General features: G+C 41.4%; 1 protein-coding gene and 2 long non-coding RNA genes across 3 annotated transcripts; 1 reads left to right on the top strand and 2 right to left on the bottom strand.

Moving 5' to 3' along the window:
• Positions 1-13,978: 13,978 nt before the first annotated feature.
• On the bottom strand, positions 13,979-49,258 carry LOC102222719 (TGF-beta receptor type-1-like). Its single transcript, XM_023326272.1, has 9 exons — positions 49,172-49,258; positions 33,960-34,208; positions 32,154-32,414; positions 21,249-21,479; positions 20,805-20,972; positions 20,396-20,552; positions 18,041-18,165; positions 17,792-17,922; positions 13,979-15,352 (listed from the first exon to the last, which is right to left on the bottom strand). Exons 1-9 carry the CDS (start codon positions 49,233-49,235, stop codon positions 15,227-15,229), a joined length of 1,512 nt encoding a protein of 503 aa, XP_023182040.1. The 5' UTR covers positions 49,236-49,258; the 3' UTR covers positions 13,979-15,226.
• Positions 49,259-52,940: 3,682 nt separating this feature from the next.
• Positions 52,941-54,026, top strand: LOC111606214. The gene is made up of 3 exons (XR_002751963.1): positions 52,941-53,132; positions 53,622-53,715; positions 53,801-54,026. It is a non-coding gene; the product is annotated as an uncharacterized LOC111606214 (long non-coding RNA).
• A 12,204-nt stretch (positions 54,027-66,230) lies between these two features.
• Positions 66,231-67,590, bottom strand: LOC111606213. Its single transcript, XR_002751962.1, has 3 exons — positions 67,378-67,590; positions 67,158-67,219; positions 66,231-67,076 (listed from the first exon to the last, which is right to left on the bottom strand). It is a non-coding gene; the product is annotated as an uncharacterized LOC111606213 (long non-coding RNA).
• Between the last annotated feature and the right edge of the window lie 4,499 nt (positions 67,591-72,089).

The raw sequence follows: 72,089 nt of genomic DNA, 5'->3' as shown, positions 1-72,089 counted from the left end.
AGCCTCTTTGGGTACAATGTTTTAAATAAATTATGGTGGTCTATTATCAACTGCTTCAAAACCACTCCCAGTCTTTTTGTAACTACAGGTGTAAGTATTATGCTGCATATTTCCCTAAGAAGAGTTTCCAATGTAAGCTATGTGGACTAACATGGTCCCCCAGAATTTGACAAGATTTTAATTTGTCCTTAGATTTTGTCCTTAGCCATAAATAAAGCTCAATATTTTGTTGTTGAGCTGTTCTAATGTAAGTACTTTAGTTTTACTTCCAATAGGGAAACACTTTCTAGCACATCATCCATGATGTCTACACGTGTCTACCCTCTATAACATGAAAATATAGAAGTCAATTTAACCCACCTGCAGTCTTAAGAGATGGGATTAGTACACAGGTGTATATATATATATATATATATATATATATATATATATATATATATATATATATATATATATATATATATATATGTAATCATTTCTGTCATAATATCAAAAACGCACAATTTCACTATGAATTGATTTGTTTTTACAATAATATATATTTGATAATGTATGTAGACATTATTTTATGGATAAAAAGAAAAAAAAATTGCTCTTGGCGACCCCTGGTGGCCTCGGTAGGTACCGCACATTTCTCCGGTAACATGAGCTGCCGTGCAATGTGCAGTGGGCATCCAAACGTCCAAAGCTCCCGTCAGAAGTTAAGTAAGCAAACCAATGTCTCAGAAAAGGACTTATCATTCAGGGAGGGAGAAAACAAAGAGGAAGAACAGAAAAAAGCCAAGATAAAGTTTTGTTTTAATGTGTCATAGAATAGAATAGAATAGAATAGAATAGAATAGAATAGAATAGAATAGAATAGAATAGAATAGAATAGAATTACTTTATTCATCCCTGCAGGGAAATTATTTTGCAGTTACAACAGCATAGAGACAAGACACACAACATCCACCACTGAGTAGCAATTGTAGACAAAATAAAAATAAAATATAACATGCTGTTAATATAAAAAGCAGCTTAGAGCAGTCCTTGCAAAGATTCAAAAAATGCAGATACAGTATGTATATGTAAATATATGTACAGCAAGTGTGCCACCGTGCAGTTGTGCGAAATTGGACTGATTAGTGCAGAACAATGATTTAGCTTTTATTGTACAGTGAGATGGCATGTGGCAGGAAGGATTTCCTGTATCTGTCTCTATGACAGTGGAGCTGGAGCAGCCTATGTGAGAAGGTGCTCCGCTGTCTGTCCACTATGTGGTGGAGAGGGTGCTGTTTATTGTCCATAATAGACAGAACCTTCTTCAGTGTCCTCCTCTCCACCACAGTTTCCAGGGACTCCAGCCTTAGTCCCAGTACAGAGCCAGCTTTCCTGATGATTTTGTCCAGTCTATTAGAGTCGCTGGCTCTGATGCTGCTTCCCCAACACACAGCAGCAAAGAAGATGGCACCGGCAACAACACTGTGATAAAAGGTCTCCAACATCTTGCTGCACACATTGAAGGATCTCAGCTTCCTTAAAAAATAGAGTCTGCTCATCCCCTTCCTGCACACAGCGTCAGTGTTAGATGCCCAGTCCAGTCTTTTGCCGATTACAACTCCCAGGTATTTGTAATCCTCCACCTCCTCCACCACTTCCCCTTTGATCTTTAGTGGCCGTGAAGGTATCTTCTTCCTTCTGAAGTCAATCACCATCTCTCTGGTCTTACTAATGTTGAGCCTCAGGTGATTCTGGTCAGACCACTCCACAAAGCTGTCCACCAGTGTCCTGTACTCCCCCTCTCCTCCATCCCCTATACACCCGACAACCGCTGAGTCATCAGAAACCTTCTGTAGATGACATGACTCAAAGTTGTACTGGAAATCAGTGGTGTACAAGGTGAAGAGAAAGGGAGAAAGCACAGTTCCCTGTGGAGCTCCTACATCACTGACCACCACATCAGACAGGACACTGCCCAGACGGACAAACTGTAGCCTGCCTGTCAAGTAGTCAGGAGATCACTGAGTCGTTGACACCCATCCTCCACAGCTTCTCACCCAGCAGCAGAGGCTGGATGGTGTTAAAGGCACTGGAGAAATCAAAGAATGTGATTCTCACAGTGTCTCCTCCACCATCCAGGTGCGACAGTGCTCGTTGCAGCAGGAAGATGACGGCATCGTCAACTCCTAAGTGGGGCTGGTAGGCAAATTGCAGGGGGTCTAGAAACGTCCTCACCTGAGGCCTCAGCTGGGCCAGGACCAGTCTCTCCATGACCTTCGTCACATGAGATATGAGAGCAACTGGTCTGTAGTCCTCTGGGTCGGCTGGCCTTGGCTTCTTGGGAACAGGAACCACATGTGATGTCTTCCACCGCAGCGGGACTCTCTCCAGCCTCAAGCTCAGGTTGTACATGTGTGCCAGTACAGGGGCCAGCTGGATGGAGCAGGTCTTCAAGATCCGTGGTGTAATGCCATCAGGTCCTGCAGTCTACCCCTGGTGTAATCGCTCTAACTGTCTCTCAACCTGGCCTGTATTCACCGTTAGCTGGGGGTAGGTGTTGTTGTCTGCAGTGGAGATGGGGGAGGAGAGGGGGGGCTGAAGAAGAGGTGGTGTGCTGGAGAATGCCGGTAGTTGGATTGAACAACTTGGGGCAGTGTGGATGTGTGGGGGGCTGGTGGTGGTATGGGAGTAGCAGGAGGTGAGCTGAACCTGTTGGAAAAACTGGTTGAACTGGTTTGCTCTATCCCGGCCCCCAGATATTTGTGTGTCCTTCCCCCTCATTCCAGCGATGTTCTTCATTCCTTTCCACACATCTCTCACACTGTTCTGCTCGAGTTTGGACTCAAGCTTCCTCCTGTAGTTGTCCTTGCATGTCTTGGTAATGTAATGTAATGTAAAAGATTTGTAAAGCTGCTAATAGAAAATTAGCTTGATAGCGACCTGGAACGGTCCAGTTCAACAGCCAAACATTTATGCTAGCGTCTTTGTGCTTTGTGCAACTTCTAAGTTATGTGGAACTTCTGTTAAAATCATCTGAAGGCTCAGAATCAGCCCAGTACCAATCCACATTCTCAGGGGAGAAAAGCTCACATGGTATAAATAAAAAAATTAGCTATTGGAGTAACGCTTAAGAGAAATTTATTTAATCAAAGACAGTCATTATTTATTTATCCTTCTTCATTTCTATCTTTATTTGTCTCAATCCCTCTTTCAATTTTTATCAACTGTATCTTTCTCTGTAATTATCAGGTTTATTTCCTTACCAAGTTCAGTCAGATTATTTCCCCTCTGAGAGCCAAACTTGGTCAAAACTTTTATTCGGTGATGACTGGATTTATTGCAGGGCTAATTTGTACAGCCGGTCCTTCTCCATAGGAATAGGACAGTTCCTCCCGCTGCTGCTAGCTGGAAGCTAAAGTTGGTTCCGCTTTTTTAACTTCACATTCAGCGCGAGCGAGCAGAGCAGTCGCATTACTCGAGTAATGCTATGGTGACCAGACGTCCTCTTTTTCCCGGACATGTCCTACTTTTCAGACCTAAAAAGATGTCCGGGGGGAATTTAAAAATCGTCCGGGATTTTGGACGGGATTTAACATTGTTAGGGTGACCAAACTTCCGTATTTCCCGGGACATGTCTGTATTTCACGTCCTGTCCCGGGCGTCCCAGGTTCTTTTTAGAAAGTGAGGAAATGTCCTGTTTTTTTTAATTTCCTTCATTGAACCATTAAATTTACAAGCACTAGGGCACTGCGCACGGCGCTGCGTGTCACGTAATCCCTGAGCCGCGTCAGTGCGGGCAGCCCTGTTCTTAATCAGAAGATAGTCAGTACGCCAACAACATGCCAAAGCGCAAATGTATGGAGTTTCCCCGCCTTTAGAGCCCCCCCCCCCCCGCCCAAGATGTTCTGGTTCCACGTCTTGAGAAGCGGAGAGGGACGATGGTTCTGTTCCATGTCCGATATGAGTTTTAAAAAACCCTGTTAGCTTGGATATTTTGTTCATCACCTCTCGGTCGCGCTCTTCTTTTTCTTTCGTTCCTGCGCTCCGCTGTCATTCATTCTGTTGTCCGCCATCGTGAGAAATTACTCCCTGATGCTCCGCCCCAAAGCGTAAAAGCGTCCAATTTGGACCAATAATAATCAAGCATTCATGATGGACGTTTGCCAGCACAGATCAGACATTTTTTCAACAACACCGCCCAAATCCTTTTAGCCAGTGATAAAATTAAGACATTCGGACTAGTGATGGGATTTTCGGCTCCTTTTCGAGATGCGGCTCTACTGTTCTTACTGTGGAGAGCCGGCTCTTTCGGCTCCCAACGGCTCCCCATATATATATTTTTGACATTATTAATTAATTAATAGCTTAAACCCAATTTTATAATATTTTATTTCATTATTGACATTGTTAAGCACTTATGATGAGTAAAAATGCCGCATAACAATGCTATAGCAATACCGATGCGTGTGATGTCCGCATGTGCCTGTGCAGGTTGTTTGTCGAGCCTACACGATAGGAAATGCTGACTTTGCACAGTCTGCACTCTGCCCTGGAGCTTGATGTAGCATTAAAATGAGTCCAAATCTTGCTCCGTTTTATGCCACTCATTTATTTTCACCTATTCAGTTCTCACACTGACTTCTTTCTGTGCTTCTTGACCGCTGAGTGAGTGTCTGTACATAAACACCTGCCGACGAACGCTATACAGCTTGGCCAACTGCCTGCCGTTTCCACAAAAAAAGTGGAGATAAACTTTTTTTTCAGTGTTTTCCCGCCACATTATTAATTGAAACTATGTGTGATTGGTCAGATGTGTGGAGCACACGCTTGACATGAGGGCAGTGGACCGACCAAGGGAAAAAAAACTCTCCGCTCTAGCACTGAGCAAAACGCGCAAGGAGAGGGAGAAGAGGAGGGGTGGGGGTGGGGGGTGAGAGACAGCGAGGCACCGCAGGACAAAAAAAAACGATGTGGGGAAAAACTATCGGCTCTGGCACTTGCAGAGCACAAGCACAACGACAGGGAGGCGGAGAGACAGCGATATACTGTAGAAAAAAACCCGGCTCCCAAATAGGATCCTAAAACGGCTCCCATTGTGGAGCCGGTTCCAATCGTTCACCTCAAAGAGTGAACGATTGGAGCCGGATTGGAGCCTCTTAGAGCCGGATCGTTCGCGACCGACAAATCACTAATTCAGACCTTATTCATTCACAAAATTACAAAGCATCTTTCGGGGCCCCCGAAGCGCAGGGGCCTCGGGCTGCAGCCCCGGTAAGCCCATGCTAAAATCCGGGCTTGCATATTCACATAACAAAAAAAAAAAAAAAACAGTGTTTGACTTTATTAATATCTGCTTCTTTATGTATTTGACATTGGGTTGTGTAAACTTTCTTTGCAGTGTATGAGACAAGTTATGTGCTTTGGGCACATTGTAATTATTTTTGTCTATTTTTCTAGATTGTTATAGACTTTAGTTAAATGACTTTCTGTTTTCTCTTAATTTTTCTAGTTTGATTATTTTCTTATTTTTGGTAATTAATTTGATTACGTTAAGTTGTGGCTGTCGCTTATAAATAGGCTGGGTTTCGACTTATGTGAGAGACCCGCCCTTCCGCTCGCTCCACCACTACCACCGGGGATGTGTCCTGACGCGGTGCGCGCTCGTCTCCAGTAGCTGTATGCTGCAGCTGACGTCTCCAGCCTGTCATGTGGTAGTTCTGTTAGCCTTTCTTTGTTTGCTTTTTCGTTGTGATTTTGGCCTGATGGGACCGGTTGTCCTGTTTTCGATCTTCTTTTGCAGTAGATTCTTTTTTGCTTTAGGCCGGTACTAGGGACTTCGACGACCCTGTATAGGGCAGTGTTGTATAAAGTACTGAAGTCTCAGAGTCAAGTAAAAGTATAAGTACCTCTCCAAAATATGACTTTGGTAAAAGTCGAAGTCACTGACTGAAATGTTACTTGAGTTAAAGTCTTAAAGTATCTGAAACTTCTTGTACTTAAGTATGGAAATTACTGTAAAAATGGATGTACTCAAGTAATGTAATGAAAAGTACAAGTAAAAAGTAAAACAAAGCAAATGCAGTTTGAATGACATTTTTTATATTTTGGTAAACTTGTCAAATACACTTAAAATAATGTACCCAACCAAGTGCAGGCAAAATTAAACCTGCTAATAGATATACCTGCAGGCATCATTTAGTTAAGAAAATTAGGTGCTTTACCTATAGCACAAGGTTAACTTAACCTGCTTTACAACTGAACCAGCTTCTTAGTGTACCCTCCAGGACAGAAAATACAAAGTTTTTGTAAGCCTTAAGTTTTCCCTTCAAGTAAGGTCAGTGCTGAAAATGAGAAAAATAAATAGTACAGAAAATGCAGCCAACATGAAGAAAAAGATCTGTTACGGTTACTCTACTTCACAAATCAGTGAATCAGTCAATGCTACAGTCAGTAGGTGGTGCACACAACTGGTCATTATGCAAAAGAAAAAAAGAATTGGGAGGGAAATGCAGCTTATTGGCATCTGTAAACCTGGTTTTGAACTTGCATGCCTTCCTATATTCGTTAAATTTAGTCTAAATTGCTATCGCTATGGCTTCTGTCCCCCTTGAACAGAGGAGTCTAGGTAGCCTGCTACAGTCAACATTAGGCCTAAGCTAAATACACCACGTATGGAACTGAAACAATGCCAAACAAAGTTCATTTATACAGGTAACGTTATGCTCAAGATTTCACAATAGTGCCTAGTGACCAAGCTATAGTTACTGAAACAGGAGGATTATAACCATTTCATAAGACGTTACCTCGATGTGTTTCTTCAAGTTGGACGGGGAGTTTTTGTAAGATAGAATTTCCACATCTTCGGGCAGGAATAACATAAACTGCATGCGGTACGACGAATCTTTAACACCCACGAAAGAGTGTATTGTGTTTAAATAAGGCCATGGGCTCTCATCACCAGCTGGTGGTTCCCCTGGAGCCGTGTCCGACGTAGTTGCAGTCGTTGTGGTCTCCGTCTCCTCCTCCATGTGGCTGCTGCTGATTGCGAGACTTGCTTTGTGTTTAATGGGAGAAGCGAAACAGGTGTATCCTATTGGAGGTGAACAAGCCCAGGCAAGTAGGCTACCGACTTGCTACTTGCTAATCAGTAGGTGGGATCAAAACACTTGCGTTTCTCTCTCTCACTTTTTTGTAACGAGTAACTAAACCACACATTGAAAATGTATCGGAGTAAAAGTACGCGATTAAGTTCGGAAATATAGTGAAGTAAAAGTGAAAGTCATCAAAAATTTTCATACTCGAGGAAAGTATGAAGTACTCCAAAATATACTTAAGTAAAGTAGTGAAGTATTTTTACTTCGTTACTATACAACACTGGTATAGGGTAGGCCCCCTGCTGTACCGTGGGGGCCATGGACGACTGAGGGTATTTAACTCTCTCTTTTTTTCTACACAGAAAATCAAAGCAGTGAACCAAAAGAAAAGTTCAAGAGAGTTTTAAAATAAAGTAATTTTTGAACCCTCATTCTTGCCTCCGTGTCCTCAAATATGTTGTGCCCCTTTTGGACATAACACAAGTGTATAAAAATTACTCACAATTTTCTGTTGATTTTCATAAGGTCTCATGAAAAGTGTTTCATTTGTAATATTTACCAATATTTCCTAGCCAAGCATTTCAAAAATAAATAAAATAAACAATTTTATTCTCTTTCCAACCTTTGATAAGAAGTTGTTCCTACACCAAGGACAGGACTGGCGTTGTAAAGGCTGAGGAAGCTGCTGGACAGCAGAATTATAAAACTACAGACCTGAATGACCAGACTGACCAGACCTGGCAAATAAAGCAACCAAAAACAAACGGTCTAATGAAACTTTCTTTATTCACATCATTTTCTACTCCAGCTATGTTAGAAATAAACATAATTATCAATCCTCTAGTTCCTATGTTGATCTCTCGTTCATCTGTACACGCTATTATTAAAAAAAAGACTAGATAATACGCTTAAAAATCCAACAGTTTGAAGGTGAGGAGGCTTTGACAGTTTGAGAGGTTTCTGATTCATCAGTCCATCCCATCACCTCTAGCCTCTTCCACTCTAACTCTCTCCTGCCTTTTTTTTTTCTTTTTCTTGGTTTAAAAAACAACAACAGAGGAAATCTGGCTACTGTGCCCAGAGCTCTGACAGGGGTTTAGACATTTGAAAAGCACTTTGACTGTACAGCTCACGCAGCACACAACAGGTCATATACAGAGCGGTGGGAAAAGAGGAAGAGTATACTGCTGGGGCACAATACACACACAATACAATGCCATCTGACAGAAAGTACCATTAAAAAGAAAATTTTTAAGCACTTCATAGAAACAAAAAGAGAGTAGTTACAAACTTGGAGTAAACAAATCAAGCATATATACAGTGAGGTAAAACACATTGGTCTTCAATCAGAGGTATATTCTTTTTGATTAATTGACTTTTTCAATATGTTAATTGCTGTATGCTTTTCACAATATTTGTCAGCTTTTTGATGCCATTTATAAAGCTGTCAATGCAATCATACACAATTACATGCAATCCTGTCTTTCCAGGTGAAAAGTAAAACACTGATCAAACTTAGGCACCAAATAAAACATGATAAAGCTTTGAGCAATGCCTGGCACCACGCCGGCCTAACTGCAGCCCCACCTAATAACCCGTGGCTCTCTGACAGCAACCACAAGGACAGAATGAAATGATCGCCGGCCCTGACTCGGCCTGAGTCACAGTGTGTCGACGGTGTTAGCATAGGTAGGCTGTTCGATCTGTGTGATCCGGAGGAACCCGACTCGCCCAGAGGTTGCATAAAAAAAAGACCCGTGCGGCAGACTGTTGTGAATGCCACTGTCTTTGGGCTGAGATTTGCAAGTTGTGCTTGTTGACTTGAGAGTGGCTGATATGTTCTTGACTGAGAGAAGTTGTCAGTGCGTGGTTTGAAGTTAGTTCATGTTCAGAGCCTCCATCGGTAGGGAAGGGAGAAGGCTTTCTGTGGCCCGAATGTTTGATTTGTTACCAGACTGATCTGACTGCATCTGCTTTATGGGGTTTAAATAACTAAACGACTCGGATAATGATTTTCCCGATATTTGTGCTGACGGATGCTTTACTCTCTTATATTGCATCTGATTTAGCCAACTGCTTCCAGTCATCCCAATATTTCCTGCTGCTGCCTATTCTACACAAATCAAGGACTGTACTGGATGACTTTCATCTAGTGATCAATTTTCTTTTCCACACTAAATACCTAAATGTTCAAATATTGTGTGGCACTATTTTCAACAACCTGAATCTAATTAAGCATCTGCTTGACAGAAAAAAAACCAAAAGCATTTTCAAATAGTAAATTATCTGCTGCATTATAATGCAGAGAGAAACAGAGTACTGGTCATACAGGTAAACTGGATGCTTATTAACTATTTATTTTGAGCTACAAAGAAAAGCTGACTGGGTTTCTAGAAAATAAGGCTACGGCATTAGCTAATTAAAAGGAGGAAACATCCCAGTAATGTTGTGGGTCTTACAGAGGACTTCAGCCTGTCCAGTCACTGGGTCTCCAGTGAGCACACTCTGGGACCAAAGGCTTAAAGTTGGCATCAAAACAGAGGTAGCATCGGTAACATCAGTCAGTAACTGCGGACGTGCCAACTATGTTTCCAACAATCTGATGCAATGGCCAATTGTATTTTTTTCAAACTTGGTTTGAAAAAACAGCTCCTCTGGAAAGAATCCTATCTGTAAACCCTGACAAGCACACCAATTCAATTTTGAGCTAATCTAAACCTTAAAAGGGCAGTTAAGAAGAGTGGTGAGGAAAGGTTAGGAGTAGTTACCCTCCTTTAGGAATAGTTACCCTCCGTTAGGAATAGTTACTCCGACCTGCAGTAGATAGGATTCACCTCAGGTAGAATGAAGAGAAAGAAGTCTGGACAGTCTGGGAGATCATAACTCATCAGAATATCTTCTAAACCAAAGTGAACTTTTACCCTCTTTAAACGATTCCAATCACATCATGCTAGAGGATTTAGAGTGCTTCTTTACAACTTGTGAGCTTTAGCAGTCTCAGCTACTAAAAATATCCATCTGGTGTTGGGATGAAATATTTAGAGTCCATCCAACTGATCAAATATAATATTGACATGCAGAGGTTAAATGTCATGACACTTGAAGTATATGTACTACTAAATATTGTGTCATTTCAATCCTTTGAAATATTGCATGCATGATGTAGTAATTATGATTGGTACAGAAGTGTGTTTTGGGTGGAGTCCAAACTTCTTTTTCTTTTTCCAGATTCTGGTTGTTAAGAGTTATCTATAACAAGTTAGACACACAGGTTACAAACACTTCCCATTATATTATTTTAGAAAAGAAAAGTGTGAAGGCAGGGCTGCAGTGAGGCGGGGCCTTTGGTAGCTGGCAAATGTTAAAAGTCAATTGAAGAACATGGAATGACAAGATAGAAAGGCAATAAGGAACACAGGACAGAGAGATTCCTGTAAAAAGCAAAACATTTCTCTTTTTCCTCTCTCTTTACATTTAAGTTATCTTGGGTTTTGGGGAAAAATGTTACAAGGCTGCTGGTGACTTTAAGACAAAATGAATGTTGTTGTAGTAGAGGCATACCAGAGGTGCAGTTGAGTTGAGCTTGTTGTTGTTGCTAATCTCTCAGAGAATGACTTTACAAATGGAATAAATATGAAGTAAAGCCTCAGTCGCCACAGATTAAGAGCAGGGGACGCCATGGCTTCTTAAAGGGATACTCTGACATAGTCTTTAATTCCAATTTTTGACCTCTGAACCCACATAAACTAAAGATAAATGCTTGGACTTCATCAAGTATTTGGGAAAAGTACTTCAACCACTTCTGTAGATGTGACACTCTATCAGTACACTTTGACTCTGGGTGTATGACCTCCATTTGACCTTTTCTAATACTGCAACATTTTATTCTTTGTTTAGTCCACAAGATATGGCATATTCAAAACTAAATATGCCATATCTGCTCCTGACCATTTTCCATGTGATTAAGAGTCATATGCTGATAGAGATGACTCAAATGAGTGTGTTTTTGTGTGTGTGTGGGGGGCGGGGGATTGTTCTGATACACCACAGAGGTTGTATCAAAACAGAACAGGGCAGGATGAGAGGAAGTGCTGCCAGTACCAGTTTGGTGGGAAAAAACAATCTTTGTCTTGTCTTCCATAATTAATATAGATGATGGAACCACAGCTGATAAGTAATAAAAAGAGCATCAGAAATCAGGCTTACTACAGTGTTCCTCTACTTGAACAATTATATCTTACATCCTCTAGAGGTGCTGCTCTATCTATTTCTACAAACATCTGCAATGATCTCTTAAGATCACTTGCTACAAGGGCTTAGAAAGCAGGTTGCTCTGCAGGTTGTGCCGCCAACCTAAGAATTCATCATGGTGTGTGTGTGTGTGTAGAGTTAATGCTGAGACGATAATGACCAGCTGACCAAGTAGGTCGAGCAACATGTCACAAAAATGATCCGATCAGGCAAAACAAGGACATTTACATGGAACCAGAGCACAAAGTCCACTCAGAGAGGCAGATAGCAGCACATTAATACATTATGAATCAAAGAACAATAATGCAAAGAGAAACAGACTGATGGAGACCCACACTGCCATACAGGTGGACTGCACCTGGGGTGGGCCTGAAGTGCACTTATTGATAAACAATCAAGAGAGTGATCTGGTTATGAAACTTACAATCTGGCACATAGAAGTAGTTGAATATCGATGACTTTCTGTTTCAGACTGGAGACTTGCTTTGGAGCCGTGTTAAAGCCAGGATCTGTTCATCTGGATGGCAGCGTGGGAACAGGCAGACGGACTCTTAAATCAGGTGCTGCATATACATCTTCTGTCTTTTACATACATCACTACCTTTATTATAGTAATCAGTTATATATAGATAGATATATGTATATATTTATTTATTTATTTTCTGAAAAACAACAACAAAAAAAGATTCTAAGAGCAGAAAGTGACTCTTTTGCGTTGGTCCCTTAAGGCTTGCTCAGCTGAAGTAACAAGGTTGTTTTCTATGAATCATAAATGTACATTCTGGTAGAAAAACACCATGCAACAAAACAAGATGAAAATAATAAACACCTGGAAAACCTATGGCTTAGTAAATATCAAGTTGCTTTGACTGAATCTACCTCACTGCTTTCTTGTTGCAAATTTCCAGGTTGAAGAAACAAAACTCTGAACAGAATCCATTTATAGGGAAACATCGGTAAAGTCTCTGAGCACCACTGACATGTGTGGCTGTTATTTTTTCTAAGTGCAGCCAGCTGGAGGTGCTGCAGAGCAGAGGAGGAGCTGGGTGGTGAGCGGTTGCTGAGGTGATAGGGTGGGGAGCTGTCTCTAATAAAATGGCACCAGAACGTCGGCGGGCCAAGTGTGGACGCTGTCAGGGATGGTGTGCTGTATGTGTTTCCTTTTGCTACTCGTCCCTACATCTGGGTGTGCATAGTAGAAGCTCACTATATCCAACAAGCACACACACACGCACACAGAGAACAAGCATGCCACAGCAGCCGACATGAGAGGAGTTAGGTTTTAAAGCACTGGCACTTTCCGGTTCCGGCTGGTTTGGAAGGCATGGTGGCAGCTGATTGTTGTTGGTCTTGCTGTTTATGCTTTAGCAGAGCAGAGTATAGAAAATAGACACATTTATCTACTGTATATTGCATATGTTGCAGCATGTTCACCAAAGATGAATGAGGTCACCATGTCCGGTTCAGTTTAGCACAAAAAGTCCCCTACCACCAGAAAGAAAATCCAAAAACAGACACAATAAATTAAATTCACCTGTATGACTGAGTGATGACATGATGAAGAGCTTTAGCATCACAACCTGACCATGGGGCCCCTGATGGGACCCCTAGGTCTCCATCCAAGGTAGGAAACCTGTACAGTAGGGCTGCAAACATCATCCCTATTCAAATCTGTTAGAATAAATAGAGAAAGCATTCATCAGCCTGTCAGAGAGTCAGAGAGCTCACAGCTACTAGCTCAGAGTGGACCACAGGGGTGAGGGCTGGCTAGCTAACCCAGTAACACCTGCTTGGTGAAGAGCTGAGTAGCAAAACAATCATATTCTGGCCATCTGAAATCCAACAGTTAAGATCAGCACATGTTTATATTCTAGTAGGATGAATTACTAACAAATATTCGTTTTGTAACCATAAAATATTTGAGATCATTTAGGCAACAGTACCAATAATTGTTGCTTTTCTGATTGAAGTAAAATCAGTTCCTGTACATGTTTTTGCTTTGAAGTGTAGGATGGTAGTTTATGAATTAAACTGCAGTGAGAATGTCCTGCAGGTCAGAGGTCTCTGCTCATTCACAGGTTCTCTGATGTTTGTATCTAACACTAAAAGAGATTATAGTATCAAACACACCCCTAACATCCATCCTTTGTTTACTCTTCATTCAAATGAAAGGAAGTGTATCAAAGCTCAGGATGTTGGCTTCTAAGTGTACAGTGATCCCTTGTTTTTCGCGGGGGTTACGTTCCAAAAAGAACCCGTGATAAGCGAAATCCGCGTAGTAGGAACCTTTATTTTTTTAACAATTATTATACAATGAAATACTCCATAATACATTTAAAACAAAGAACAAAACCTTTTTTACAGGGCCAAGCATTTTTTAACAAATAAAAGTACTGTATAAACGTTTTTCTTTTTTTTTTAATAAATAACTACTATACTGAAAAATAATCATTTTAATCATCAATACGAAGTGAAGGCTTCAAATTGCGGAGATCAGCACCGCCCCACCACGACCCGAGTCATTGGATTAGAACGGCAAAAAAATTATTATGAAAAAAAAATACAAAGTACAGTAGGACAAATAGCGACTCACATGTATTTCACTGCTCTTCTGACTGAGCCGCTGCATCCTGACTCCGCTCTGTAGCGTTTTTTTTCTTTTTTCTTCTAAAACCCGCGGTGCAGGTGTGTTTTTTTCGAGAGAAGGATATAGTTATCGGTAGTTGTTGTCACTCTTTTTTCTTCGGGGGAAAATAATTCTTATAAACCGACATGCCACCATCGATTATGTTAAATCTGGCAAGCTGTATTACGTACGTGTACATATTAAATCACAACCTTTTTGACACACAGGTTGAGAAGAAGCGGAGAGACTGTTTAGCCAATCAGAATGCAGAACACAAAGCACGATGCAAATCCACGAAGCAGCGAGAACGTGAAAGGTGAACCGCGAAATAGCGAGGGTTCACTGTAGCCAACAACCTGCACTTAGGATGTTGCAGGATGTTGTTTGCAGTAAATAAGTTTGTTTACTGCAATAAACTACTATTTATTGCAGTAGTTTATCTGCAATAAATAAAACAATCTAATCTATTGATCAGAGTTGATTGGGTATTTTCAATGTCTGGCTCTTTGACTGGAACATGTGTAATCAAGCTGACCCAAACAGCTGCTGTTCATTCCATTCTTCCCATGATGCATATCATGCATCAAAGCATCATGGCATGATGCATCATGGCATGGTATGCATCATGGGTCATCATCTGTTTCTCCAGATGATGACCCAGTCATGACCCAGGCACCTTGAGGAACTCCGCCAGTTTGGACACAGGTGCTGTCTGGCTCATTGAGTAAAATAATGCGACATTTCCTGTCCTGTAATGCATCTCAGTGGCCACACAGAGTAGTCCGTGGAGCAGCTGTCACATCCCTTACAAGCTGATGACACTCTAGGCTTCTTGGGAGTTGCTATAGCAACGATATGACACAAGGTCAGTGTCCCAATAAAAAGCACATTCAATGCTACTTAGAAAATCACAAGTTCTTTCCCTAACATCTTCAGAGCTGCAGCCTTACTGAGGGGAAAGGTTTGGATTGTTTAAAGAAAGGTTTATGGTGATGATTGAAGAGGATGCTCTAATGAAACGTCAGTGATAGAAGGCTTCCTTACACATCTCTACCATCCCCCCAGGCACAGACCTCCTCCATCAGATGTCTCCACTAGACATCAACGCACCTGCCCAGCAGGAGACCAGCCTCCTCAGGCGGTTAGTGAGACACAAAATGTCCTCAGCTTCCCTTCAGGACAGGCTGAGGGCTCGTCAGGACACAGATGTGTAATGCTAATGGTATAGATCCCAGTCAGAGATGTGTGTGTGAGTGTGTGTGTTTGGGAGCTGGGTCTACATCTTGATTCCCTCCTGCTGGCTGAGCTGAGACAGTGTCTTCTTGATCCGTAGCGCGGTGAGCCGGGCGGCACCGTTGGCGTACCAACACTCCCTCATGATCTTAGCCATGACCCGCAGAGCCTGCACACAGGTAGAGACACACATCAGCAGCTTGTCCCTCTCCTCACACACACTGAACCTGCTCGGGTTGCTTCCAGGGACCAGAGGGAGGCTAAGGGTGCAGCGACACCCTGAAGGCTTCCACATACACACACTCCAACAGCACACCATCAGCTGCTCTACCAGAGGTGGAAATTGGCACCTGCCAGCGGCCAAATACAGGTAAATGTAATATTGTTGTAGTGCACACATTTTCCCTTCTGTGCAGCATCCAGGTCTGTTTACCAGTTCTGAGACTCAACCAAAACCCCTGAGTGTCATCACCTTGAGAAATGAGATTTGGTTAAGTATAAACCAGGTTTTAATGCTGAAAATGATCAAATGTTAAAGTCATATGAATAGAACAGATACAGAGGTACATTCAGCATCCAGCACTGGGCTCCATTCAGCTCACCTTAGGGTGACACGGAGTGAAGTAAAGATTGTAGCGACTTCTGCTTTTATCTTCTCCTCATTCTGCTACCTCTCTAAGGAGTGTTGGTCTGCTTAACCAGCTTTTGTTTATGTGTGACTATCGCCAGTCTTACATGTTATGGTTATGTAATCGTGCAGCAGTGTGCATATAAGCAGATAAATGAGACAGAGGAAGGACACAGAGTCATTTATCCATAACAGTCTGAGATTGTGGAAGCGGTCGGGGTACAGTGAGGTCATCATCTGCTGGGAGCAGCTAGCACCACATGGATTCAGCATCTCTACTCAGCTGCACTGTGCTTTCAAATAACATTCAAACATCTGCCCACAATCATCAGCAGCCTGGATCAATCATAGAGGCTGGGTGGAGAAGGTTGTCATGTCTACTAGACATTTTGTGGAGTACAGTTTTCCTGAGCCTATTGTTAGCTTCCTGTTAGCTGACCTGAGTGGAACGTGGTGTGGTCAGCCTCAAGTTTAGTGTGCTTTGTGCCCAGAGATTATGTTCTTAAAATCTTGGTTGTAAGGAGTGAATATTTGAGTTCCTGTTGCCTTTTAATCTTGGCCACATGAACGAAGCCTGAAGTCCACCCAGCTGCTGACAAGACATTCTCTCTGGTAACTCCTGGTTATGATGTTTCTGCACTGGATCATTTCTGATGGACTCAGACAAACCTGTCTGGTATCAATAGTCACCATGTCACTCTGATGCTTGCTTTGAGTAATCTTTTTTTTTTTTTTTTTCCTTTTTTTCTCCGAAGAGTTTTTGCGGCGCTAGTGGCTCGTATTTTTTCTACAGTAGGCAGACAGGAAGGAGGGTGAGGAGAGGGGGGAAGACATGCGGTAAAGGTTGTCGGGACTGGGAGTCGAACCCGTGACGTCCGCGTCGAGGACTAAGGCCTCCAAACGTGGGGCATGCTAACACCCTGCGCCACCACAGCACGCCCCTGCTTTGAGTAATCTTAATTAGTCACTACAATCTTACATTTCTCACCTTTCAAGTTGAGAAATGCGAAAACACACAAATTATTATAATGAGCCAGTGTTTTCCATTTTGCTGTTTATTTGTTACTTTGGTTTAGAATACAGCTGTGATTGGAGGCTTTGATGTTTGTCATATTTGTACTGTAAGGTCAGGTTTGAATGATTGCCAATCAATATCATCAATGCTTATTTTGCTACCATGTTTTGGTGCAACAAATACATCAGTGACCTTTCACTGACCTGTTCTGTTTACCAGAAACAACAAGCTCCTGTTAGAATTTTAAGCAGTAATTTAAAAAGGGTTTAATAAACGGTTGATCTTTCCTCTAACAAACAGATCATTTGTTAAAAATAAGCTCTGTAAGCCCAGACATCCCAACGATCTGCTGAAAACTGGTCCAGCAATCAGACCAGAGCTGGGGATATAAACAGCAGCTGCTTTCCCTGAGTCAGAGTGTGTGTGTGTGTGTGTGTGTGTCAGACTGTCTACTGAGACCATAGTACTACATCCGAGGGCTTCCTTCAGTCCTCATTAACAGTCTCCATCCATCAGCCACGTTAGAGTCAACAAGCATAACAACACCCACACAACATCTTCACACTTCTACTGCCGGACAACGCAGAGATAGATGGAACTGTGGAGCTCTTCTCCTCACAGTTACATATTTTCAGCCATTAATTGAATATAGCTGTTGGATATAAGGGAGCAAAGAAGAAAGGAGAGAAATGTAACTGCTCTGCAAATGGAATGACTAAATTCTGTTGCAGTTTAGGATTTAAAATAGTAATGCGTCAGATTACTCATTACTGAAAAAAGTGATCTGATTGACATCACTGATCACAACATATTTCAAATGAACACAACAGAAACCTGAAAGTCATGTGACAGTTAATCATGGTAGTGTGGTGGTGCGAGGCTGTGTTCCAGCAGAAGTCCAGCACATCACTGGTTCTGGTTCTGTTCAGAAAGCAGTGATTCAGACTCAGCCCCCTCCAGCCTACCTCACAGCTCTGCCAGCGGTTGGGAATATTTGGTCGAAGTTTCTGCTCGCAGACCACCTTTTTCATTTCCTCCACTGATGGATCTGACTGGACCAGGTCATAGTAGGGTAGCTGGTAGTCCTCATGAATGCCTGACAAAAAAAAAGCATGGAGTCAAAATAATTAGCAATATTCATTCCTGTATCCAAATTTTTCTAAACTTTGAGCGTTTGGGTCCGCTGTAACCAGAATTTTTGGTGCAGTCCTCACCTCCCACAGAGCAGCGGCTGGCAATCTCCCAGAACACCAGGCCCATGGCGTAGATATCGGCCCGTTTGAACGACTCAAAGTGCTTCATGTTGATGGAGTCATCCAGCACCTCTGGAGCCATGTACCTGACAGGGAGCAACATGGACCGTTACCCAACACATTCCTCAGCATGGAATCAGGATACATTTCATACACAATCACCAGATAGTGACTGGTGTCAGTACTTCATTTATCCATAATGCTGCAACCCATAAAGCCAAATATCTGACATATTTCAGCCTGTGTACATTCTGACTGGATGCTTCTCACTTTTAACATTCTAGTAGTGAATGTATTTTAACCAGATTGGACTAGAACTGAATAAATGTCATCTCTGCAACAGAAACCATGTCCATGAAACACCCGCTGAAGCTCCTGGTTGCTTTAATGTACAGTAACGTTTGGTTACAAACACACTCCGTACTTGGAGTAAACATCTTTCATTCTCAGCCTAAGAAAGGAAACCATTTCAAGACAGCAAATGCCTGCGTTTGGAAAGGATTTGCTGTGAAGTAAACACTCCGGCACAGAGCACACTAGTCATCAGAACTGCTCTTGTTCTTACAGGGCCACATCATCAAGCAAAGCCAGCAGGAAAGAAGCTAGAGAGCATTCTACCGCTAATAATGTGAACACTGCAACTCTGCAGCTAGAAGCCGTGATTCAGCTCTTTCTGTCATTAAATCATTAAAACAGTATTAGAGTGCTGCTGTTAACTAACAGCTTCCTCCACGTCTGGCTGGATACACGCGCTACTGGCTCAATACCAGAAACATCAACATGACTGAAACTAGTTCACTAAATGTTTGTTAGATGAAACTAAAGACTATATATATATATATATATATATATATATATACACACACACACACACACACACTTTTAATTTTTGTGTGGTTTCTCCCTTTGAGGAGATATTTCATAAAACAGACGACTGTAACGCAGCTAATTTGGGACTAGCACTCTGGTTTTGGGAGAAGAGGTTATAATCAGGTCAGAGTTATCTAAGTTATCTAGTCGCGGACCGGCCCTTTTCTATTATTTTTAATAATTCTTTTGAATAAAAAAGATCAAGTCCAGAGATAGTGGTGGTGCTTTTTAATCTCTTCTCAGTATGATCAGGCAAACTTTATCAGATAAAATTTTTTGACCTTTTATTCCATTCCAATTTATTAAATGTGTGATGAGTAACTGCAGCATAGTTTTTCCTGTCAGTCTGAGTCAAATTAAGGAGGGAAGTAAGTAATTAAGTAAACTTTATTTATATAGCACCTTTCCCAGTCAAAGTGCTGCACAGTAAGAAGTAGTAAAAAAAACAGTAAAAGCAATTAAACAGGCAGATTTTAATTTTTATTTCATCAAACGCATACACTGCCTACATGAAGAAAAGAAAGTTAACACCAAAAGCAAACAGATTACAAACGCTAATGTTCTGTTGGACTGTCTTTAGCTTCAATTAAGACACTCATTTGCTGTGGAAATGGTTCAATAAGCTTCTACAAAGTTACAAGATTTATTTCCATCTAGTGCTGCAGCCATTTTTCAGAGGGTGAGACGGCAAGGGCACAGTGCAGCCTGAGAACGGCCCACCATGAAAAGATGAATGTCCCGTTGGGAGGTGAAAACAGAAAGACCCTCACCTGCTCTGCTATCAAGCATAAATTAGAATGTTAGCTAACTTCATCTGAGAGCAGCACACCCTGCACAACACATGTTCAGTTACATTCTTCTGTCACTTACTGACATTTATCATCTGCATTATAACTTGGCAACAGATGATACAGTAGGTATTCTTAACAAATGTAGTAATGATTACAAAACAACAGAATGAAATCAACAGACAGATAAAGTCAAAATAAAATAATACAAAACATACCATTAAATCCCCCCTGAGTTAAGGTGGTCCACACATTCTTAAGCACCATGGTATTTTAGACCGACCCAAGAGAACACACAAGCGCAAAAGGGCAATCCTGTAATTGTGTCATTGAAATAATAACGGTATGACAGAGCTGCACCTTATATTAACAACTGTTATTTGAAGCCTTAAGGAATATGTGATTTCTTCCATCAAATGAATGTCCCAAACTTTTTGTATCCATGTGTTATATGTAGGAGGTCCTGGCTTCAGCCATCTCATAGTTATATGAGATGGCTATAAGTATATAATACTTTGTTGTAAAGCAGTGTTCTAAACTGGCGATCATTTAAGGCTCGGGCAACAATAAAGTTGATCACACGAATAACATCACTCTCGGCTTTTGAGAAAATTGAAGGTTTTTAAGTGCCTTATAGTGCAGAAAATACGGTACTTGCCTTTTGGTTCCCACTCTGTGGTTTGGAGCGATGTCGATGGTGTCGGTGGCGGAGTCGTGTCGAACAGCCAGACCCAGGTCAGCGATGCAGCAGGTCCCGTTCTTCTTCACCAGGATGTTCTTGGACTTTAGATCTCTGTGAGCGATAGCTGGCTTTCCTGCACACACAGTTAGAACGTCAACAGTTGCTAACAAGTTGTGGTCACCACAAGAATCAATCTAGGTTTTAAATACGATACAGAGTTAGTCAAAGATTATTTTAACAGAGCATTCTGAAACTGGAGGATTTAAATCAGTGAGATAAACTTGAATTTCCACAGCAATTTTAGAGGTTAGATCAATTAAAAAGAAAATATGTTCGTATTAATTGATGTTTGAACGCTATTGTGAAGCTGTGTGTAGCGGCTCACCTTGTGTCCCTACAATCTCCATGTGAAGGTGGGCCAGGCCGCTTGCGGTGGACAGGGACAGCTTGATCATGCCCTCCACAGTGACCGTGTAGCGGTTCAGGTAGTCAAACAGGGAGCCGTGTTCATGGTAGTCTGACACCAGCCACAGCTGAGTCCAGGTTCCGTTATCTGTCCACACACACACAACCATCATCCACAGGATGGACTAGACTAGAACACCCTCCCAGCCCCCTTCGCTGTGAGAGGTGCTGTTCTGATTGGAGAAATCAAGGTGAGCTGATAATCCCACACTAATGTGTAGAGAAGATGGGTCTTACACATTGATTATTATGTAAGTTCTTAAACTTTAATCATTTTCATCTTCACTCAATGTCTTGCTAAACATTCCTTTGACTGAGTTGCTGGTATAGTTTTCTCACAGAGGCTGCTGAGACCTCAGCTCACCTTTGTTATCGGCAGCGATAAAGCCCAGGATGTTCTCGTGGCGCAACATGACTGTCTGGTAGATCTCAGCCTCACGGAACCAGGAGCGCTCTTCTCTGGAGGAGAATATCTTCACCGCCACCTCCTCACCACGCCACTTACCCCTCCACACCTCGCCAAAACGTCCCTTCCCAATGCTCTCCTGCAGGATGATGGTTCTGGCGATGGTCCTCTGGACCAGCAGAGGCAGGCCTGCAAGGAAAACCCACAAAACACAGGAGAGGCTCACAGAGCTGAAAGGCTCTGTTCCTGTTGGACTCAGCATCTTTTCTGAGCTGCCAGATACAGAAAAGAAAGGAAAGGAAAAACATCCAAGTGTTTGTCTTCTTACATTGAGACTGATCCTCTTTGTTGTTGCTATGTGCACGCTGTGGATGCACAACAGCAATGCTAAATGTGCAGAAATCTATAAATGAATGAAAACTACCAAGTACTTCACAGCTTCACCTCTTGAAGTTAAACATGACATTCTTCTTCCACATGAACATAAACGACTGAAAGTAAAACCTTGTTTTTTTATTGTGATAAAAAAACCAGGTAAACCAGGTAATAAACCAGGTTATTTAACCAGGTAAAACCCCAGTGAGATCCAGATCTCATTTTCAAGAGGGGCCTGGGCAGAAACCTGCAACACACAACGACCTGGATACACAAAAGTAAAACTAATTAAAACATACGCACAAGTTTAAAACAAATTAAAAACAGTTTAAAAGCAATGACACTGAATCATGTTGCATGTTTTTAAAACTGCTAGAAAAAGAAATAAGATCCAAAATTTTTAGTTTATTCCGTGCTGTAGGAGTTATTACACTAAATCAGGGGTGGGCACTCCTGGTCCTCGAGGGCCGGTGTCCTGCAACTCTTAGATGTCTCCCTGGTTCAACACACCTGAATCCAACAGCTGAATCTCCTCCTAAGTGCAGTCAAGTTCTCCAGAGTCCTGTTAACGACCTCATTATTTGACTCAGGTGTGTTGAAGTAGAGATGCATCTAAAAGTTGCAGGACACCGGCCCTCGAGGACCAGGAGTGCCCACCCCTGCACTAAATGCTTGCTTCCCTTTTTCTGTGCAAACACATGGAACATGCAAAAGAAAAATGTTATTGGAGCGTAAAGAGTGCAAAATAACAGATCATTGTAGGAGAGAATTTAAGTAGGTTGGAGACAGTAGTAGAGTTTTATAAATTGGTATCATCAAGTGATTGTGTCTCCGTATGCTCAAAGGAGGCCATTCACGTTTTGCATGCAACTCAGTGATTCGTCAGTAATGAGAGATGGTTCAGATGCTCTCAGACCAGCTCTTAAGCATCTCAGTTCTTTAATCTGCCATCTGTAAGGACTAGGCAGCCTAAAAATGAGCAAAAGTTGGACTTAGTCCCAACCGTCTCTGAAAGTGAAACGCTGCTGAATTCAAATGTGGTATTTTCTTATGATTTATATAGGGAAATGTATTACCAATGATTAGACAGACATCTTCTCCCGCTCCGAGACAAACTCTGAGCATGTCTTGGAGTGCCGCATGCGAGTTAAAGCGGGAGGTGATGGGTGGCAGTGGTAACAAAAACACGTAATTAGTAAGTATTGCTTGGATTTGAATCCTTATGTTTTGAATCAACTGAAAACAAGGATGTTGACAAATAAACCAGACAATATGCTGACACTTAGGTGATACACTTGTGGTCTTGAAATAAAGAGTCCTCAATGTCCTAGACAAGACTGAGACCAAATGCGGCCGAGTCCAAGTCGAGACCATCAAAAAGTGAGCTCAAGACTGGTCTCGATTACTACAACACTACAGCATGGAGGACATCTAGCCTGAACGACTGCATGAAAAATGGCAAAATACCAGTGAAACATGCAAACGATTTATAGCTGGTCAGCAGCTATAAATGAGCCAACGAATAGCTTGATATCAGTGAAATCTTTTCTATAATGGGTGGGTGATCACACTATCTCTGATTGGGTTAGAGTGCTATATGGGCCTAATGCAGGGGTCTCAAACTCGCGGCCCGCGGGCCAACTGCGGCCCTCGGGACGATAGTTTGTGGCCCCCGCCTTAATATGAAAGTTTAATGTTAGTGCGGCCAGCGAGTTTGATATAATTGGCACTTTTCAGTGCTGTGTGCAGAGCTGAACGAACTTACCAGTCACGGTGGAGTATATTGCTCTCGGGGGCGGGACATCGGCCGGGCCTATTTGCATTTTCTATTTGTCATTATTTGCATGCGGTACATGCGCAATTTCCGCGGCCGCTCCCGCTTCACGTGCTTCAGCATCCAGTCTAGACCCGGAAGTTGCTGATCAGTGTAACATAATTAAGGTTAAGCGCTGTAACGCTTGGGTTGTGTTTAAGGGAGGAGAGGAGGCGGCAGATTCGTCAGGACGGTCAAAAACTCACAACCACACTGGTACTGGGAATTCCACAGTGTTGTCTTTTAATAAACACACTCTTCACCAACCTTACAAAGCCCGGTTGAACGACTGCTATATTATCAGACATGAAAATTGAGCAGCGTCCAAACAACCCGTAACATTACTAAAAAGCAGTGGCGGGCCGTGCATTTCACACCTAGGCCTTCAGTAGTGCTCTGTCTGAATCAATCCAACCCTCAATAACTATTTTATGGCTATAAAACCTCTACTGCAGGTACAGCTGCGACACACATAAAAAAGCATCAAAAATAACCTAATAAAATTGCAATATTATTTAGGAATATAGCAACATTTTACTCACCAAAAATCCTGATTATTTGTACACAAAATCCATCCTCCTTTCTTTTCTCAAGAAGATTTCAATTACTCTGTTGTGCAGATTATCCGTGCGTTTCACTTCCATGAAGAAGTCCTTTTCTATCGCCATCGAACCTAATGCTGAAAGTCGAGCCTGCCCTGTCGTATTTCTGGCATAAGTTTTAGTTAGTAGACTGAAAGTGGCGGACAAATCCTTTTCCCGGTTGTGACAGGCTCGCTAGCTTCGGAGTTGCCCGACCTTGCTTAACAATGTCCAGCTTTTCTTGAAAAGTCCGTCTTGAAAATGGCTTTGACAGTAAATCTCCAACCAAATCCATTTCTTCTCCTGCTTCACCCATTGTGGGTTGACAAAACTGCTATTAAATCATCACAACAATATCTTTGCTTGTGCAGCTAGCTACAGATGCAGTTTGCTAGCTCTGGCTAGTACACTCTTTGACTATCCAATCAGAGCGTGTGAATACGCTGACGTTTCCGTACGCCTGCTAGAGGACCTTGGTGTCGCCAACTCAAAATCTCACTGGTTGAAGCAACAGTTTGATCCACATTTATTTTATGCTACAGGGCCCGCAGAACTGATTGTGAAGGCCTACAGGCAGACTTCTTTGACCCTGGCAACAAATAGTGGCTGAAATGTGATTGGTTAAATGCTTAAATATGAAAATACACGTCTGGAAGCAGTGCAACCAGAAGACTAGCAATGAAAGGAAGCGGACAGACCATTTGGATTTATTTAATACGTATTCATGGACAAAATATAATTAACATCAGTCTGTGATTCAGATATTTTTAGGCCAGCAGAGAAGACCTTGCAGGCCCTGACGGCCCACCATTGCTAAAAAGTTAGGGAGTTAACATGTCCGTCTAGCACGTTTCTCCCACGCTCTCTACAGAGAAGCCGTGGCGCATACTTCTGACATCATTAGCAATAGAGTATCTTAAAGAGACACTACACAATTATGGCTGTTACAGCGCCTGACTATGGCCAAATATGGTAATAGGCAATCAGAAAGGTTCGGCTGAGGAGACAGTGTGTGTGAATGCGGCCCAGCCTTACCCAGACTCTACCTCCAGTGGCCCCCGGGTAGATTGAGTTTGAGACCCCTGGCCTAATGTATTCTTGTTGAACCTCAGGGAGGCTTTCTGTGTTCAGAGGGTTTTTTATTTCAGAAGAACTTGTTGCATAACTGCAACGTCAGGCTTGTTTCAGCCATATAATTAAGAAACTAGGTCAAGTTTGTGACTAACTTGATGGCACTCTGGAGCTCTGTTCCAGACAGATTTCTCATTAAGTCAGCAGATAATAATCACACACAATGAACAGCTGGTCATCAACAAGGCCCAGTTTAGCTGCAACATAAAACCTGACGTTATGGTGACATCCTGAAGCCTTCCCACTCTGAGGCTTCAGGAGAGGCAGGAAGAGGACAGAATTCCAAACAGTGAGGACATCAGCAGTTATCCTAAACTGGACGCCTTGCAGACGGGTATTTGTTGTGAACTGGTGCCATATTAATAAATCAAAATAAATGAAAAGCAAAAAGCTTTCTGCTCCTCAAATTGAAAAAAAATTGTGATCAACATTCCAACATGGCAATAGAAACATATGTACCTAGTTTTACATCTGCATTCAAAGCCAGAGGGGGAGAGCTATTTGGCCACACCCATTTTTGAAAATTGCACCTCTTTTTCAAGGAAGTGCAATCTTTTGAAGAATATTTTTTATTGAATTTTATAACATAAAAGAAAGAACAAGTGACAGTGATACACTTAACACAGATTCTCATTAAATAACTTGGTCCCCAAAGCAAACAAACACAAATAAACAATAATGAACAATGAGAAAAAAGAAAAAAAGAGAAAAAAAAAACCCCAGCAATCTCTGCACAGTTCTCTTAATGTCCTTTGTAACGTTTCAGAAACTCGGTCAACGGTGACCATGTCTTTTCAAATTTCGCTCCTTTTCCTCTGACAATATAAGTGAGTCGCTCCAGAGCCATACAGGATGACATCTCCTTCACCCACATGTGATTTGATGGTATATCCATTTTTTTCCAGTATAGAGATATTAATCTCCTAGCCTGCAGGAGTCCAAAGTCAATCAATTTTAACTGTCTGGAATTAAAAACACAGTTCTCTGAATAAATACCCAAAACACACATTTTGGCCTCAGCAGGTACATTCACTCCAACGATCTCTGACAAAGTTTGTGTAACCAAGTTCCAATATTGTTGTAACTTTGGACACTCCCATACACAGTGAAAGAGAGTACCTCTTCCAACCAAACATTTACAGCAGATATCTGGGATGTTAGGTGCCCAGCGGTTCAATTTGACTGGAGTTATGCAAGTTCTCATCAACCACTTGTACTGAAGGAGTTTCATGCTTGTATTGATTGATTGCTTTTGGGCCTTTATGCATGCAGTATTCCAGTCCGCTACTTGTATCTCCTCTCGGATGTCAGCTCTCCATGCATCCAATTTGTCTGCAGTGGATTCCTCATCGTGCCTTAGTAAAGCTATATAAAATAAAGAAATATGACCTCTCCTCTCTAAATTTCCTAGCACAATATTCTCTAGGTATGATAGTGGTGGTTTGGATTCAATCATTTTATGTTTCAACATAATAAAATGTTTAATTTGTAAATACTTATAAAAGTGTTTCTTTGGAATGCTATATATTTGGCATAACTGCTCAAATGTAAGAAGCCTGTCATCCTTATAAAGATCTGCCAGTTTCTGTACACCTTTATTTGCCCAGATTTTGAAACCTCCATCAGCTGTCCCTGACTTAAAATATCTGTTCCCCGAGATGGGTGAGAAAGAGGAAATGGAAGGGGTATCTCCAATATATTGATGGGTCCTATACCAAACATCAATTGTGTTTTTCAGAAAGGGATTTTTTGTCATTTTTATCAGTTGCTTTGGTTTTGCGGAATAGAAATACAGATTTAATCTAAAGTTTGTTATTAATTGTTCAATTTTTATCCATGCTGGGGGTGATTCGGTTGAGAAATAAAACATAGCTGAACGCAGCTGGGCGGACCAATAATGCAATTTAAGATTAGGAAGTTGCAACCCCCCTCTCTCATATGGCAGGTACAACAGGCGAAGTCTTAATCTAGGTTTTTTATTATTCCAAATAAATCTACTGAAAATACCATTTAAACCATCAAAAAATTGTTTTGGAAGAGGCCGAGAATTGTCTGAAAAAGATACAAAAATTTTGGCAATATATTCATTTTAATCACATTTATTCGGCCAATCATTGATATGGGCATTATCATCCAATTATTCAGTGACTCGTTTACTTCACTGACCAGAGGATCATAGTTTGCTGATACAATTGTTTTAATGTCTGAGGTGATCTTAACACCAAGGTACACAAATCCCTCTCTTGCATTGATAAAGGGGGTTTGTATAACCGGGTTCAGTCTTTCGTCCCTGTTCAAAAATAGAATAGAGGACTTTGAATCATTTATTTTGTAGCCAGAAAACTGACCAAACAACTCTATTTGTTGCATTAAATTTGGGATGCTAATGGACAAGCTTGTCAAAAAAACTATCAGATCATCAGCATACAATGCCAATCTATGCTCTTGGTTTCCGAACTGAATGCCAAATAGATCAGTTCGCATTCTTATCATCATTGCCAAGGGTTCTATAGCTAAGACAAATAACATCGGAGATAACGGACAACCCTGGCGAGTGGAACGTTCTAATATGAAAGGTTTGGAGGCTAAATTATTTGTCCAAACACTGGTTTCAGGAATTGTATACAAAAGTTTAACCCATTTGAGGAAATTGCAACCAAATCCATACCTCGGAAGAACGTTAAATAGATATGACCATTCAATTCTATCAAAGGCCTGACGGGCATCAAGTGATAATAAAGCAGTATCTTTAGCGTCAAATTTCTCATGAATTATATTTAGGACTCTTCTTATATTGTGAAACCCTTGACGTTTTGGTATAAAGCCATTTTGATCGTTATGAACTAAATACGAAATAAAGGGGTCCAGTCTGTTTGCTAAAACTTTGCAAAGTATTTTAGTGTCCACAGACTGATTGGTCTAAATGAGGAGCACTCCTCAGGGGGTTTACCAGGCTTTAACATCAGTGTGATCATTGCATGTCTCAGAGTAGGTGGGAGAACTTCACTTCTAAATGCTTCTTCATACATATTAAAGAGCGGGGTTATAAGTTTTTCTTTAAAAGTTTTGTAGAATTCAATAGGGAAACCGTCTGGCCCAGGAGCTTTACCGCTGTTGATACTTTGTATGGCCTGTGAAATTTCTTCAATCGTTAAATTTGTATCCAATTCCTTTTTTGTCTCTTCTGTAAGTGTCTGGAACTGAAGTTGATCTAAGAACATATCTTGTTCTTCCTTACATAAAATTGCCTAAAGCTATTGTTAATTTCAGCTGGATCTACTGTTACCCTACCAGAGGGGGTCTTTATACTATTAATTGCTCTTTCACTTTGTATTTTCTTAATTCTCCACGCCAATAATTTCCCAGCTTTCTCGCCTTGGTCATAATAAGATTGTTTTAACCACATTAAACTTTTTGCTGCTGCTTCATAAGATAATTTATTATATTCAGTTCTCAAACATAACAATTCACTCTGCTTTGTTTGGTCATCATTGGTATTTAAGTCTAATTCCAAAAATTTTATTTGTTTACCTAGAATTTCCATTCGCTTCTTTTGTTGTTTGTTTTTTGTACTTGTATAGCTAAGAATGTCACCTCGAATATATGCTTTGAATCCTTCCCATCTCACTGAGGCGGAAGTCTGACCCGTATTTAATTCAAAATAAGTATCTATCTTCTCCCCTATCAATCTGACAAAATTTTGATCTTGTAGCCATTTTGCTTGAAACCGCCAACGAGGTGTATTATGCACCAAGTTTTCTATGTGAATATTCAGTGAGATAGGTGCATGATCACTGATCACTATGCTGTCATACTGACATTGTTTGATCATTGATAAAAGTTCTCTTGAAACAAGGAAATAGTCTATACGTGAGCGGAACTTGTGTATACCCGAGTGACAAGAGAATTCTATTTTATCAGGATTTTGTTCTCTCCACACTTCCACCAAGTTGATATCCAATATATATTGACTTATTAATTTCCTAGTTTGTTTTTTATAAGCATCTGGGCCAATTGATCGATCAATATTTGGGTTTAAAGTGCAGTTAAAATCTCCTCCAATTACATAAAGTCCTTTAAGAGTAGATATAGTAAGAAACAGGTCTTCAAAAAATTTTGGCTTATTTTCATTTGGACCATATAAACTCACTAAATTTAAAGTAAATGAGAAAATATTACCCTGGACAATTACATACCTACCAGCTGAATCTTTTATTGTTCTTACAATTTGGAATGGTATGCTTTTATGGATCAAAATAATTACACCTCTTGCATAATTATCATATGATGCATATATCACCTGGCCCGGCCATCTATTTTTAACAGACTTTATCTCACAATTTGTTAAATGTGTTTCTTGAAGAAAAATTATCTTCGATTTAAGTTGCTTAATCCTGTTTATAACCTGTTTCAGTTTAGTTTGATTCCGAAGACCTCTCACATTCCAACTTGTAATTTTTATGTAAGAAATTTGAGTATTAACTTGTTCCATCCTTTATTATTTTTTTTGGAATGTTAATAACAAAACATGACGCTGAGTTAACGGAAAATACACACAGATTTGAGTAAAATAAAATAACTAAATAAAAGAAAAAACCCCAGAAAGTGACACATAACCCTTAATCCCCCCCCTCCCTTACTCAGATTAATAAATTGGGGCTTTTGCTAATCCACTAATAAGAGGAGTAGCTGAACTATGAGACCCACTTCAAAAGCAACAGTGGTGCCCGTGAACCATACACCATAGTAGAAACATTACTACAGCGAACCCATAAATAACCATAAATTCCCTCTTCTGAGAGGCGTTTAACCGAAGATATTTCGTATTAACGTGACATACATAACCAGCAAGTACAAAAGTATTTGCTAAAAGTGTTATAGGAACATATAGAACTATAGAACATATAGAACTATAAGAGAAGAAAAAAAAAGCCAAAACGAAGTCACTCCGTAGCTACCTATGACTTATACATACACGAAAAATTAACTGGATATTGTGTCAGCTGAGACAGAGAAAAACAGATGTCAGATATAAGCAGCTGATTTTGTGGTTCAGGAACTGAACCACTCACCAGTACAGTCAGTTCTCCCCAGCGTATGTGCGGAGGAAATCCCCAGCTTCCTTAGGAGATGAAAACAGCTGTATCTTCCCCTTGTGGAGGATCCTCATTTTGCATGAATTGTATTGAAACCCGTGGAACATTCCCTTTTCAGAAAAAGCCTTCCTGATGTTATCGAACTCAGCTCGCTGTCGGATGGTTTCTGCTGAAAGATCTTGAGTGAAGAAAAGTTTATTCCCCTCGTATTGAATATTGCGTTGTTTTGTAGAGCGGAAAACAAATTCCCGATCTTGGAAGTTCAGGAACCGAATGAGGACGGCTCTGTGCTGGTTCGGCTTCGGAGGTGCCAGAGTGCGGTGGGCCCTCTCAATGATGAAGGATCTATCGGTCTCCAGCCAGCGCGGCAGCATCTCCCGTATAAAGTCCAGTAAAGGCCGCTGACCTTCAGCGCTCTCCCGGAGCCCAAAAAGGCGCAGATTCTTCCTTTGGCCTCGATTCTCCAGGTCGTCGGTCTTCGCCTCCAAGTAGGATATTCGCTTCAGGGATTTGGTCAGACTAGCCGTACTAGCTTCTAAAAGTTCCTCCACCGACACGATTCTGTTTTCAGCTTCCTCCAGTCTAGTAGCATTAGCCGCAACATTTTGCTTCACCTCTGCTATGTTTTTTTCCAGAGAAGCAATGGACTTGTCATTTCACCCATACGGTTATCTATGCTGTCCAGTTTATTTCCAAATCCACCGAACTCAGAATGTAACGACCGAAGCTCAGCTAGTACCGTGCTAAGGTCACACATGCTATTGTTAAGGAAAAATGATTATTTTTAGTGCTTAATACAGTTTTCTGTTGAGCATTTGGGAATTCAGCCGAATAGCAGGCATTCAGACCAGCAGGGCCCCCCCCCCCCTGCTGAAGACAGAGCAATAAAAGTAACATTCCGATGGGGCAGAGGTAAGGAAGTTTGGGGGAAGAGACTTCAGAGGTATCTGCGAAATCTCATCTCAGGATTTTGGCGCCAGGGATCCGTACCAGACAGGGATGAGCACTAAGTGGTCCGCCCTTTTACTGAGACAAAAAACAGACATCTTTGCCATAAATGAGGGGAGTTCCAAGTTTCTCTGGGTGCCTGAGGGGGTTTCCAGTTGGTCAGCACGAGGAACGCCTTGGCTGCATAAATTAAATAGGGAAACAACTATTTGGTATAAGATGACGTGTAAGGAGAGAAAATGCAGAGAGTGGCCACTATTTTTTGCATTTTTGTCTTTTTTTCGTGTTTTGTCTGTCTTCCCCTTGTCTGTTTTTATTTTTATGAGAAAAATGCATATCTCTGTTCCTCTGCAGCTTTGTTGTCGATTGCTTTGTATGAGATTAAACTCTGTCATCTGTGACGTCAACACGCTTTGTTGTTGTTTCGTTTTAGCCGCACGCCGCCACTCGTCGAGGATCCCGGGAAAATTAAAGAGGAAAGAGCCAAACGTTTTGTCCAAAGTTAGCATTAAATTATCCTCTTTATTAATACTATCAATGCTAGTGGCACCTTCTTTGTCTTGATCTGTTCCCGAAATATCAGTTTTAGTTGGTTTTTGGGGACCGCGTTTTCGTGTGAAAATATCACAATCCTTAAGAGTAGTCGATTTTGACATCTTCAGATCCAAATTATGTTTCTAATCCTGGGTTTTATCGAAGATTTGGTGCAGGTCACACGAGGCATCCACTTTAAGCTGCCATCTTGATTCGCGGCTCCACAGCGCCCCCCCGGAAGTGCAATCTTATTAGTTTGACCAATAAGAGGTCAAACTAATAAACACAATGATACAAGGATTCCCCATAGTCGTTTGGGGAAACACATGAGTATTTTTGCGAATAGTTAAAAACTGAAATGCAAGTGCAGATAAATGAGCAGTACCTGATCCAGAGCCGGATGTGGTCATGTCATAGATGAGGTCTTTGAGTGTTGTTCCAACAGTGATGAAGGGGTGATCCATGGATGGGTCCTCCTCATTGGGCACACGGTGGTGGAGGGCCCCTGCTCCGCCAGCACCCAGACCTCTTTGGTTGTGGCAGATGTAGAATGCCAAAATGAGCAGCAGACACAGCACACACACTGGGCATGCAATCACCGCAGCGAGGGCCACGGGGCCCAAAGACTGGGGCTTTTCTTCTTCTGCTACAACACACAAAGAAGAAAGCAGAGGAATATGTCATGTCTTGGGCCCAGACATGGCGGAACAAGAAAAACTGAAGAGCAACAGACAGGTAAAAACTCACAGCATTTAAGCTGTTTATGCACAGCTCCCAGAAGGGAGGAGTCACAGCAGGACTTCCTGTGACGTCACAGAAGAACAAAACTCTGCTCTAGTTTTTTGACGTCACTAGAATCCCTGTCAGCAGTTGGATTTTTTTTGGAAGTACTTCCACACAGCTGAACATATTCAGATCCAAGTGAGATCTCTGAATCCAGTTATTAACATCGCACATTGCAGCTGTTTGTGTGCTGCTTTTTTAGCAATAGCAACAAGACTGCATCATCTGCATATATGTACATCTGACCATCATTCTGTAAGTCATTAATGAACAACAAGCTGAAAAGCAAAGGTCCCAACACGGACCCCTGTGGCACCCCATAGCTGTTCTGTACCCTCATACACTTTGTTAAACATGAAATTAATGCAGTTTAATCCACCTAAAAGAATAGATCAAATAAGACAATTTATTAAGCAATACATGATGTTGAAAGCTTTCTGGAAATCAATAAAGATAGCACCAACACCAACTGTATCCAAATTTGATTTCAGGTTTTCCACATCACCGTTTCAGTTGAGTGATCTCGATTACTACAACACATATGTTGAGTAATTGAGTATTGTTTCTAAAACATATGAACTATTACTAAAGTGCTTAGCATTAGTTTTGGTGAGCCAGGTAAAGATGAAATCTCTTGTTAACAGGAGATTTTCTTCTTTGTGTCACATTCTTTAAGCATAGTAAGTGTTGTTGACATCTGTGGTGAGAGAGAAATCTTAAGACCGATAATAGACCGATACGCTATGTTCACTTACTCGATGGTAAGTGAACATAGCTGTTCTATTAAACGACACTTTCTATTCCCCCACACAAACACACACACACCCCTCTGTTCTAAAGATATCATGGTCTGGCACATTCACAGGTGGGATATTATTATTAACCAGATCTCAGACAAACAGAGAACTTCAGGCATGGACTTCCAAAATAAATTATGGATCTGATCACACTTTGGTGAAATGCAAGCTAGGCCTTCAGGCTTCCATGGTGGGTTGATGGGTTCATTAAGATTAAAGGTGACATACAGATCAGTGAATCAATGTCAGGATTTCTTTGCAGGACTCTTTGGGACTCACCCACTTGAATTCTGTTAAAAGTCTGCCTTTATAATTTAATTTCTGTGATTGTGTGTCCTTGGCCCAGCTCTGTTTGAAGAGTCTCAGGTGAAAAATGTTCCATCTTTAAAGAGGTCACAGTCTGAGCTCTTTATCTCCCCAAAGCTGGTTTCACTACAACAGGCCTAAATCCAAGGCAACCAGACATTCAGTTATTTTAACTCAGCGCTTTATTCAAACACATCTGTTTATTCCCAGATGAGTTTGGTCACATCGGCTGGATTATTTTTGTTGAAAAGTCTAGAAGCTGTACGTAAGCAGCTGTTGTGTGAGGTGTTGGTGTGGATACCTACGAAAGACTGTGAAATTCGGCTCCTTGTTGCAGTAGTCAGACGAGCAGCACATGGGGAAGATGCCGGTGTCCGTTCTGGAGTTTGGGGCGCATACAAAGGGTCTGTCTCGAGGGATCAGTTCGCTGTCATGTATGCACTGACGCTGTTCTGAGATCTGCTGGCTCCCCGACTTCTTAATGGCCACAAAGCAGACGCCATCTGTGGTGCAGCTGGAGTTGGCGCTGCAGCGGTCACAGTAACACTGGAGGGCTGCAGAGGGATCCAAGAGCAAGGTTACACCTAAAGTCTGTGCAGCATGGCACAGGAAACATATTCTACAAAGCTCTTCTCTTTTTCAGCCACACAAACTAAAGGAAACCTGAGGAGAGGGAACATATCCATCCAGTCATGACTGGGAACAGCTGAAGGAGCAGGGCAGCTAGAATATGAATAAAACCATAACTCTGATTTATTTATCTAATAGTGATTAAATACAGTTGGAGGGAAGGAGGAGACTGTAAAAAAAATTTAATACTCTGTTCATTTTTCTTCAAGATCTGGAAAATACTTCTAACCAGTTCCCTTCATTTCCCAGCTTAACAAGTCGGACCTTGTCACACTTTACATTCAGGCTAGTGACTTTACTGACTTATCCTCCACATTAACACGCACACACACACACACACACACGCCAAGCTCCAAACAGAACTACTTTATAACAGGGCATTTTATATTGTGTCGTTTTTTTTAAAAATCTCAAACATTCTTTGCTAACCAAAAATGTAGGAACATGCTAGTGTTTGTGGAAATAAACATTGATGCTAATGGTGGAGCTTATCACAAGATAAGATCGACCAGTTGGAGCTTATCACAAGCTCCAACTTCTTATAGTTGTTATCCAACCAGAGCCAGCACATTAACAACTTCATCCTCATTATCGTCCATCATGGTTGTTGTTTTTCTTCACACCTTCAGTGATGTTTGTCAAGTGTTAACAATGTTCAGGTTGGATGAATGGCTGTACAGACATTGGTCAACTTTGAAAAGGTCAGATACATATCAGACTTAAAACCACATATCAAAGTGGTCTGGGTTGCATTTCTAAAAATCCGAGCTGTATTGTTTAGACTGTTGTAAAAAGATCAGATACAGGTCGTATTATGGTAAAAATGAGATTTGGGTCACTTAAAGCTGCAGTGTGAATCAAGCCTACTACTAGTTCAGTGTCAAACAGGAACAAACTAAATGTCATCTTATTTGCATTAAAGGTTGAGCTGAAGGTTTAATTTGATTTTGCTACCAATTTCTTCTCTTTAGTCACATTTTTCTAGTTACATGTCTGAAAAAGGAAAATAGAAATTTCAATTTGGAAAACTGGTCATTTCTCACCAGCTCAGACCCTCAAATCCAACATGGCTGATGGCTTCAGTTATAACACAGTTCATGTGCTCTTCTGTTAGAATATGAAGTCCCTCCCCATGATCAATGCCCTGGAACAATTCATATTCCTAGTTTGCTTTACAGCACAGCTTGGCTTCTAATCATCCAGTTGCTCATATTTGCCTGGTAAATAGTCAACAGTGACATTTTTTTGAGAACCACTGAACGTAGCACACAACCCAGCAGCGGTCCTCATACCACAGTTTGAGGAGCATAGCAGTTTTCTCTGACCCCCACCAGCAGGCAATGCGGGTGAACCCTAAAAGTGTTCTTGATGCTCAAAGACACGACAGAGCAACCCACTGGCTCCAGGACGAATCCCTGCCACCTGGAAAGCTCTGATTCATGCCTCTTCTGAATCTTCTCATGCCTACCTTACATCTGATCAATCACTGATCGACTTCCAGACAGTGTCAGAATATTTCAGTGAGTCTCAGAAAACCATACAATCCTGAAGTCAGAAACTCTTCAGACCATCCAGTGATGCATCAGCTGGGTTGGAGATGGGGATAAAATGCATTCTGGTCTGCGTCTCCAGACAGGGGCCTGGACCGGCCCAGACATGCTTCCAGTATGAAACACAGTGTAGTAGAGTTCACATACTAGAGTGTGTGAGTTTCCATCTGCTACACTCACCGCCCACTCCTTAGTCAGTTAAACCAAGTCTGTTTTGATGAAAAACTGATAGCTTTTCGGTAGTGCATTAAAGCATCATGTCAGACATGGTCTGCCGGTGCCATTTCTGACATTTGCTACAGAACTGCTGGTTTCTGTCGACAGGATGTATGCAGTGGTTCCAGTATATTAGCCCACCTTTCTGCCAGGTAGCTCAGACTAACGGACTTTCAATTTTATCACTATATTTTGTAGGACTACTCTGATAACGACTACAATTATTGTCATGAAGCGGTGTGTTGAGGTGGTGAGGCAGACGCTGTAGACCCAGGCTGTGATAAATGAATGATTTTAATGGGGAATGTCCAGCAAAACACAGTCCAAAATAACGGGCAGCACGGCCGAGCGGAAAACAGGGCTCGACGCCGGTAGCAACCGTAAAAAGGAATGGACAACGGAAACAACACGAACGCACATTAGATGATTGCAAGACAAGGACCCGACGAGGAACAAGGAACACAGGTGGAGTTAAATACACAGGGGGTAATCACAGAACGAGACACACCTGGGAACAATCAAGAGGAAGACAGGGCAACACTGAGACACAGGAAACTCAAAATAAACACACAGAAAAACACGGAACATGACAATTATGGGTTTTTTTTTTTTTTTTTAAAACTACCACTTCCATTTTAGCGAACTGCAGGCACAGCATTCACAAAGATAAATGATGGTCTTGGAAAAACATTCCCATTTAAAATGGGTTCCTTTAGGACACTGCACATTTAAAGAAGTGTGATTTATATCACTAATTTGAACATAGAGACTTTATTTCATCATATTTGCAAATAAACTTATTTTTATTGATGATCTTGTAAAAAATATATATATATATATATATATAGAAATTTTGGGAGAAAATAATAAAATTAGCATTTTGGTCAGTGTTTTAAACATTAACTGAAATTTATTGTGACAACGATAAATCAAAATTCTTATCATGACAAGAAATTTTTCAGTATAAAAAATAAAACGATATGATAAATGCCCACCACTAGCTCAGACTCACCTAGTGCTGTTGTTGGTAGAGATACACAAAATATTGGCACATACATCAGTGTTGACATATCGGTATTGGTCCGATAAATAAAAGTGGGCCGACATTAAAAACTGATATTTATTTCCAACTTGTTGCCGTTTGTTTGGATTGGAGGAGGTTGATCATGTGACAGTTATGTCAGAGCAGCGCTGTGAGGACAGAGAGGTTTGTCCCTGCTAGCTCAGCCAGCTGTGCTGCTCAAATGGCTACTATACAGCCTTCTGCTAATAAAATAAATCCAATATAGAAGTCCTGATTTCTTTTCTCTTCTTAGTGCAGACATATTGCTGGTAATTCATGTATAAAGGATTCAGATGAGATGTAAAAACACTTAAGCAGAGCTTTCTGCTCACAGTAATGGCCACAAACTCTTCAGCAGGATCTAAACTGTAAATCCCCCTGTTTCCCTGGCCTAGGCTGCTTTATGTGTTATGGTGAAGGAATGAAATGGATATTGATTTGATCCATGTCAACTCACTGTGTTTGACCATTTCTCTCTGCTTCCTGGCCTCTGCTGAGAGTCCATGGATTAGATTAGATTAGAACAGACTGCATCCCAACTTTTCATTTCAGTCATCTTCTAGGCTCCTTGCACTCCCCAGTACTGCCACATACATTTATCTTGCTTCCCCTTCACTCGCTCCAGCCCACTCATCATAATCAGCTAAATGGTTGCTGCATACTGCCTGCTTCAGGTTGGCCACAAACACATTAGCTGCAGTGGGGGAATGGAGATGCTTCATGACTCCTGGTAATAAACACAAAGCTGCACATGTCCCCTGGAGGACACTTCACACCACATTATGTGGAGGCAGCCCAATCAGATGAAGCTGAGAGCAAATGAAATAGAAGGTGTGGCAGAAATGAGCAAAAGGACGGAGATTAGATTGATTTCATTCAGCTGTTTGCACACTTAACACATCAACTGCTTAGCTGCTGCTTCATCCGCTAAAGTCTTCTGGTTATGACTCAATGTAAATGTGTGTCTCTGTGTGCATGAGGCCTTGTTTATGATATAGTGTAAAGGCCATTTTCCTAAAAAATATACCACATTGTGGGGACCAAACCTGGAGACCCTATAAGAAGAGATGGTTTATGGGTTAGGGATTAGGTTTAGGACTAAGGTGTAGGTTGAGGTCTCCACCAGGGGTTTCCACCTCTGGCTCTTAAGGTTAGGGTGAATCGCCAGATATTACAGGGCAGTAGCAAAGGCTTGCAGAAGCAGCGTCCTGGTCTAGAATAGAATAGAATTCAACTTTATTGTCATTGCACTGTCACAAGTACAAGCAACGAGATGTAGTTTGCATCTATCCAGAAGTGCTCTACGAGATATAAATATTTATTTACAGATGTACAAGACTATGTATGTATGGACTATAAGGGGTTACAGCAAAGAGATATAGATATTGTGTATAAATAAAAATATGGGAGCTATATGCACAGATTATACAGAATATACAAGAATGTTAGGGAATGGATTATATATGTATATAATATAATACAAGATAAATAATGGCAGATAAAATTTACAGGTTGTATGTGTGTGTGAAGAAAACAGTCCGTGATGTGTGTGTGTGTGTGTGTGTGTGTGTGTGTGTGTGTGAGGATAGTCCATGTGTTATTGTGGTATGAGAGGATAGGGGAGTACAGTCCTTATAGTTTATGTTTTATGTCAGGAGGCGTTCAAAAGCGTGACAGCTGGGGGGAAGAAGCTGTTCTGGTGCCTGGTGGTTCTGGTCTGTAGGCTTCTGTAGCGCCTCCCAGAGGGCAGGAGGGAAAAGAGTGTGTGTGCTGGGTGAGTGGAGTCTTTGTGATTTTCCCAGCCATTTTCAAACACTGCTTCCTGTAGATGTCCTTGATGGCAGGGAGCGGTGCCCCGGCGATATACTGGGCAGTTTTCACCACCCTCTGCAGCGCCTGCCGGTCGGAGACAGAGCAGTTCCCGTACCAAGCTGTAATACAGTTGGTGAGGATGCTCTCAATGGTGCAGCAGTAGAAGTTCGTGAGGATCTCTGAGGACAGGTGGTTCTTCCTCAGGGTCCTCATGAAGAAGAGGCGCTGATGCGCCTTCTTAATGAGTTTGGAGCAGCTGGTCGTCCAGGTCAGGTCCTCGGAGATGTGGACTCCCAGGAACTTTAAGGTGTCCACACGCTCCACCACTGTCCCTTTAATGTGGATGGGTGGATGTAGGTTCCTCCAGCGTTCCTCCTGAAGTCCACGATAAGCTCCTTGGTCTTCTCGGTGTTCAGCTGCAGGTTGTTTTTGTCACACCACTCAGCCAGACGGTCTACCTCCTCCCTGTAAGCGGCCTCGTCATTATCTCTGATGAGGCCGATCACTGTGGTGTCGTCTACAAACTTGATGATGGCGTTAGAGCCATGGACAGGTCTGCAGTCGTAGGTGAAGAGGGAGTAGAGGAAGGGACTCATCACACAGCCTTGTGGCACTCCGGTGTTTATGATGATGGTGGATGAGAAGTGGTTGTCCAGCCGGACATGTTGAGGTCGACTGGTCAGGAAGTCGAGCAACCAGTTACACATGAGTGAACTGATGCCGAGGTCTGTGAGTTTGGTAATGAGTTGTGATGGGATGACAGTGTTGAATGCTGAACTAAAATCTAAGAACAGCAGTCTGGCGTAAGTGTTCAAACTGCTAATCTAACATTTTCAGAGCAAAAAGCCTCTGATGAAACTCTCATCTTGTCTCTAGAACATTTTCTAACATCTCAGTGAAGAGTCAGAAGAAGCTGGTCCAGACATCTTCCAATACTCTCTGCTGAATGAGTCCCAAGTGCACCAGTCCTCTAATGGGATTGTTATTAGTTCAGCTATGAGGAGCAGAGTGTAACATCAATTCCTTGAAGCTGCTGTGTGTGTGTGTGTTCAGAACACACTGTTGTTCCTTTATCTAAAAGCAGAGATGAATGGACTCAGAAATGCTCTGCCTCAAGTTAATGAGGATGTGAAAGCTGAAATCATGCCACAGTGTTTATATTCTGTGACTGTGTTCTTCACATCATGTGATGCCTAACCACTGACCACTGGTCATATGAAGAGGAAACAGCAATAGCCATCTGGAGAGAAAAACTTTGGGTTTTCAGCGTCTACATTCCCCAAAATAACAAGACTTAAATGACTGACATATTTCACTCTATGTAGGATACATTCATACAAAATATGAGCCACTTTCTGAAATGAGTGACAAACATGCTAAACTCCATGCTATTCTAATACTTCACTTGTGTTATTTGAGAGTTCACTGCAGAACACATTCTATATCATGTGGAATGTAGAACTAGCTGTTGGTTACATTCCACTGAGTCTGGAGATGTTGTATAATCAGAGCAATACAGAGCCATGGCTTAACCACATCACATCAGAGCAATCTTTCAAACAGCTACGATGGATGTTTGTGAGCTGTGCAGTCTGTGTGTGGGCGTGTGCGTGTGTGTGTGTATGGTCTGGGCTTTCTGAATCAGTCACTTCCTGTCTGTCTGAACGCTGAGCTTTGTCATGACAGCCTATGTGTGACCCAATGCTACTTGCTCAGACAACTGTCCCTCATGCAACTTAGTTTGTCAAAATACAGATACAGATGATGCTTTCAACAACAGACTGAACTGTAGTATCTTGCTTATAAAAGAACATTGGGTGGTACAATTTGTAAGGCTGTAGTAATTCCTCAAATGATTACAATACTGTGATTATTAAAATTCCTCAAGGCAAATTATCTGCCTCAAAGCTTAAATTATATTTTACGTTTTAGCCACCATATTCCAGACGGATGATCATTTGCATTGTGCCACATTCTCACTTCCGCCTATGAGTTGTTGATGAATAAGTGAATAAAGGGATTTTCATTGATTTCTCACAGGACCAATAGGCGTTCTGTGAAAAACTTAGAAAAATAAATTTCCTACCATCCCGGTCGCAACATATGAGTGGCGGTACATAGCTGGCAGATGTGTTTCTGTGTATGACGAAGTTACCAAAGATATGTCGCTCATATGGACACAAAACTATAAATGTCTGGGCAAAGTGAAAGTTCATCTATTAAACTGACAGAAGAGTAAGACATAAATCAAAAGCAGAATTATTAGAAGTCTCTTTGTGACACTTTGTGTGTGCTTTATTATTAAATTTAATATAATTTATGATTTTTGAATAATTTGCGTCCAGGTTAACTTAAAAATTGAGCTATAATTGTTACAAGTTAATTTTCTAAACTACAGAGAAGTAATTATTAGGGATGCACAAATGTAAAAAATTGGGCCTATGTTGATATCCGATATTAATACTGCCAATGTGACAGTATGTACCAATACCTAACTTTATACATTTTTTTATTCGATTACTTGATTACTAAAATAATTGTTTACAACAGTCCTAATTAAAATAATTTACTTTGTAGCTGCTTCAACAGATGATCAAATTAATTAATTTGCATGTCTCACAAGCATCTTGAAAAGATTTGAATTCATCAATTCAAATCATTACATGAGTTTGATAAAAAAAAAAGGCCTCAAAGAGGCAATTTACTTGCATACCGTTAGTTCCAGAGGCTCTAATTGCTGTTAAACGTCCAGTGTTGCATTCATATTAAATATATGAAACTGCAGTTCTTAATTTGAATCCATCATCTTGTCATGAATCCAACGTGATAATTTTATTAATTCTGATGCCTAAATGTAGACAAATAAATGAGAAACATATTTAAAAGTTTGACATGCACATAGTGCCCCCCCCCCCCCCCCCCCATCCACACGCGCACACACACACTCGTGATCATTGTGTTCAAATGAGAGTATCTGTGTGTGATGGACCGAGCAGTTAAGGAACAGCCAGGCACCGGTTCAAAGTCAAAAATAATTGTTTTATTTAACCCAAAACAAAACTTGGGTAAATAATAGAAAAAATGACAAAATTTGGGCCCATAAAAGAGGTCAAAGTAACAGACATCAACTCAGACTAACTCAAAAAACAGACCTCCCAAACAGAGACAAAAGGGGACTTAAATACTGGCTGATCAGGCCACATACAAAACACAAAGGGGAAAATACACAGAAACCTAACTGAAACTAACATAGCGAATCCCATTCCCCCCCTCTGGATGATGAGTAATGGTGTGAACCAATTTGCAGTCTCAGCTGGCTTGCTCCACCCCTTCTCCACCTCTCTGCTCTCCTAAGGATTGGGCAGCCAGCACTTAAACTCAGAAACAAAACAAAGATTAAATCAAGCAAAACACAACAATATAAACTAAAATGTGCGCACTTATTCTAGAATACACTGTGATGTGTTGCTTTCTAAACAAAACCAGTTATTCTGTAAATTAAATCCTAAACTTAAAGAAATCCAAATATAAGTGAAATGAACTTATTGCATGTGGTGAGAGTGAATATTACCACATTTGTGTGGCTGTAACTGCAGCCATCACACTGTGTGTGCAAAAGAAAGAATACATTTCTCTGCACCAGCCTGCCTTTTATAACCTCAAAAAATTTCCATAGGCCATGACCCCCATCCAACCCCCATCTGCCCATTCTGGTCAGACCTTTGTCCGTACTAGATGTGATCGATTTATGCTGAGAATGGGGGCCCTCAGCCACAGACACGCATGACCCCATCCACCCCTCACTCCCACCGAAACAACTAGTGAAGCGGTAAGGTTGCTATCTGCTCTGCTCAATTGTTTTCTCCTATGTCCAAACTGGAGTGAAAGATGAGCAACACATACCAGACGTTCCTTATAACACACATACTCACACGCACCCCCCCCCCCCCCCCACACCCCCCCCGCCCACACACTGCTTTATTCAGAGTAGAGTGCAGATGAGGAGCCAGACAGGACAACAGTGGGTCTGGTTTTAAAAAGCCCAGACGTTCTACGGTGAGCCTTTACTCTCTAACTTTAATAGCTCACTAATAAACGAGGATATGGAATTCCTGTACCTGCAGAGAGCTTCAATTGTTCCAACCAATCATTATGAAAACTATTTAATACCACAAATCCAGCCTGTCAAGAGAAACAGCTGAGACCAATGGACAAAGAGAAGGACAGATGGACGGACCAGCCCGGGGAGGACAAGGTAGAGCATCTGTCTCCTCTTATAAATATACAGAAGTCTGACCTAAAGGATAGACAGCTGCTCCAGCCCACACACAACACAGACTTGCATAACTTAGTACTTTATAAGGGAAAAAAGATTCAACAAATAAGGTCAAACAAATTCCAGGCAGCCTCTTTAAAACATCCACCTCATGTTGTCCTAGAGCCCCAGGTTAGCCAGATCTGGTTTCTGTTACCAGGTCAGTCCTCAAATGGAACGCTATAGAAGAACTTCCATTAAAAACTGACCAATCAGAGCCAATCGTCAGCAGCATCTTGCTGGCTTCATCACACCAACTGATACAGGACTGGTTGTTGGGATGTTCAAAGATTATTTCTAAAATGCTGTGCAAATATCCATGTCAGTGACAAATGAAATTAAAGAACACCCCCCCACACACACACATAATTACACATAGAGAGAGAAGTTGGCAGAATTGAGAAGGGAATGTGGGATGTGAGCAGCAAAAGTGAGAATGTTTGAGGCAGATGAGTCGTAGTTCACCCAGGCTGTCTGGGTCCTGCAGCGCCATCCCACTGTCCCACTGTGTCCTCCTCTGTCCTCAGCCAAGTTGTCTCTGTTACACCCAGCAGGACCTCCACAGTCAGCCTCTTGTTCAGGTTGACTAAAGGCCCTGAAGTAGCTGCTTCACACTTTACTGTCAACATTGAAGCTGACTTAAGTTGGTGTTTGTCAAAGGGAACACTGGCGGCCATGCTGTCATTTCCTTCCACGAAGGTTTGGACAACCAGAAACACATACGATCCATGTATTCTATTGAACATTAACTGATAGGTTAAAACCCAGTTATGTCCAGATTAACACTAAATGATCAGCTGAGGAGGAGATCTGAAACACACCTAGCAACTCTGTTGTTGCTAGGTGTTACCCCAGCAACAAGGTAAACCACACCTAGCAAATGGGCATATGGTTTCTACAAAAAGCATAATAATAATTATCTTCAGTCTGCATTAAGTCAAGGTAAAACCATTCTAAGGATAATCTGATCTGATGAAAGGTGTCCAGTATGAGAACAATATCTGCTTCTGTAGGAGCAGGCTTACCTGAACTTTTACAAAGACAGCCCATCTCTGTGGAGCTCAAACATTCATTTACTCCTGGGCCTCATTATTGCATTTGTCCCTTTGGATCCAGCAGCTACTAGCATCTAGAAAACCCTTCTAATTAGTTGTGGTTCCTGCACTTAGACAACAGGCAGCCGGGGTCGCCCACATGCCTGACATTCCTCCACTCTGAGACACTGAGTGTGCTGACACACACGTACACACACAAGGAAAATGCTACACAACACAAGCATTTGGTAGAATCACATAACACATGCAATGTTGTCTCCCAGCAGAAGAAACTAAAACATCCCAGATAACATGAGAAAAATATTCATCTACTTTCACATGATGCAGTCAGATGAGGTCACATGTAGAGATGAACAGGTAGTCAACAGGTGACATGAGCAAGCTGGAATCAAACCTACAACCTTGTAACTGCACCATGACTACAATCCCCACTGAGACAGATGAAATGTCCCATGAACCCAGAAGAGCTATTGCATCACATTACTGATCACCACATCAAATCACTTTTAGTTTTCTTCTTCTAATGCAGAAGACACATCACATCTGAAAACTGTCTGTAACCATAGCAACAACCAGTCCAAAGCACTTTGTTTTGAGCTCAGTTGGAAAAAGAATCCCAAAAAGACTAAAAGAATGAGATAAGGAACAGAAATGGAATAATCCTGGACTCTTTCCATGTTTTTTAAATCCTAAACTCAGACCTCTAAGGAAACTGAAACCCATTTCAACATAAGACCAGTGGCAAACAGTAGCAGAAATTCACTCGGGGTAAACACGAGAAAAGTGAACAAAAGTTAACATTCTTCAACAGATGTGCCCAGGTAAGCGCATCTACATGCAAAAGCTCAAGGACAAGAAACTGTCACCTCTCCACACAAGTTCCATAGCAGATGAGTGGAGAGGGAGTGGCACTGGTCTCGTGTGCCGAGTCCATAAGGATGAGTGAACTCTGGCATCAGTTACCTGCCAGGCTCATGGTCCAGTACAGAGTGCAGCATTAAGCCCGGTCAGGAGGAGCGAGTCAGAGAAACGCTGGTTTAAAAGCCGAACGTGACAGTCTGAATGAACCTGTGTCGTAAAACTGTAGCAACTGAACACGGCAACACAACAAACATGTATCTGTACCTAAACTGTAATCATCCAATCCTTAAACCCTGCGGATTTGGAGGCACGGGATGGGGATCAGTGCCTCCAAATCCGAGGCCATGGTCTTGAGCCGGAAAAGGGTAGAGTGCCTTCTCCGGGTGAGGGGGGGTGTCCTGCCCCAAGTGGAGGAGTTTAAGTATCTCGGGATCTTGTTCACGAATGGGGGAAGAAGGGAGCGGGAGATCGACAGGCGTATTGGCGCAGCGTCTGCTGTCAAGCGGGCGCTGTACCGGTCCGTCGTGGTGAAGAGAGAGCTGAGCCAAAAAGCGAAGCTCTCGATTTACCGGTCGATCTACGTTCCCACCCTCATCTATGGTCATGAGCTTTGGGTCATGACCGAAAGAACGAGATCGCGGATACAAGCGGCCGAAATGGGTTTTCTCCGTAGGGTGGCTGGGCTCTCCCTTAGAGATAGGGTGAGAAGCTCAGTCATCCGGGAGGGACTCAGAGTAGAGCCGCTGCTCCTTCACATCGAGAGGAGCCAGTTGAGGTGGCTCGGGCATCTGGTCAGGATGCCTCCTGGACGCCTCCCTGGTGAGGTGTTCCGGGCACGTCCCACCGGGAGGAGGCCCCGGGGAAGACCCAGGACACGCTGGAGGGACTATGTCTCTCGGCTGGCCTGGGAACGCCTCGGGATTCCCCCGGAGGAGCTAGAAGAAGTGGCTGGGGAGAGGGAAGTCTGGGCCCCCCTTCTGAAGCTGCTACCCCCGCGACCCGACCTCGGATAAGCGGAAGAAGATGGATGGATGGATGGATGGATTTTCAAAGGATCCTGCAAACTTTTGACACCCAGCACACAGTAAGTTTGCACTTTTTTCCCATTTAAAGTCCTACCTGGCAGTTTAGCCAGTATATTTTATAGGGTAAGTTTGTTTACAGAGACTTCATAATCTATTTTATTTATTTATAGTCTGCTTATGTATTTTGAATATTTAAAATATCTTCCAAGTTCCAGTGTTAAATGTTCTGTAGAAATTAGTTTATTGATCTTTTAGAGAGCGTGCTTGTATTTAGGGCTGTTGCAATTCCTCGAATGATTCGAGTACCTTGATTATTAAAATTCCTCGAGGAAAATGTATCTGCCTCAACGCTTCATTAAATTATGTTTTATTATTTAGCATAAAATGTTCCGGTTTTTAATATGGACAAAAGAGCTATAAATGGCTGGGCAAGGTGAGAGTTCATTTATTAAATTGACTGAAGATGAATACATAAACTAAAAGCTGGAGCATTGACATTTTTTATAAGCGTATTTGTAGGCCTGCCTCATGATTATTAAATTGAATATAATTTCAGATTTCTGTATAAATTTTCTTCAGGTTAACTAAGAAAGTGAGCTATTATTGTTAATTTTCTAAACTACAGAAAAGTGATTGTTAGGGATGCTCAAATATGAAAAATTAGACTGATGTTGATAGTAACACTGCTGTTATGCTAGATTTACCGATATTTTATTTCATCAAAAAAAATTTATCCGATTACTCGATTAATTATTCTTTCGATTAATCGTCTGGTCCAGGACAGCAGCTCAGCAGTGAGCTGACTGTGCAGAGGAATGAAGTAATGACATGGTGCAAACAGAGGAAGTCAGCCAGACGTGAGTCATTCTCTGGACATCTACAGGAGCAGTTCCTCTCTGGTAGCTCTAGAAGCAGTCTGTGTTAGCATGAGGAGAATCCCACGTAGCCCACCGATGCTGTGTGTGTGTGTGTGAGTGCTGGTGCTGCTGCAGGGTGTGGTGCTGAGCAGAACATGACGGCGGGGCCAGCAGAGATCTGATGCTTCAAATAAGGGCAGCATCTCCTGGCTCTGTTCTCATCAGAGACAGCACACTGGGCTCTAGTCAGGTGGAGATGGCCGAGCTCCATGCTGCCACGCACCAACCTGCCGTGACAGTCCTGATGCTGGACAAAGACGAGGAATTCCTTCCCTCCCTCCCTAAATTGAACCAACAATTTGGTTCATTGAAGAGCCTGCCAGCAGCTGCTTCGACTGAGATTGTTCTGCTTGCTGATGGAAAACGTCCCTCCTCCATTCATGCTGACGCTTCCTCGCCCGCCCTGTCTCTTTTTCTCTCTGCACAAAGGAAACATGTTAGTCTCCAAATTAGTTAGAGAAAATTTATACTGTCTCTTAGTATACATGTTCATGTGAGGCACGTTGGGTCTGGAGAAGGGAAAACTCCTCAGCATCGTGTAAACCACCCACTGGAATGTGACCAGATTGAGATGCAGACACTTATTTTATCTCCAAGGAAATTAAATGTTGCTCATCTATAACCCAGATAACGCCAGACCCTTCACAGTCTCCATACTCTTCCAGCTAAATTAGAGCAAACCAGGCTCTGCTCTCCATTGTCCACAGAGATCCACGCTTACAGAAATGTGTGTGTTCACTGGGATTACCAACAGGTTCTACTGGGAGGAGATCACTGGTTGAGATCCTACGATCAATACTTACAGTGAAATTAAACCAACATATCTCCAGAGTGCTGATGTAAACATCTGACAGGCAGATCTTGGCCTGTTTCATTGTTTTTTAGGACACAACAACTGTTTATTCTGGTTTAGATCAAAACCTGGTATATTCTGCAAACAAAAACATGACCTGTGAAACATTACTCTATCCTGTAAAAACATAAAAGGCCTATTTCAAACAGTCTTATGCATTTAACCTAATGATGCAGGGTCACATATAAGAACCTTCAAAAAAACAGTAACATGCTTAAACATTGTTTATCAACCAAGTCAAAACAGTTTTTATCTGCTTAGTACCAAATTACACCAATGTGAAAAAGGTTCCGTATTATTTCATTTTAACAAGCACTATTACCGGTATTTATTAACATTTTAAGTTTGTCAATGGGTTTTATCAATACATTCTGTAATAGCCGGTCCTTTGAGAACATTAAATACCTTGATATGGCTCAAAATGAAGACGAGTTGGAAGCACCTGCTTTAGTCCAATCAGAAGCTAACTTCAACTCAGTGGTTAATAAGCTCAGAGCCGAACTGAACAAGGAAACCTGCTGAAAATCAGCCCTCTGGTGGGTATTAAACAGTAACAACTGGTTCATGTGTAAACAGTAATAATTATTTAATAGCTCGTTGGATATCAAAGAGCACTCAAAGCTTTCTGCAATATCCACAACAACGCGGCAGGGTGAAATGAAGAGATGTGAAATGAGTAACTGCGGTAAGTTAGAAACAATCGCTTCGCACTGAATTATACACACACACGCACGCATTCATGTCTCGAGAGCAATATCTGGAGCTGAAATGTCTACCCGAAGCAACGATCCGACCACAAAGTCAATAAGCAACTTCTACCTCACAGAATCAAACATCACATGAGAAATCCAGACAACTTTGTGTTAGCTAAACTGCCGACAACTCCCCGACAACAGCGGACCCGAACGCTCTTTGTGGGCGAACTGAGTCCAGACACCGGCCAGTTTAGCCACAGCGCGAACAGCAACACGGCTTTTAACTCCGGGTTTGATTAAAGCTCCCTGCTTGTCCCCCCCCCCATCAGCCAGACAATAAACATTCCTGAGACAGGCGGCAGCGGGCTGGCCACAGACCCTGCGCCATCTTAGTTGCATACACTCCGCGTTTTACGGGCTTCTTCAACAAAGAGCTTTACTAGCGAAGCTCTCCGGGTAGAGAGCGAAACCCACAAGTACACTTAAAAGCGGAACGAACAGCTCCAAAATCTCCATGACTCTTACCGTCAATATCATGTAACCTTGTCCAGGACAGAAGGACCATCAGAAGGCATGCTACTGCATCCATCGTGGCTACAGACCAGACTGGCACCCGTCTGCTAACTTCTCTAAGCTCAGAGGATGGTTAGCGCCTATTGGCTGACAGAGCATCTAGTCCCGCCTTCACAGCGCCTGTTCCAGTGAAGGCATAGGCTGATTGGTTGAGGGACTAATACCCCGTCCCATTGAATTAGAAGCGTACCACCCCTGTAAACAAACACTTGCAGTTCACTGTAATGGCAACATTTTAATCCAAAAATGTGAGTTATATGACTCATTTCAAAATCATCCATAAAGTGTCAATTCATAGTAAATTATATTCTGAGTCAAGACAAGACAAACAGCTCTAATACATTGTTTGTCTTATTACTCTAAAATGCTACAGTAATTGCATCTTGTGATCACATAATTTTTTTCACATGTCAATATCATTAAATTGCCTGTCATACCCACATTTCTCAATATTTTTAAGTACTTGAATGTATTATAGTTATACATTTAAGATATATTTAATGAATGTACAACATATATATTCACATTTAATATTTTGAAATGTTATATGTCAACAATGGAATACATCTGATAAGTAAACACTCATGTCACGAAGTGGTGCGGTGAGGGGTGGTGAGGCAGATGCTGTAGACCCAGGTAAGATGAATAGTTGAATTTAATAAAGAAAAACACAGTCCAAACAACAGGCAGCACGCACATTAGACGCATTGACAAGGACCCGACGAGGAACAAGGAACACAGGTGGAGTTAAATACACAGCGGGTAATCACAGAACGAGACACACCTGGGAACAATCAAGGGGAAGACAGGACAACACGGAGACTGGGGACACAGAAAACTCTAAATAAATACACAGAAAACAGAGAACATGACAACTCACACCCATCTGTAATGTAATTCAATTTTTATTTTTTTAACATTGAAATAATTTTTTTTTTGTTTATTAAAAATTGAACAATGCATATTAAGACCTTACAAAAAATCTTTAGCATTAGCACAAGCAGATCCGCGGATGCCGTTACTCTCTTGTTCTCCAACGCCAACTTGTTGTGCGGGGCAGAGGTACCGTGTCATTTCGCAAGTATTTTTTATAAATCCTGCTTCTCTTTCTTGAAGACTCCATTTGATTTTTTTCGGTTCTCCCATAAGATATCAAAACAGTTAAATCAAGTGAAAATGTGTTTGTTGTGAGTTTTGCTGTTAACCAATGTAATATGGTCAGTACCGCTTCCAATTGTATTTAGCTTATACTTATCTGCATACAATTAATCTGTGATTGGATGAGCTGAAATGTCCATCCAATCATGTTTCATTTTACTGACGTCTCGAATTCCTCATTACATATATGTAAATCTCGCGCAAGTTTACGTAGAAAAGAAATCGTACCTGAGGCTGCAAGCTGTTTTGTGGTAGCAGAACTAAAAAGAAAATATATATGTTTTAATTAGGTGGGTTAAAGAAAATAAGGTCAGTGTGGGCAGTGACACATTTGTGAAAAACAAAAAAATGCTTTTTGACCCGAGGATCGGCTGGGTGGAACATGGGGTCATTGGGAAGAAACCACCGAAGGATGGTTGGAAAGCCTTTCCGGCTCAGATTCTCAAAGTAAATGGTAAGAACATATTTTTAGTAATGTGTCCTTTTTCTCACTAAACACAAATGAATGAAATATATCACTTTTCTTGATTCTTATTCAATACTTGTACTGTTCTTTTGCTTTTATGTATACATATAACAGAAAGTCTCCAGGTCATTCGGGACGCTGAGAAACGCTGGATAGAAAACAAAAAAATCCGTCCACAAAATTCAAAGGTATGTATATATATATGTGTGTGTGTTTTATGTTCGAAGATCATTGTTAACAGACTGACTGGTTAGTTCCCTCAGCTCTTAGTAGAGACGACTTAACGCTAGCTTAGCTGAAACAGGTGCTCGCGCTGCTGTTGAGCGACCGTTAACTCAGCAACAGCGCTAGCTCGGTTTTTTTTCTCTAAAGGGACCGGGCAGGGGGGGGGAAGCCCCACCCCACCCATCCTTACTCTTCGATCGAAGTTGAAATCTGCCTGACTTCACAAATGAAATAAACCAAGCACAGCGCACTTCTGAGCTGCTTGTGTGTTTGTGTGTGTGTGTCAACGGCTCACTTGCGGGATTGGTTCACTCAGTTCACTAAGAAAAACATTTTGGTTCTGTGGAAATTATTATTAATATTTTTTAATTACTTTTAAAGGTAAACCTTACGTTTTTTCTGTTTTCTAATCAGGCTAATCAGCCTGAGGCCTCCAATAATTCAGAAGACGACGACGACGACGCAGAGACAACCTGTGATCCTTCGGATCATGTAAGATGCAGGCCACACACATACATACTTTTTTGTATATGCCATATGTGGCACTAGGAAAGTGAGTCATGAAACTAGCCCCCCCCACACACACATTTTGTTTTTGGTGATGATCACTCACAGCCTAGCGTTAGAATTTATTAGAGTTAACAATGTTTATTAGAGTTAATGTTTATTAGATTTAACAATGTTTTGGTTTCGCCATCGGAGGGCGCTCAGTACCACATGCAACAGCGGGTGACGCTCTGGCAGGCTGTAGGAGTCCGCCATTGCCGAGAGGACAGCTTGTTGCAGCGGATGTTGGGAGCACTACTGTAACCGCTGTATTTTCTTTTTACAGGTAAGCTGAGTATTAGAATGTATAGCTCGTATAGCTCGTAACGCTAGCTCGTAATGCCAGTAGCCTCCGATGGGTACGGAATGACACAACAAAGGCGCTTCAGTATAGCTGCATTACTGAGCTAGATATAAAGCAGGAGTTAGCACCAGGCTAAAGTAGCGAGGCTAACGGCTCACACTTGGCTCGCGCTTATGTGGGCTCGGTGGGTCGGCTTAATAGGGCCAACATGTGTTTTAAACTTATGTATTGTTTGAGTTCAGTTGAGTTAATGAAAGTATGTTGGATGTAGATGTACAGTGATGTCAGTAGAGAGCATGTGTATTTGTTGTAGTACCACATGCAACAGCGGGTGACGCTCTGGCAGGCTGTAGGAGTCCGCCAATTTCCGAGAGGACAGCTTGTTGCAGCGGATGTTGGGAGCACTACTGTAACCGCTGTATTTTCTTTTTACAGTTTAAACTGAATAAATATGCTGCACGAGGAGTGACTCGGCCCATCATTTCCTGCTGTGTAACACATATATATTATACATAGTGCACGCATACACATATACAAATAAGGAGCTTTATATATATACATTTTTCCCCTTGTTTGATGGTTGAGTTATACTAATAGTTTTTGTTCACAACATCAGACAGACGACAAATCTCAGATTACAGAGTTGGAGGATCACATCAAAAAGTTAGAGGAAATAATTGGAAAGAAGGATAAGGAAATAAAGAGACTTCGAAGGGCAAATTTACTACTACAAGACGGTAAGTTCACAAATCTCTTACAAAATGGTTGCCAAATAACTTCTTATGTCTGATGTCTTATATTGTGATTCAGGACTGTCAGACACAATATATAAAAGTGTCAAGGAAGCAGTCAAGGCTGTCCAGCAGTCATCCAGTTCTTCCAACCAATTACAGTCTAAAGAAGGAGAGGTATGTCTATGAGCTGGTGTTAGAAGTCATGTGAATAGTTTCAGATAAAAGACATGATATATTTTGGAGTTTTTATAAAATTATTTTTTTTATTTTTGCAGAGTTTGTCTTTGAAAAATCATACAGCAAACTCTGTGGGACTTGACTACACTCAGCGGTACAGCGGTTTCAAAAAAATGACTAGAGACGTGATGGACTCCCTCTTCACTCTTGAAGAAATGTCAACATGTTCAGTGACTGGAAAGAAAGGAATTCTTGGAAATAGAAAGAGAAGCTTTGACCAGGATAAAGTAAACCTTGTCATTGGTGAGTATACCTAAAAAGTAACTTAATTACTAACCACCACAACCCTCTATCCCTCATTCTAGAAAGCCTCATATATCAACACAAGCATTTGTTATGTCTTCAGCCAAAAAGTTACGACTGCATTTTTAAATTATGTAGTTTTCCTGGGGTGTGAAACACAATAAATTTCACCATTATGTGAATCTCATGTAAATTACATGATAAAAGCACATGTATGTGGGTGATTTTGTGGTTACACACGTGTAGAAAATATGTGAATTACTAGTGATGAACATGTAATACACGTGTCATCACAAGGGAATCACATAGGATTTCAACACACAACATTCTCAAATCACGCATATTTTGTATGTGCTTTTTCAAAAATCCTTCATATGTGAAAATTTGTGTGAACCACATGTGCATTTTTCAGTTTGCAGTAAATTCATGTGAAATCCACAAATACATATTGATCAACTGATAAATACTTTTTTGCATTGATTTATACAGACCAAATCAAGAAAGTGTTCAAGGATGTTGATGTCTCTGACATCAAAGTTTGCATGGCACAAAAATTGAAGGACACCAGGAGACGCTCTGAGAGGTGACATTACATTAAGTTAAATGTAATGTAATTAGATTATTTCATACCTTCTGCTCAAGTAATCTTTGAATTTGTCTTTATACAGGCAGCCAGGGCAAAACGATGTACTGTAAACCAATAGTCAAGTCGTCCTGTGGCTGGCTGATCATGGTGCTGCAATTTGTTTTTGAAATTGTTTGCTTTTCTTTATTCTTTGATCTTCCACAGAATGTTGCTCATTTAGATAAGCAACATTCTGATTGTGAATAGCTTTAAAGAGGAATAAATACATTTCTAATTTTTTTTTTGGTCAAATATATTTGTCTCACATGTCTTTATTCATAGCAAGTTTTTTGTAACCGTTTTGTAAACAAAATGAAATAAGACTTCATGTGAAAGATGCATTGAAATAATGAGAATCACATGTGTAAGAGCCTTATGGTTGAAATGAGCAATTACTGATGTGGCAGGAGCACACGGCTTGGACACTTGGGTGGTGGGTGTGTCGAGGTGGGCGTGACTGTCACTAAGGTATGAATGGGAACCATACTGGCGCGCTGATTTTGTATGTAGGAGGAAGTGGGTGCGCCGGTGGTGGTCATAATTTCTGTTGACCGTGCTGTAATGTCGTTTATTGTTAGCCACATTGTATGTTTTAGCCTGGTCAGTATGTCTCAGTCCTTGTAAAGTCTGAACTATGGCTGTCAAAGTGGAATAAATTGATGATTGCAACAACTGAAGCAACTTGGAGTATAATGAAGCACGAGTCGGACAGTTAGAAATTCACTGCGTTAACCCAGTGCGGCCCTCTACAATACCGCTAGTTTGCCGCACATTTATCGTCAACAGAAAGACAATCGAATGAGCGGATCATTGGAAAGGTAAGTCTGGATTTTTCGCTTCTGCTTGGAACAGTTTGGAAGCGGTAATGGAGCACGCAGCACTGCGTCATCAGTTAATTGAATGAGATTCCTTCACTGCAGCTCAATCAAGTTCCCTGGAACTGAGGTATGGACAAATACACACACTGAATCGCTTTGTCTGAAGAGGAGTTGTTAAAACCAAACAACGGGAAATGGAGTCAGCTGGATCTAAATCGAGTTCCGTTGTAAGCGGTAAAGATGAAAAAAAGACGACCAAAATTAACTGTTAAAGCATTACAAAATAAAATTGAGAAGCTTCAAAAGGATCTCAAAACAAAAGTTCATAAAATTAAAGGAGAAATAAACATTATTAAAGAGCTTATGAAAAATGAAGGAAATCTTGAGAGTGTTCAGTCTCACTGTGATGATTTAAAACTAATGCTTGAAAATGCAAAACAGCTGTATGAGTCTGTTATTCCACTGTTTCCTGCTGAAGAACAAGAAAGACAAAACACTTGGTTTTCAAGCTTGTGTAAATATAATTCTGAATTTATACAAAAAGTTGAAAAATGGCTTTCAGGTGCAGAACAACTCAACAATGCAGCTCAAATGGGTGAAGAAGCTGAATTAAATCAGGCTCAATTGTCCAGTGTTGATCTCTGCATGAATAAAGAGCATAATGCACCTTTAGTTTCTCAGCATTTAGAGTGTGATGAAAATGCTGATGTTGAGGATGATGTAAAGCCAAGTGACAGTGTTTCTAATGTTGACAGCAGAAGGTCTAGAGGAAGTTGTTCATCAAGAATTAAGTCCTCTGTGTCTTCTACATTTTCAGCTCGTGTTAAGGCAGAAGCAGATATGGCTGCATTAAAGGCACGACACAAGCTGTTGAAACAAAAACATGCTTTAGAGGAGCAGGAGGAACAGCTAAGGAAAAAGAAAGAAGAACTGGATTTGGAGATTGAACTTGCAGCCTCAATGGCTAAAGTTAAGGTGTTTCAGGTCTCTGTCTGTTCTCAAGTAACTAGTGCTGCACAGATTAGATCTGATGGCATGAATTCATATTTTGAGCATGAAAATAAAAGATCTCAAATGTTGAATGTGGATGCAGATACATTTGTACCTACAGCAGCTGGAACTGACTGTCATGATAAAGCTCCAACCTTTCAGTCCTATTCTTGTTTGGGTGCACGACCTAAAAACACAAAGGTTAAACAAAATCCAGACACATTTACTGACCAGGTGAAGATAAAAACAATACAAGTTGAAGTTCCAACAGACCGAATGTTTCATCAAACTCAGCCACAATCATCACATCATAAAAATTCATTGTCAGTTGATGAAAATAAACAACTGTTAAGTGTATTGGAAAGGCAGAATGAAATTACAAGCTTGCTTGTAAATCAACAATCTTTATTTTTTCTGCCAAAACGAGACATACCGATATTTGATGGTGATCCACTCCAATTTAAGACATTTATGACAGCATTGAAACAAAGGCGCACAGTGCCAAAGATTGTTTATACTTCTTGGAGCAGTACACTAGAGGTCAGGCTCATGACCTAGTAAGAAGCTGTGTTCATATGCCTAGTGATTCTGGATATGCTAAAGCTAAATCTTTACTTCAAGAACATTTTGGTTGTTCATTGAAGATAATTGCTGCATATATGAATAAAGTTTTGTCATGGCCTGCTTTACAAGCAGAAGATGTAAAAGCTTTACAAGCATACAGCTTTCTGCTCAGGGAATGCTGCAATGTGATGGAAAACAATCACATTGTTGGATGTCCCTGCCAATATGCAAGCAATCATCAAAAAACTGCCCTTTAAACTGCGGGACAGATGGAAAAATGATGTATGTGATTTACAGGAGAAGTTCAAAAGAAGAGTAACTTTCAGTGACATTGTTCGGTTTGTAGAAAGGCAAGTGAAGATCGCTAGTGATCCACTTTTCGGTGATATTCAAGATTCTTTATCTAGACCAAAGAAGGATGTAGGAGTCTATCAATCACAGCAGTGATTAAAGATAAAAGGAAGTAGTTTTGCTACTATTGTTGGAGAAAGCTGACCTTGAAGTAAAGAAAGGACAAGAGACAGTTGTTATAAAGAGTTGTTTATTTTGTGGAGCTGGACATTCCTTGGACACATGCCCTCTACTGGGAAGGAGGACACATGGGGAGAAATTGACATTTCTGAAAGAAAATGGGGTGTGTTTTGGTTGTTTATGCACTGGGCACATCAGCAAAGACTGTAAAAGGCGGCATCACTGTAAAGTGTGTAGCTTAAGACATCCCACCATGCTTCATGTCTTCTCCAAAGAAAAGGAAACTGGTCCAGTCCATAAGAAGAAGGAAGTGGAGACAACAAGTGGAAGTGCCTCCATCTCTGCTCAATCCAGTGGTCTAACTGGGGCCAGTGAGCATGGCTGTACTCTTTCTATTTTACCAGTCAGAGTGAAGTCTACAAAGAGCCAGAAAACAATAATAACATATGCTTTTTTAGATCCTGGAAGCTCTGCATCATTCTGTACCGAAGAACTGATGAACAGATTATATGTCACTGGGAGACATACAAGCATCCTTTTACGGACAATGGGTCAAGAAAGGGTGGTTGGAAGCAACATTGTGTCAGATTTGGAGATTGCTGGGCTAAATGAAGACATCACCTGACTTATTCACACAAAGAAGCATGCCCGTTCATAACAGCAACATCCCCCACCAAGAAGACCTTGAAAGATGGCCACATCTGAAAAATTTGAAGATAACTGAAATCAATTCAGGAGTCGATTTGCTTATTGGAACCAATGTGCCTAAAGCGCTGGAGCCATGGGATGTCATCTGAAGTCAAAACGGAAGCCCCTATGCAGTTAGGACGATTCTTGGATGGACAGTGAATGGACCTCTCAGAGGAGACTGTGATGTCGACACAAAAGAGCCACAATCAACTGTTACTGTTAACAGGATTTCTGTGTCAAGACTTGAGAACTTATGGCAACAACAATTGAAGGTTGATTTTCCTGAATGTTCTCAAGATGAACAACCTGGATTGTCCAGAGAAGATAATCAATTCATGGAGCTGGTTACAGAATCAATTAAGCTGGAAGAGGGACATTACACCATTGCTTTACCTCTGAGACACAAAGATCTGAAAATGCCCAACAATAGGAAATTGGCTGAACAGCGTATTTTAAATCTCAGAAGGAAGTTTACCAAAAACCATCAATTTCTTTCTGACTATACTAATTTCATGAATGATATAATTTCCAAGGGCTATGCTGAGATAGTCTCAGTTGAAAATCTTGAACGGTGTGATGGGAGGGTTTGGTATATACCACACCATGGAGTATATCATCCTCACAAGAAAAAGATAAGAGTCGTGTTTGACTGTGGTGCAACATTTGGAGGAAAATCCTTAAACACTCAACTCTTACAAGGTCCAAACCTCATCAGTTCATTGGTTGGTGTCATTACCAGATTCAGAAAGGAACCTGTTGTTATCACAGCGGACATTGAGGCCATGTTTCACCAGGTCCGAGTACCACCATCTGACTCTGATCTGTTGAGATTTCTCTGGTGGCCAAATGGAGAGTATGATCAGCATCTGGTGGAGTACCGAATGGTTGCACACCTCTTTGGAGCTACATCGTCTCCAAACTGTGCATGTTTTGCACTGAGAAGGTGTGCAGAGGACAATCAACAGCTGTTTACTCCAAATGTCATAAATGCGGTGCTTCACAACTTTTATGTGGATGACTGTTTGGTGTCTGTGAGCACAGAAGAGGAAGCTGTGTCAGTATATCAAGGACTTCGTGCTTTGTGTAAGAAAGGCGGATTTCAACTTCTCAAATGATAAGTAACCAACGCAGTGTTCTTACTGCAATACCACAGCATGAAAGATCCATTGAGGTGAAGAACCTGGATATGGATAATGATGATCTACCTGTGGAGCGTGTGTTGGGAGTACAGTGGTGTGTACAATCAGACCTGCTGAAATTCAAGATCATCCTCAAAGATAGACCTCTGACAAGACGAGGAGTCTTGTCCATCATAAGTTCCATCTATGATCCTCTTGGATTTCTGGCACTAGTTGTCTTAGTCGCAAAGGGGATTCTACAAGATCTAAACAGAAGACACGTTGGCTGGGATGATCCTTTGCCACATGATATGGTCCAGAAGTGGAAAAACTGGCTGGAAGGACTTCATCGGCTTGAACGGTTTGGAGTTAACAGATGTCTGAAACCAGAAGACTTTGGACAAGCCACAAGTTTGCAGCTTCATCATTTCAGTGATGCAAGCGAGAATGGATATGGAACAGTGAGCTACCTGTTGCAGTGTAATGCTGATGGACAAGTGCATTGTGCATTTGTAATGGGTAAAGCCCGTGTAGCTCCACTGAAACCCATCACCATCCCTCGCATGGAGTTGACTGCTGCAGTGCTTGCCAGCCGTATGGATAAGCTGTTGAAGAAGGAGTTAAGAATGGAACTACAAAACTCAGTATTTTGGACTGATAGTACTTCAGTTTTGAAGTACATCAAGAATGAAAGATTGAGGTTTAAGACTTTTGTGACAAATCGAGTTGGAGAGATACTCAATTTGTCAAATCCCTTACAGTGGAGGTACATTGCTACCAGTATTAATCCAGCAGATTTGGCAACCAGAGGAACAAGTGTGGAGTCTCTTTTGAAGGCTAATACCTGGGTGTCTGGACCAAAGTTTCTTCATGACCCTGAATGGAAATGACCTGTAAATCCTGAGGACATTAGTCATTTTGTTCTGGAGGATCTAGAAGATCCAGAGGTCAAGACATTCGTTTCTGTTAATGCGACATGCACTAATGAACAAGTGGATCCAATTATGGACTTCATTCATTCATTCATTTTCCTCTTGGGACAAACTGAAAACAATGGTTGGGTGGCTACTCTGGTTTAAACAATTGCTGTCCAAACTGGCTCAGAAGAGAGCACAACTGAAGTTGGACCTTGCAAACTCCAAACTTGATGATGTTAAATTTCAAGAAAGATTGAAGAAAGAAATGAATGTGTTCAAGAAAAAGGTTGCATTGGGAGCCTTATCAGTGGAGGAGTTTGGAAAAGCTGAGAGTGCCATCATCTGCTATTGTCAAAAAAAGCGATATCCAGAGGAAATAACAAGTTTACAGAAACGTAAAGGTGTGAAGAAAACAAGCCAGCTCTATAAGCTTGATCCTATTCTTGAAAGTGGTGTACTAAGAGTTGGCGGAAGGCTAAGCAAAGCAGCTATGCCTGCTGAAGCTAAATACCCAGTCATATTGGCTAAAGACCTTCACATCTCCGAAATTTTACTGCGCCATATACATCGTCAGACAGGCCATGGTGGACGTAATCATATGCTGGCGGAACTGCGTCAAAAGTATTGGATCCCAGGTGCCAGCGTTGCAATCAGGAAGACTATCAAAATGCATGACTTGTTGACGACTCCATGCTGCACCAGGAAGTCAAAGGATGGCAGACCTTCCACAGGAGCGAGTGTATCCAGACAAATGCCCATTTACTTGTGTGGGTGTGGATTGTTTTGGTCCCTTTGAAATTAAGCGTGGAAGGAGCCTGTTGAAACGATATGGAGTCATCTTTACCTGCATGGCAATAAGAGCAGTTCACCTTGAGATGTTGTCATCACTGGATACTGATTCCTTCATCAATGGTCTCCGAAGATTTATTGCTAGTCGTGGTCAAGTGCTGGAGCTGCGTTCTGACAATGGAACCAACTTTATAGGAGCTGAACGCGAGTTAAGAAAAGAAATTGAAAGATGGAATCAACCTCTAATCAATAACACTCTCCTTCAGAAAGGAATAAAATGGTCTTTCAATCCTCCTACTGGCTCACACCATGGAGGTGCATGGGAAAGTCTTATTAAATCTGTTCGGAAAGTGATAAATTCTGTTTTGAGAACACAGAGTCTTGATGAGGAAAGTCTTCGGACAGTTTTCTGCGAAATTGAGGCTATCATCAATAGTCGACCTATAACCAAAGCCTCTACTGATGCCCACTACCTGGAAGCACTAACTCCAAATCATCTTCTTCTCTTAAAGACCACGCCTTCATTGCCACCATGAGTGTTTTCCAAGAATGATGTCTACGCTCGGCGAAGATGGAGACAGGTGCAATATATGGCGGATCTCTTCTGGAAGCGTTGGTTAAAGGAATACTTGCCTCAACTACAAGAGCGGCAGAAGTGGCAAAGAACAAGACGGAACCTTCTTCCAGGAGATGTCGTCCTCATCGTGGATGACTCTGCTCCACGCAACTCTTGGTTAATGGGTAAAGTTGTGGACATTGTTCCTGATAAAGGAGGACTTGTGCGGTCAGTTCGCATCAAGACAAAGACGAACTACCTGGAAAGACCCATTACCAAGTTGTGCTTGCTTCAGGAGGCGGAGACGCCTTGAACATTTCATGACCTTTTCTCTCTGTTCTAATCATCAGTGACTTCCTTTTCTCTAGTTGATTGCTTAGTCTAAAAGATAGATTAAAATAAATTTGATACTGAGCAAATTTATGACTATTTGTTTCTTAGGTTTGTCTCTTACAGTGTTAACATTTCAGATAATTATCTTTGTAATAATTAGGGGCTGGAATGTAAGAGCCTTATGGTTGAAATGAGCAATTACTGATGTGGCAGGAGCACACGGCTTGGACACTTGGGTGGTGGGTGTGTCGAGGTGGGCGTGACTGTCACTAAGGTATGAATGGGAGCCATACTGGCGCGCTGATTTTGTATGTATGAGGAAGCGGGTGCGCCGGTGGTGGTCATAATTTCTGTTGACCGTGCTGTAATGTCATTTATTGTTAGCCACATTGTATGGTTTAGCCTGGTCAGTATGTCTCAGTCCTTGTAAAGTCTGAACTATGGCTGTCAAAGTGGAATAAATTGATGATTGCAACAACTGAAGCGACTTGGAGTATAATGAAGCACGAGTCGGACAGTTAGAAATTCACCGCGTTAACCCAGTGCGGCCCTCTACAATACCGCTAGTTTGCCGCACATTTAACATGTATAAACATTTGTGATTTTTTTTTAAATCACATGTGAATCACATGTGGAAATGTGTGAATCACATGTGATTTTACCACGAAACGTTCCAAAATCACACGTATACATGTGCTTTCACATGTAATTCACATCATTCACATGTAAAAATTTGTATGAACCACATGTGTGGTTTTCATGTGATCACATGTGATTTTCACATGTCATCACATGTGAAAATCACATGTGATTTTCATGGGATTTTTTTGTAAGGGCACCTCAACCTGAATTCTAGAATCTCGGACTGCATTCCTGGAAAAGAATGTCTTACCAGTAGTGAACCCATGGTTTGGGAAACTTTACTGCATGAGCAACAGGAGAGTTCACTCCTGCAGTCTATTTTACGGTTTTGGAGAAAGAATGAAAGAAAAACCAAAAGCTGACATAGAACTGCACCCTGCAGCATGACAATTACCCAAAACAAACAATAAAATCCAAGAACTGGTGAGTATTAAGTCATGGAAGATGGGGAAAGTCAAAACTTAGATCTTGATGACCCTAGGGCAGTGCTTCTCAATTCCAGTCCTCAGGCCCCCCTGCTCTGCATGTTTTAGATGTGCCTCTATTCCAGAACAGCTGATTCAAATGATTGCATGACCATCAAGTGCTGCAGAAACCTGTTGATCACCCATAAATTCAATTCAGGTGTGTAACAGAAGGGAAACACCTAAAACATGCAGGGCAGGGGGGCCTGAGGACTGGAATTGAGAAACGCTGCCCTAGGGTGACTTAAAACAGTCGGTACATGCTAGAAACCCCTTTCACCAAAATGGCAAACATTGACACAGTCTCCTGATGTAGAAAAGTCTACATAAAAACAGAAGCCAATGAATTAATCAGCAATATGACTGCAAACAAAACAGTTAATGAAGCTGGATACTGACTGCTTTCAGGCAAGGGTAATCTTTTGCATCAAACAAACACATGGCGCACACACACACCGATTAAGCATTTGAAACAGTTTGGCATTTCTTGTTTCAACAACTTTACCTCCAAGGTGTTGAATGACCCCCCCCCCTGTGATCAGGATCATCTGCACTGCTATTTGAGCTAGACATTCATTACAAATCAAACAAAATTAAAACAGGTAAAAATCAATATACACTTGGTCTGTACCATGAGTTCTGCAGGTTTTATACCTTCTTGTAACTCAACAGGTCTATTTGTCTGTTGTTGAGAAATATTTCATTCCTTTAAACATGCAGAGAGGAGCATAGCTGAGAAATACTAGGAGAGAACTGGGTTGCTTTCAAAAATGGTACTCAGCCATAATGACAGGTAGCATCAGGATCAGTCTTGGTGCTAAATTTCTAAATGTTTTTCTCTCCTTGTTCCATCTAGACATGTACAAAGAATCAGGATCCAGAGTTAAGGTCAGGGAACAGACTGTTTCATCCAGGGACCCTCTGTTACTCCATCATATCTGTATGCTGGAGGAGCTCTGCCTGTTATTCTACTCCTCTGCTTTTTTCTTAGACATAGTTCCATTCTCACAAAGAACTGCAACAGTGCATATTTCAAATCAATGTAAAAACACATAAAATGTGTAACTTCACATTCATCTACCAAGTGGAGACTCGGTGTACAAAGAAAGATCAAAATCAATGATGTTTAAATATTAAACTGCCTTGCCATCTCTATAAAACAAAAATATGTATACACATATATATACCCACCAAACTTCACATTTCAAATTTTCTTTCTTCTTCGCTGCTGGTTGCCCTCTCTTTACATTTTCTGTTTGAGCCAATTTATCAGTTATTCACAATATGAGATATGGAGACCTTCAAACAACTTGTCACAAATCTTTCTTGTCATTAATTATTTGGTTAAGGCAGAGAAAAAAAAAATACCTAAAAAAATATAATGTCCTTAAAGCAGTTAAAACTTGCCTTACAAACTCTGTGACTATAGACACATCTTTCACATCTTCACATCTTGTGAAATGTCCTGATTATTTTCCCAAAAAAATACTAAAGAACTTTCAGAAAATCTAGAGAAATATGGATAATTTTATATATAAGAAGATTTGACTGCCTTGAATGAAAGGTAGAGATTTAGAGGCGATATAAATCATTTGTACAGCACTGATTATTCACTTAAAACAAAAACTAACTTACCTTAGGCAAATATAGCCACTGTGATTTTTAGCTTGCACACAACTCAGCTATCACCTGTTAGAGAAAAGGAAAAACAAAACACTTGCATCATATTGCATAAAAAATATGTGAACTCTAACAGCTATTGACTTTTAAACAGCCAGATACTTTGACTCCTAAAGAGGACTTTCTCTGTTCATTTCTGTATGTCTATCCACATCCAGAATGCACATTTCTAGGAACAGCAGTGGAGAAGAAGTCAAGGCTGTGAAAGCAAGGCTGCCTCAATCTGAAACAATTTGTTTCCAACCTTCTGATTAGAATTTTAGTGTTAAAAGTTTGACATCAATATAAATGATTCATAAATGTATCACACACACTATCAACATTACAATAAATATGCCATTGACTAATAAATAACTACCAAGCTGGATATAACCACTAAGGATATATTACAACAATGTATAGACCTAAGGTTTCACACATATTAAAGGGGCAGTGTCAGTGGCAGATTCTGATATGGGCAACATGGTTTGAGCTGATAGAACGGCAACAGTTTCTCAAGTAACCACTCGTTACAACCAAGGTATGCAGAAGAGCATCTCTGAATGCACAACATGTCGAACCTTGAAACAGCAGAAGACCACACCGGGCGCCACTCCTGTCAGCTAAGAACAGGAAACTGAGGCTACAATTCACACAGGGTCACCAAAATTGGACAGTAGAAGACTGGAAAAACATTTCCTGGTCTGATGAGTCTCGATTTCTGCTGCGACATTCGGATTGTAGGATCCCTTGAAGGTTTTCTATGGCAGTAGTGGTATTTATTTACCAGTAACTTGACAGGAAGAGAGGGAGAGAGAACGAGAAGACATGCAGCACATGGTCCCAGGCTAGGAATCAAACTGGGCACAGCAGCCTCAATATGTGGTGCCATTCTGAGTCATGCCAAGAACAGACACTTTGATTTTAAAGGTTTTATTGGCTCTCGTGGCCTTTATTTGAGGGTGGTCCTCTCTCACATCAGAAAAGGTTGTGAGAGAGGAAGGAAAGATGTGGAAAAGGTCAACTGGCTGGGACTCAAACCTGTGACTGGGGGCCTCTGTATGAGGGGTCATGCGCTCTGCCACACTGCCCTCGCAGCGCACCAAACAGACACTTTTAAATGGGAGTCTAGACTCAGAGCTGAAAAAAAAAAAAAAACAGCAACCATTTTTACTTTTCTGTAATTATGACTCTATTCTGGATTATAGAATAAATGGTAATTATTTGTTACTGGGATGCATTATAAACTATGTTGGTTACAATGTGGTTGGTTGTAAATTAATTATGTATTTTTAATTAATATTCATGCTTTTAATGCCTGATATATTTTCTTAATTAGCTGAGAACATTAAGGTCTGCAGAGCATTATTAGAATAAGTGCATCACAATCACACAAGCAGTGGCAGAGTCTGGGTGCTTTTGACTGAGATAAACTCACTCTGATGGATACTTGATTGGCTCATAAGCATGCTTTTAGAATCAAGATCCCTGCAAAATCTTAACTTACACTGAAAGCAACTGTTTTACCCCAGTTCCTGTTTAGAAACAAACAGTGACGTTTCAACAGATTTAATCTGCAACTCTGAACAGAAATGACGAAAGAGGAGTGAAAGGAAGCAGACTTTGTCATCAAATACAAGCAGTGGTTGATGTGGCTTATTTCTGCAAACACAGACTGTGCTCTGTTTGCCAAGCTGAAGTCCTTTCTAAAATTAGTGAAACTATTAAATGAGATGATTTGTGTTGCTGTGAAAATGATGATGAAGTTGTGACTTTAAAACAAAAAGAGGAGTATCATTATCAAGTTAAGTCAAGAGCAAGATTCTTTTGGTGAGTGGAATCCAATTCAGTTCACCAAAAAAGATAAATAAATTAATAGGTGAAGTCTGAAGTGCTAAGGTTTTACAAAGCGGTGCTCGTTTCTCTAACTGCAGAGATAGACATCAACAAAGAAAAGCTACTAGGATCAACAGGATAGATGGAAAGAAAGTTCCGAAGTATCCAGTTGAAAATCAAAAAATGAGTAGGGGAGTCAAAGGTGTTGAAGAAATTCAAAAAATGTAAGTGGAGGTGAAATGAAAGAAATCAAATGGTTAAAAACAAGTAATGGAGAAAGATGTGATAGTCTTTCGGCCATGATCAAATTCCAGGGAGAATGTGTATGGAGTAAAGTTTTCACTGGATATATGAGTTATGATGTTAAACATTTGAAATGCTTCAAATGTCAGATATTTTGACATCTGGCAGCAATTTGCAAAGGAAAGCAATGATGTGGAAGGTGTGCTGGTGAGCATGAATATGTGAAATGTGAAAGGGCAGCTAAAGATCAAAGGCTGTAACTGTGGAGAACACACTGCTGCTTATTGTGGGTGTGAAGTAAGTAAAAGAGAACAGGCAATCCAAAGAGTGATGCTTGTGTAACACAGTAGAGAAGGGTATTACATATATCTTGGATAAATGGGCCAATAGGTTCGGCTATCGGAGCACAGTGGAGTGTTTAAATGACACACAAGGGCAGTTGGGTGTATTTAAAGAACTGGTTTTAGTGACAGAAAACACACAATTAACAGTTGCACAAAACACACAATTATGAAAATAAAATTACACACAATAAAATGAAAAAAAAAAAAGAAATAACAATAATACTTGGCCAAGTGCTAATTCTTAATTTCAAATAATTCGGGTGCACCCTGGTAATGTGCACTCCAAATTGTATTAGTCAGCAGATTAATCAAATTAATCCCAATTTGGTTTGATTCAACTTCATTCACAGGAGAATTTCCACCACAGCTGTGCGTCACAATGTCCGAAATAAAACAATCCAAACAGTATTGTCCAAAAATCAATCAATAAAAAAAAACAATAATAATGGAGAATGTCAGTTGTAGGTTTCACACATAACCGTGTGTGAAGATGTATGTTGCTCTCCTACCACACCGCAGGGTGCAGCATGACTCCAAATGGGATAGACGAAATCTGGTTCTCTCTTTAGGTCCAGGTGGGAAGGCTCGCCATCAATATCAAAGGAGGGATCCACTTCAGGAATGATCCAGTATAAAAAAAAACCTGACCTGTCAACAGACAGGACCAGCAGAAATACAGGACTTTACCAAGCCGTTCTAGCTTTAATCCTTCTTTCCAACACAGTAACAAAACATTACCTAGTTACTAAAACAACGGATATTTTTTTAACAACAATGTAACAAACGACAAAAACACAAATAAAAGGCTCCGAATATGCTCACCGATCTCAGTGCGACACACTTCAGACAACCGTATAGTGGGTCTCAATCCGGATGCGTGGGGCACTAAACGATGTAACAAGGCATATTTGATCTAAATAATATAAACTTTAATAAAATAAAATTATGTTAAAGCCTAAATTTTACCTTTTATCTACGAAGAACAAGCTGAAATAACTGCCAGAAAGAGCCAACGATTCCTAACGGCTCTAACGGTAAAAAACTGAAGTTCAGTTTGTATTAATTTAATAAATAATTTCCAGCACAAAAGCTGGACAATCAACATAAAATCTATTTACAAAAGAGTTTATCCACAATACAGTTAATACAGCACGTAAAAAATACTTTTAACTGTCGGGATACATACTCTGGCGCTGCCCCGCTCAGCAGTCTCACCGCGTCGGATCTCTAGAGCAAAACCAACGGTACTGCAGACCCGGGGGAGAAGGGCGGGATCCACAACGGCAGCCTGCACCCTGATTGGTCCAGACGCTCTGGAAACCAAACTTCTCATTGGCCAGGCAGACCACCCAGCTTCCTTAACCTCTTCTCTTAAAGTGGCATACCCACTTTATGTGGGTTACACCCACCCCTCTGAAGGGTATGCCCGTCCCTGGGCATCTGCAATGTGACATGGAGTCACACAGCTTAAGGATGCCTGACGGAATTATGGGATACATTCTCAAAACCATTCAAGGAGCTAGTCAATGCATCACTTAGACCAGGGGTGGGCACTCCTGGTCCTCGAGGGCCGGTGTCCTGCAACTTTTAGATGCATCTCTACTTCAACACACCTGAGTCAAATAATGAGGTCGTTAACAGGACTCTGGAGAACTTGACTGCACTTAGAAGGAGATTCAGCTGTTGGATTCAGGTGTGTTGGACCAGGGAGACATCTAAGAGTTGCAGGACACCGGCCCTCGAGGACCAGGAGTGCCCACCCCTGACTTAGACCCTGGAACAGAGAATTCACCACCATCATCAGAGGATTTCCTAGTGTTACATAATCTAATCTGTTAGGCTTTGTGAGCACTCTTTGAGATCGACGGAGAGATGTTTCAGCATCTTGAAGTCCATCAGTCTGAAACTTTAAAGGTTCAGGCTGGGCAGTGACACGTTCATTTACTTCACAAAACCCATCATTGCATGCTGCATCTGAGCTCATCTCATTATCTGGAGGAGTTTCTTCAGATTGCTGCAAATCGAAACACTGAGGGGATCTGTTTACTGAGTTCAGTTCAGGTGAAACGTTTGCTTCGGATAATCTGTCTTGTTCAGGTGAGTTGACACTTTCAGGTGAGTTGACATTTTCAGGTGAGTTGACACTTGATGCACCCTGAATATCTCCAGTACTTCCATCTCTTACAAGGGATTGAGTTGTTGGAGCATCAGGTGAGAGGGAATTTTCAGACTCCTCTGTTTCTGCTGAGTGTCGGACTGCACAAGGAGGCTCACTCAACTTGTGAGTTTCAGGCACCACGACATGTGCATCAGGTTTTGACATAACATGAGAGAAGAATGTCCAATCAGGTACATCATCCAAATCTGAGATGATCTCCTCTTCACTCTCGACGACTGGACGTTGTCTTGTTCTGGGCCTCCTGTTTCGACAAGGCTTGACTGTTTCAGTTTCTGCAGCTACTGACAGGAATCCACATGGCAGAAGCAAGTCTCTGTGCAGAGTTCGCACTGGTCCATCTTTACTTTCTGGTTTAACTGTGTAAACTGGCATTTCTCCAGCTCGCTTGAGGACAATATAAACATCCTCCTCCCACTTGTCTGCCAATTTATGTTTTCCACGCAGCTTCACATTTCGTACGAGAACTCGGTCTCCTGTCTGCAAGGTTGATTCAATCACTCGCCGGTCAAATCTGGCTTTATTGTGACTTGCGTTCTTTCCTGCCTTGCTAGTAGCAATACGGTAACTTTCTTCCAACCGAGATTTTAAATTGCCAACATACTGAGAATGAGTCTGCTTAGCAGCATTGGTGGGCAATCTGAAAATCAAATCAATGGGTAATCTGGGCTGTCTCCCGAACATTAATTCGTACGGGGAGAATCCAGTCACATCACTCTTTGTACAATTATAAGCATGTACCAGAGGTTTGACAAAGTCTTTCCAGCGGAGTTTATCTGACTTATCAAGTGTTCCGAGCATTTGAAGAAGAGTGCGGTTGAATCTTTCAACCGGATTTCCCCTAGGATGGTAAGGGGTTGTGCGCACTTTCCTCATGCCAATGAGTTCACAGAGTTCTTTTATGGTTTTTGATTCGAAATCAGCACCCTGATCACTAAGGAGCTTCTCAGGAAAACCATAATGAACAATGAAATTTTCCCAGAGGCATTTTGCTATGGTCTGTGCCCGCTGGTTTGGAGTTGGTATAGCCACTGCATATTTTGTAAAATGATCAGTTATTACTAAAATGTCTTTAGTGTTTGCGCGATCTGGCTCTATTGATAAAAAATCAATGCACACCAGTTCGAGAGGTCGGTAGGTTTTAATGTTCATAAGTGGAGCAGCTTTTTCTGGATGTGTTTTTCGACGAACACATCTCTCACAGACTTTAACCATTTTATCTATGGTCATGTACATTTTCGGCCAGTAAAATCTGGTTCTTGCCAAATCTACTGTTCGTTCGACTCCAAGGTGGCCCATATCATGATGAAGACTCCTAAGTGCTGTAGCTCTTAGCGCCTCAGGAAGCACAAGCTGATATGAGACATTTGGACCGTCTTTTCGCTTACGATAGAGAATTCCATTCTGGATCTCTAACCGCGACAACTCTCTGAGTAACAAAGGTAGTTCTGGGAGTTCCAACCTAAGGCTGGGACATGGAGTTTCACCAGTCTCCAAGAGTACAATGACTGCATTGATAGCAGGATCTAATGTTTGTTTTTGCCTCAACTCTTCTTCTGAAAATGAATGGACCAGAGGGGACCCATCCACTTGTTCCTGCTGGAAGCAGTCGGGAATGGCTGTGGACTGGTGAGTGAGGGATTCAACTAATGTCAACCCAGGAGCGGTGGCTTGAACACCAGCTACAGATGAAGTAACCATATGACGTTCACAAATTCCTTTATCACTTCCTTGGGAACAGTTTCTGGATTGTCAGGATTGCTCAGATGGTACAGTGTGAACTGCCGGATTCTCTCACTCTCCTTCTTGGATGCATAATCATCCTTTGGTGGATCGTGAGGTCGGCGAGAGAGTGCGTCAGCATCTAGATTTTGCTTTCCGGCTCTGTACTGAAGATTGAATGAGTAAGTAGAAAGACTGGACAACCACCTGTACCCTGTCACATCAAGCTTTGCGGATGTTAAAATATATGTCAGTGGGTTGCTGTCAGTCACTACTGTGAAGTCTGTACCATATAGGTAATCAGAAAATTTTTCTGTGACTGCCCACTTAAGGGCCAAGAATTCGAGCTTATGAGCCGGGTACTTCCTCTCGCTCTTTGAAAGTCCTCGACTCGCAAAAGCTATGACTCGAGATTGACCATCTTGAACCTGATATAATGCAGCCCCAAGGCCAACAGTGCTGGCATCTGTATGTAGGACATACGGAAGTTGGGGGTCTGCAAATCCTAAGACTGGAGCTGATGTTAGCTTTCCTATTATGTCATCAAAGGCTTTCTGACATTGGGATGTCCACCGCTCACCAAAGGATTCCTTTGGGTTGCGATACTCTGGACTTGGATTTATCTTCTGCTTCTTGTTCAGCTTTCTGAGTGGTGGATAACCAGACGTTAGTTCATTAAGTGGTTTTACAATAGTAGAGTACCCTTGAATGAACCGCCGGTAGTATCCAGCAAATCCTAAAAAGGATTGAAGTTCTTTAAGATTTGCGGGGATTGGCCAGGTATTTAAGGCCGCAACTTTTTCAGGATCAGTTTCAACTCCTCTCTCAGAAACAATGTGACCAAGGTATTTCACTGATGTTTGAAAGAACTTGCACTTCTCTGGTGCCAGTTTCAAACCATATGTCATCAATCGTCCAAGAACACGCTGCAAGCGCTGTTCATGTTTTTCCAGGGACGATGAGAAAATACTCTGGTCGTCAATGAACACTAAAACTTCTTTTAGGTTCATATCACCAACACACTTTTCCATCAGTCTTTGGAAAGTTGAAGGTGCATTCGTTATTCCTTGGGGCATCCTGTTAAATTCCCAGAATCCAACTGGACACACAAATGCAGTCTTATGCTTGTCTGCTTCTTCCATTTCGACCTGATAGTAGCCTGACTTGAGGTCTAAAACAGAGAACCACTTAGAACCAGCAAGTGCAGTGAAAGCATCTTCCAGTTTTGGAAGAGCGTAGGCGTCTTTAATGGTCTGCATATTCAGCTTTCTGTAATCCACACACAGACGAACAGAACCATTCTTTTTGCGAACCACAACGATTGGGGAAGCAAATGGGGATTCAGATTCCCGTATGACTCCAGATTCAAGGAGTTCCTGTAGATGTTGTCTCACAGCATCCACATCGTTGGGGTGTATCGGACGTGCTCTTTGCTTAAAAGGCGTCTCATCGCTGAGCTTGATTCTGTGTTTCACCTTATCAGTATGGCCAAAATCTAGGTCATTCTGAGAGAAAACGTTTGGCATGGTGTTTAACATTTTTGTTATTCGCCTTTTCCATTCAGTGGATAAAGGTGAATCTCCAAAATCAAAGCTCAGTTCTGGGGAAGACTTTGCTTGAAATTGAGAACCATCTGGTTCATTGACAGTGTGTTCTTTGTGTAACACCTGTACTATAGCATTAACATCTGCCACAATGGTTTTGGGAGGAATGACTATATCATGATTGGTGTCATTTCTTAGTACGACAGGAATATGACATGAGCGTTTGCTTGGTAGAGTTACTGCAATCGCTGAAACGAGTAAGCCATTCGGTAGAGAAGAAGCTGATGGTTGCTCAAGAATGACATCTCTCTGAATGTTCAATTGATCAACATGAACAGAAGCTTCAACAACAGTGGTCTGTCTTGCAGGAACAACTCTAGGCAACTTGCCCGTTAGTTCTGCACAACCAAGACTGCTGTAGTTAAGCTCCCTTTGTCGTATCTCAAGTATTTTGAG

The sequence above is a fragment of the Xiphophorus maculatus genome, chromosome 21, assembly GCF_002775205.1.
Source record: "Xiphophorus maculatus strain JP 163 A chromosome 21, X_maculatus-5.0-male, whole genome shotgun sequence".
In the NCBI taxonomy this organism is placed as follows: Eukaryota; Metazoa; Chordata; class Actinopteri; order Cyprinodontiformes; family Poeciliidae; genus Xiphophorus; species Xiphophorus maculatus.
Note: the sequence above shows the minus strand (reverse complement) of the source record. Positions and strands in the feature narration are given on the sequence as shown.

Bases quoted from the DNA above. Each gene is read 5' to 3' on its own strand.
- LOC102222719 (XM_023326272.1), bottom strand. From the start codon at position 49,235: ATGGATGCAGTAGCATGCCTTCTGATGGTCCTTCTGTCCTGGACAAGG. The intron at 34,209-49,171 runs GTAAGAGTCATG...ATCCCTCTGCAG, and splicing joins AAGGTTACATGATATTGACG to CCCTCCAGTGTTACTGTGAC. The intron at 15,353-17,791 runs GTAGGCTGGAGG...ACCTGTGTGCAG, and splicing joins ACCGCTGGCAGAGCTGTGAG to GCTCTGCGGGTCATGGCTAA.